This window comes from Rana temporaria, chromosome 12 (assembly GCF_905171775.1).
Source record: "Rana temporaria chromosome 12, aRanTem1.1, whole genome shotgun sequence".
Taxonomy (NCBI): domain Eukaryota; kingdom Metazoa; phylum Chordata; class Amphibia; order Anura; family Ranidae; genus Rana; species Rana temporaria.
In genome coordinates, this window is record NC_053500.1 from 127503947 (window position 1) to 127576035 (window position 72089).

Consider the following 72089-nt stretch of genomic DNA (forward strand, 5'->3'; position numbering starts at 1 on the left):
TGGCCATATTTTTCCATCCAAGGGAATAGGCTAGAGTAGGATAGTTAAAGCGGGAGTTCACCCATTTATTTTTTGATCTTCACCCATTTATTTTTTGATCTTTTCCCCCTTAGATTCCTGCTCGTTTTGTCTAGGGGAATCGGCTAGTCGTTTTAAAATAGGAGTCGTACTTACCGTTTTCGAGATGCATCTTCTCCGTCGCTTCCGGGTATGGGTCTTCGGGAGCGGGCGTTCCTTCTTGATTGACAGTCTTCCGAGAGGCTTCCGACGGTCGCATCCATCGCGTCACTATTAGCCGAAAGAAGCCAAACGTCGGTGCGGCTCTATACTGCGCCTGCGCACCGACGTTCGGCTTCTTTCGGAAAATCGTGACGCGATGGATACGACCGTCGGAAGCCTCTCGGAAGACTGTCAATCAACATAGGAAGGCCCAGTCCCGCAGCCCATACCCGGAAGCGACGGAGAAGATGCATCTCCTAAATGGTAAGTACAGCTCATATTTTAAAACATCTAGCCGATTCCCCTAGACAAAACGAGCATCCATCTAAGGGGAAAAAGTCATATATACGGGTGAACCTCCGCTTTAACTGGTTCAGGATACTGCCCCTCAAGTAAAATGTGAAATATAGAACTTGCCACAAGACAAAAGAGAGCCATCACATGCTGCAAAAGAATTAAGCCCTTTGTAATCTTGACAGGCCTCCAAGGTTCCAATTTAAAATGATTCTAAATGATTTTTTTATTATTAAAACAACAACATGTCATACTTGCCTGCTCTGTGAAATTGTTTTGTAAAGTGAAGCCATGATTATTTTTTCGGGGTTTGCCACCACGTTCCTGGCTCCTCCCCCTAGCCAAGTGCCCTCATAGTATGCCATTTGCTGGGGGCACACATGCATGCTCGCTCCCAACATGGCTGTGTGTCCATAAGGCAGAGCATGCCCCGCCCCCTCCTGACTGGCTTTGATGGACTGCAGCAGGAGCCAATGATTTTCGCTCTTACAGCTGCCATGGTCTTCGTAGTGTTACAGCAGCTGTTCTCCTCCAGCTAGGCAGTGAATGAGACCTCCAGCTGTAGGGAAGTTCATTCACACTTGATCAAGACTTAAATCCTGGCAAGAATGGAGATTACGGGGGATCGAATGTTCTTAAAAAAGGAGCAGAGCTACATGAAAGGGTATCCTTGTCAAATGCCTTTTCGCCCTTCTGAAAAATAAGGCAATCTTTTCTGTGTGGCAAGATAGTGGATTGTTCATGAAGATATCACAGATTGAGGTGTATGCATTTATAAACATATGGACTTTACTGTTCTTGACACTTTTGCTTTGGGTATTTTATGCACATTTATATTTAGATTAGACTATGCATCTTCTTTCTCCCTTATGAACAAGAAACAGAAAGCGTTCATATCTGAGCACTTCCAGGTTTAGAGTCAGCGAACACGGACTGTTCCGGCATAAAAAGTCAGCTGATGAAGCACAGAGTTGGGGGGCGTGGGGGGTTCTGCTCGAATCCGCAAAGAGGGAGTGGGTACCTGTCAAAACTAGGTACACCCCACAAAAAAGGTGAAGTTCAGCTTTAAGAACCAGAATGCACATCAGGTTGCCCACACATCCATAAAGTACGGTTGTGCTGCATATTAGGTATCCCCACACATGCTGAAACGGGAGAAATTAGTTAACGCAAACCACTGCGCTGTAATGGCATCGTCTATGGACAGTTTTGTGTGACGTCGTTTTGCAGGTTTATGGCACACAATTTTGGAGGTCAGATGTGTGCCCCCCCCCCCAAAATACCACCTGGATGCAATTATAAAGTATATTGTGAGTCATGTATTATTCCCCCCCCCCTTTTTACAATTATGGTTATCTAGGCCCTTTACTTTCTTTTATTCTAGCTTTGTCTGGTTAAAGCGGATGTGCCATTAAAAAAAAATATTAAAAGCCAGCAGCTACAAATACTGCAGCTGCTGACTTTTAATATTATGACACTTACCTGTCCTGGAGTCCAGCGCCGTCTGCAGCAGAGGATGAGCGATCGCTCGTCTCTCTGCTGCTCCCCCCGCCATCCTCAGTGAGGGAACCAGGAAGTGAAGCGCTCCGGCTTCACTACCCGTTCAGTACGGCGCATGCGCGAGTCGCGCTGCGCCCGCCGATTGGCTCACACGCTGTGTGCTGGGAGCCGAGTGTTCCCAGCACACAACGGGGGACAGACGGGAAGTCTGGAAAAACCCGTCTTTTGCCCGAGACGTGTGGCCGGAAGTGGGTGCAAATACCTGTCTTTAGACAGGTATCTGCACCCCCCTCCCCCCTGAAAGGTGTCAAATGTGACACCGGAGGGCGGGTTCCGATCAGCGCGAGTTCCACTTTAGGGTGGAGCTCTGCTTTAAGATATTTCATAAGCACTTTTCCTGCGAGGTCCCCCTCCCCCCAGGGGTCGGCCAGGACCTACTCATTGCAACACGGCACTTTCCCAATCTTTGTGGGTATTTTAGGAGTAGTTTTTTGGAGGCAATATCACATGCATTTTTTGTAATCACTATTTTTGGTACATTCCTATACCATACTGAACCATTGTGGTCATTGATCTAGGATATCGATTGCTTTGCAAATTTTTAGTTTTAACTATACACTTTGTGATATGTGGATACAAGAGCTGTCAAATGGTCCTGAGGAAGCGTGTGTCCCGTGAAACACATGAACCTTATTTCAGCAAACCTGCGACATTCCATGTGAGATGTCTGAGATGCCTTTATTATTCATTGACCTTGTACACATGACAATGCTTTTTAGGATATGTAAAAAATACGATTTTATATACAATATAAAGAAAAGAAAAAAAAAAAAAAAAAAAAAAAAAAAAGAAGACGATGCTTTTTAAGTAAGGTGTATTTACTTTTGGAGGTATAACGTTTTTTAAACCTCATGAATTTGCAGGGACGATACCTCCTTTAGTATATTGAAGTTAAAAGAGGCCACCACCTATATATTTTGACTATACAGTAATGATTTTTCAATAGAGCCATTGAACATTGAGCATTTACCTGTGTTTAGAGAAAAAAAAAAAAACACACACACACACACACACACACACACACACACACACACACACACACACACACCAAATGCAGGAAATAAAAAAAGGGATCTCGGAAGGCGTTTTATTCTAACCTTCTACACTTGAAAAGGCTGAATTCTGGAGAGCTAGCAAAGAAGTCCCTAACCTGCATGCCTAGAGTCAGAGGTGAAGGAACGCAGAAATTTGAAAAGCCATGCTGCAGCCCCTCCAAATATATTACATTGTGTGTAATGAACAGAAATAATCATCTTTCACCCAGGCTTGTCTGCCCTGCCCCCCTGTGAACATAGTAAGAAAAACAAAACAAAGGACTGCTCAGCTTCCATATGGTTTCCAAATACTTGTAGACATCAGGCTCACACTTTAGGGAAGAGACTTCCATTTTTGTTATTTGCATCAAACATGAATCATAAAAAGACACCTTTGCAACCTTAGCCATTAAGAAGCATCCAACCTCCAAATGCTTTTGTATATCAAACTCCTCAAACCCAACAAACTATGTGCATATTAAAGCTGAACTCAAAGTGAGAAACCAAAATGAATGCAGTCGAAAATTAAAAGCAAAATAAAAAAACCAAAACCAAAACAAGCTCACGTTTCTGAGCAAGCTAGAAGACCCCCACCTAGGTGCTCACTTACCTCTCAATGTAAGCAAAAACCTTCTGTATGAACATCTTCAGGCCTAATGTCTTCCCCAGTGCTGGCTGTGCAGACTAACCCGACAGACTTGAAAAGGACTCGAGCACTGGAGACAAGTAAACATTGGAGGCCACCACATTCACAAAGAGATAAGAAAGCACCTGGATGCAAGGGGTTCCAAGTGAGGGGACCAGAAAGACATTTTTTTTGGAAAGCAAACTTGTATTGTGTCAGCTTTCTGTAAGCCACTGTACACAAGACGACTGGAAGAGGGAGAGCCAGCACACACTAAAGATCAGATGTGCTATAGTACATTGTGAAAAGTATTGGGACGCCTGCCTTTACATGAACTTTAGTGGCGTCTCAATATTGAGTTGGTCCACCCTTTGCAGCTTCAACTCTCCTGGGAAGGCCGTCCACAAGGTTTAGGAGTGTGCCTATGGGAATGTTTAACCATTCTTCCAGAAGTGCATTTGTAAGGTCAGGCACTGGTGTTTGATGAGAAGTAGGGGTGCAACGGATCACAGTTGATCCGTGATCCGCACAGGTCACCCCCTTTGGATCGGAACACACTGTGATCCGCGGAATGCCGCGGCTCCGGAGCTAGGCCGAAGCCCCGGCCTTTCCTAATGTTATGGCCATGGCTCCGGAGCTAGGCCGAAGCCGCGGCCTTTCCCAACGTAATGGCCACGGCTTCGGCCTACCTCCGAAGCCGCGGCCATAACGCTAGGAAAGGCCGTGGCTTCGGCCTAGCTCAGGAGCAGCAGGAATAACATTAGGAAAGGCCACGGCTTCGGCCTAGCTCCGGAGCCGCGGCCATCTTGGTACACCCGGCGGCGGCCCTCCTCTGTTTACACCCACAGAGGAGCCCGCACTCGTGGGACACACGCTGGGAGTGTCTAATGCCCAAGGGGGGGGTCTCTTGCCCCGAAAGGAGGGGGGGGTCCTCTTGCCCCGAAAGGAGGGGGGGGGTCCTCTTGCCCCGAAAGGAGGGGGGGGTCCTCTTGCCCCGAAAGGAGGGGGGGGGTCCTCTTGCCCCGAAAGGAGGGGGGGGGTCCTCTTGCCCCGAAAGGAGGGGGGGGGGGCCTCTTGCCCCGAAAGGAGGGGGGGGGTCCTCTTGCCCCGAAAGGAGGGGGGGGTCCTCTTGCCCCGAAAGGAGGGGGGGGGTCCTCTTGCCCCGAAAGGAGGGGGGGGTCTCTTGCCCTGAAAGGAGGGGGGGGTCTCTTGCCCTGAAAGGAGGGGGGTCTAATGAGGGGGGGAGATGTGTATATTACAGTGGGGGGGGGGGAGAGATGTGTATATTACAGTGGGGGGGGGGGGGGGGGTGTGTATATTACAGGGGGGGGGGGGGGGAGATGTGTATATTACAGGGGGGGAGAATTTATTTTTATTTTGCCGATCCGAAAAATTAACCGAGACTCCTGATCTGAACCGTGAGTTTGATCCGTTGCACCCCTAATGGAGGAGCCTTGCTTGCAGTATCCGCTCTAATTCATCCCAAAGCAGTTCTGTGAGCCAGGCCTTCTCATCCAACATCAGTGCCTAACCTCACAAATGCACTTCTGGAAGAATGGTCAAACATTCCCATAGACACACTCCTAAACCTTGTGGATGACCTTCTCAGAAGAGTTGAAGGTGTTATAGCTGCAAAGGGTGTGCCAACTCAATATTGAACCCTACGGACTAAGACTGGGATGCCATTAAAGTTCATGTGAGTAGTAAAGGCAGGCGCCCCAATACTTGACAATATAGTGTGCTGTCAGGAAGAGAGTATATTCTGCTGATGCTCAATTGTCCAATCACTGCCTGGGGGCAGGGAGGTGACCAAAGTAATTGCCGTAGGGAAAAAAAAAAAAAAAAAAAATAATAATCTTAGTCAGGCTAACCACCTGACTTCACACATCTTTGCACTCAGAGGAAAAACCATACAAATTTATTGGCAGGTAAACCGCTCCAAAATATATACAAGTATAAATCTGTTTGCCTTGAGCTCAGTTTTAAAGGGCAATGCCATTTTCATGGGGAGAAAACCACCCCAAAATATAGCATATACAATTGTGACCTTACAATTTTTTTTAAAATGCAATTTGACAACCTGGGAGGCGTTTTCTATATACAGAATGCCCCCTCAGAAATGTTTCCAGATGTCTGTACCAAGAAACAAGTCAAATTCTTGGCATTCCCTGCAACAAAATGAAATTTTCTTGATACTCCCAAAAGGGAAGTGATGTCTAAAAGGGATGTAGACCCCGCCACATTCCCCATTAGAACCCTGTAAGTGCGGCAGCCAATTACAAAAATTACTCCCATACAGATTCACTCTGCACATGGAGACAAACAGCCATTTCTTCAGAAAAATATGGGAAGCTTCAACAAAGGTGGTTATAATCCGTGCAATGTACATTGATCAACCAAAAGGTGAATTTTTTTTTCAACTCAACAAAAGTGGAGTTATTCTTTAAAGGCAGGTGGGCTGTAGCACACAAGTGCATGGCCAAACATTGTACTATTGACATTCAAGAAACATTCACTGTATCTGGACCATGCATGAGACTACCAAGTATGCTGGAGAAATCAATTGTACCTTATGCATTTTTCCTACTTCCAAATGAAATTCTCTGTTCAAGAAAAAAACAAAACAAAAAAAAAAACCTAGTGTCTTGTAGCCAAAACAATGTGCCAATGCATAGTCTCTGGCAAAGCAGCAGCTGTTCCACTTCTCAAGCAGTTCAGAAGCAGATCTGTGCAGCAAACCGCTTCCCAGAACAGCCATGTGCTTAGCTGCAAATCCATGAATCCCGAGTAGACATCATCCTTTTCCAATGTTCACCAGCTTCCTAAAACCTTCTAGAAGTTCCAGTGAGAAATCTCCATATATATTTTTAAACTCCACAGCCATACCATGCCCCAGGGAGATCTGTGCATGTATACTTACATTCCAGTTAAGTCCAGCAATCAGAAAATGGTGAAGATTATTCATACAGTGGATATAAAAAAAAAAGTGTACAGTTAAAATGTCAGGTTTCTGTGATGGAAAAAAATGAGACAAAATAAATTTCAGAGTTTTTCCCACCTTTAATGTGGCATATAAACTGTACAACTCAGTTGAACAAAACTAAAATCTTAGGTGGAGGGAAGAAAAAAATATTGCATAAGGCCCCTTTCACACAGGGAGGATCAGTAATGATCCGCCCCGTGAACCTCCGCTTGCTCAGCGGGAATCGCTCCGTTGATCCCCACTGAGCCGGCAGATGACAGGGCGGTCCCCACACACTGTGCAGGGACCGCCCTGTCTTTTCTCCGCTCTCCCCTATGGGGGGGGGGGGGGGGGGGGAAATCGGATGAACACGGACAGTCTGTCCGTGTTCACCTGATCCGATAGACGTATGGAAACGTAGGGTTTTCCTCCGTCACACTTTGGCGGATCAGATGTCACCGCTGACATCCGCGGCTCCATAGAGGAGCACGGAGCGCCCGCTCAGGTCCGCAAAAAACACTGGCAGGCGGACCTGAACGGGTGCTCCGTGTGAAAGAGCCCTAAGTGTGCACACCCTTACACTAATACTTGATGGAAGCACCTTTTGATTTTATTACAGCACTCAGCCTTTTTGGGTAGGAGTCTATCAGCATGGCACATCTTGACCCCCTACAGATTCAGGTCTGGGCCATTCCAAAACTTTAAATATTCTTCTGCTGAAACCATTCCTTTGACGATTTGGACGTATGTTTTGGGTCGTTGTCATGCTGAAAGATAAAGTTTCTCTTCATGTTCAGCTTTCTAGCAGAAGCCTGAAGGTTTTGTGCCAATATTGACTGGTATTTGGAACTGTACATAATTCTCTCTACCATGACTAAGGCCCCTGTACCAGCTGAAGTAAAACATCCCCAAAGCATGATGCTGTCACCACCATGCTTCACAGTGGGTATGGTGTTCTTTAGGCGATATGCAGTGTTTTTGCATCAAACTTATATGTTTTGGAATTATGGCCAAAAAGTTCAAACTTTGTTTCATTAGACCAAAACACATTTTCTCACATGCTTTTGTGGAGACTTCAAATGTGTTTAGCTAAATTTTGCCAGGCTTGGATGTTTTTCTTTGTAAGAAAAGGCTTCTGTCTTGCCACTCTACCCCATAGCCCAGACGTATGAAGAATACGGGAGATTGTTGTCACATGTACCACACAGCCAGTACTTGCCAGATATTCCTGCAGCTCCTTTAATGTTGCTGTAGGCCTCTTGGCAGCCTCCATGACCAGTTTTCTTTTCATGAATTTTGGAGGGTTGTTCAGTTCTTGGTAAGGTCACTGTTGTGCCATAATATCTGTTCCATGGCATATCTTATGCCTTGGAAATTCTTTCATACCCTTCTCCTGACACCGTTTAACAATGAGATCCCTCTGATGCTTTGGAAACTCTACGGACCATGGCTTTTGATGTAGGATACGACTAAGAAAATGTCAGGAAAGACCTACAGGAAAGACCTACAGAACAGCTGAACTTTATTTGGGGTTAGTCAGAGGCACTTAAAATGATGGCAAGTGTGTACCGACTCCTATTTAACATGAGTTTAAATGAGATTGTTTAAATCTGAACACAGCTACTTATGCAACATTATTTTTGTTTATTTTTACAAGATTTGTTTGTTTTTCAACCGAGTTGTACAGTTTATAGGTCACGTTAAAAAGGTGGAAAAAAGTTCTGAAATTTTTTCTCGTTTTTTTTACATCACATAAACCTGACATTTTAACAGGGGTGTGTAGACGTTTTATATCCACTGTAGATGCTACAAACAACTTCACAGCCTGTGCATACCAATAAGGGTTGATTGCATTTTTAAATAGCATACCATTTCCACAATCTAAATGTGCCACAAGAATTGAAACGGTGCGTTTCTTGGATACCTTCTACTGCTCTCCCCAATCAAAATGGCTCCAGTTGCAGAGCAGTACTACTGGCAATCGTGTTCAGCATTTATATTTCATATTTTTCTGTTAAATGCCTGGTACTGCCTTCAGTAGTTCGATGCTTAGCTCCAGCACTAGATGGCAGTCTTGGCAGTGTCCCTGATTTAACATATTATTAAATCTCTTAAAATCCCCACTAGATCAGAAATGATGCATCACAAGTAGCCGCTTAGTCAACTGATACCAGCTCTCAAAACATGTGTAAATAAGCAGCGCTATAAAATGACAAGTGAACCCAATTAATATAAAGACATAAGTTAAAAAATTTGAACAAGTTCATATAAAATGCAAAATATCAAGTAAACAAATACAATTAACCACATCCAAGGTGCAAAAAGAAAAGTGCAGCCAAAACAGAACAAAATTTTAAATAAATTGATGTAATATAAATAAACCAGCAACCGAAGATCCGGAAAGCGCAATGAAGTTAAAATGGAGAGATCCGCCACCAGGCTTAAACATTCAGCATACGCCTCTTAAGTTAAATGGGATTCACTATGTTGGTGTGTTCTTTTACAGTCTTAAGCCTTGAACACACGGTCAGACTTCAAACAAACTTTTCTGTGGATTTTTGTCCAAAGGGAGTTGGCGGGGCACACCCCTAGCATACACACGGCAGGACTGTTCTGCAAACTTTCCCAACATCACGTGGTTTTTCGGCTCTTTACCGCCACCCTTTGGTCAACTTCTGCTATTGTTGATTTTAACATTGGTTCTGGGCATGCGTATTTGTACTTCGGACAAAGGTCCGATGGGTTTCTGTACACACGATAGGACTTTGCACCGTAGGACTTTTGTTGCCGAAAAGTTTGTCCGTTTGCAGCGCGAACTTTTGTTCGATGAAAACTGAACTTAATATATTAATTTATGCTTAGAATCCGCCATCAAGTGGCAATCGCTTCAAATTGATGCTAGCGCCTTAGGTTTACCACATGCGCATATGACAATTATAACATGGTTCACCACATTTGGCAAGAGGCGTAAGCCGATTGTTTAAACCTGGTGATGGACCTCGCCATTTAACTTCATTGCACATTCCGGATCATTGGTTGCTGGTTTTTTTTTTAAAAAGGGACCATTTTGCATCAATTAATTTTTAAATTTTGTTTTGGCTGCACTTAACACCATGGATGTGGTTAATTGTATTGATTTTTTTACTTGATATTTTGCATTTATATGAAGTTGTTTGCAATTTTGCACTTATTAAATTGGGTTAATTTTATAGTGCTCCCAAAATAAAGTAACCGTGTCACTATGGGGTCCTAAATAAAAGTAAAGGCAGACTATAAAAAAAATAAATAAAAAAAAGACAAAAAGAAGGATGTATACTTAACTTCAGTCTTAAAATTCTGCTGCCCCGAAGAACTCTGGACACTGCGGGTATCAGACGTTCTGCTTGTGTCAAATACATGCTGCTCTGCTGTGTGCTGTAGTTCTTCCTATCAGCCCCAATGTTCAATAGGGACGCAGGAGGAACTACAGCGTGCAGCAGGGGAGCAGTTACTCAAAAACATCCAGAGAAATCTGATATTTTGGACCTCAAAATGACAAAGTTGCAATAAGCCAATGCGGCACATTTCCCTCCTTTAGGTTTGCTAAATCAAATGAAGCAAACAGCTGGTTTGCAAAACAGTCGCATTTCAATATAAAGCTGTAAGAATTTCTGAACACACCACCAAAAAAGGCAGAAATGACAATGTGCTGTAATAAGGTCAATGCAACCCTGTTGTGCAGTTTAAATGTTTAAAAATTACACCAAACAAGCAGGCTTCAAAAAAGAAAAAAAAAAAAAAAACATTCTCCAATGAACAGAAAACTGGATGTGTCGAAGTCCTCGCACAACCCCACTGATGTTATCCTTAGCTTGACATCAGCTGAGAAAGGGACTCCTCTTGGGCTGCAGGTTATGGCTTTAGTAACAAACCATCCATGTTATATTTATCAGCATGTGAATAACCACACTCAAATTTAGCCTAAATATGACATCGCAACATTTAAAAAAACAAAAGCAAAAAAAAAACACTATTTATTGGCGTATAACACGCACTTTTTTACCCTGAAAACAGAGGGTAAACTGTGCCTTTGGAAAGTTTTTTTCCGGAAACGTCACTCCCAAAGTTAGGGTGCGTGTTATACGCCGATAAATACGGTAATGTTGTATTCTGATGGATATTCAGTGTCTTAAAGCGGGAGTTCACCCGAAAAACAATTAACATTAGATTGAGGCTCATTTTGTCAAGGGGAATCGGGTGTTTTTTTTTTTAAATCGAAGCAGTACTTACCGTTTTAGAGATAGATTTTCTCTTTCTCTTCTGGGTATGGTCTTCGGGACTGGGCGTTCTTTTGATTGACAGTCTTCCGACGGCCGCATACATCGCGTCATGAGTAGCCGAACGTCGGTGCGGCTCTATACGGCGCCTGCGCACCGACGTTCGGCTACTTTCAGAAAATCGTGACGCGATGTATGCGACCGTCGGAAGCATGTCAATCAAATAGGAACGCCCAGTCCCGCAGCCCATACCCAGAAGCTGCAGAGAAGATCTCTCTCTAAAACGCTAAGTCCCCATTCACACCTAGGCGTTTTGTCGCCTGTAGTGTGACGCCGCTGCCGCCAGAGGGCTGGAAACACATTACCCTCTATGGAGATGGTTCACATCTCCACGCCGTACGCCTGCTGCCTGAAAAAAGGTCCCGGACCCTTTTTTCAGGCGGCTTTCGGGAACCATCTCCATAGAGGGGCACATCCTAGGGGCACATCTAGGCGGACAATCGCGGCGTTTTGTCACCGCAAATCGCGGTACAAAACGCCGCTATTTGCCACCGCAATTCGCCGGACAAAATGCCGCGATTTCGTCCGCCTAGATGTGAATGGAGCCCAAGTACTGCTTCGATTTTTAAAAAAACACCCGATTCCCCTTGACAAAATGAGCCTCAATCTAATGTTAACAATTAAGTTTTTGGGTGAACCTACACTTTAATGCCAACATATGTAACAGCCAGATTTTTAGCTAATGCCTTGTAACTCATCCTGTAAGGCAAAACAACCGTGCATTTGTGAAGGAAAACAAAGCCAATAATATATAGCAATAAGAATTCTGGTAATCAAAAATGTAAATGAAGTGACTTAAGCACGATCCACATTTGAACACTGGCTTTACAGTTCAAAACGAAAAGCTCAGCAAGCCTGCTCAAGATTTGAAATACTAAGAATAAAAAAAATGCAAACAAATGTTTTTCCTTTACCTGCTTACCAAGCAGTTGTACACTACATGTAAAATATCAAGGACAAAACACATTTTATTTAATGCATAGAATCAACTTTTTTTTGTTTCTTTTTTTTATTTCTTTAACATTTAAAGACAAACCATTAAGAAAATACATTTTCATAAAAGTGTGAAAATGTTTTAAACCAAAACAAGCTAAGCTATTACAAATTGTAAATATAACAGTAAAGAAAAAAAAAAAAAATTCTAATCTGTTCTAGATACACATGTACTTTGGTAAGGCTTACATTTTACAAGCTTCAGCCATTGCTGCTTTAAAAACAGACAGAACTACAAAGCTAGGCAATGCAAATCAAAACATGCATCACAAAAGGCTTTGTAAAAATGAGGGGAACACTACTGTTATTTACATTTCTCATATGAAAAATTGCCAAGTTCTCATGAACCAAACTTATGGAGCACGGCAGTGCTTTTACAAACTGTACAATCGTAGTGTTTTAATTAGGCAATTTCCACAATATTATACCCAATGTCAGATTATCTGGGACAAAAACAAAACAAAAAAAAAAAACAACCCAAATCACATCAAAGTATAAAAAGTCAAGTTGAACATCGACATTAGCATACATTTTATTAACAGAGATCATTTATGTACAGTCAGCATTCAGATGCCAAAAAACGTGGGGTAGCACATCCATGTGGATTGATGAAAGCAATACAGAAACAGACACAAAAAGCAAGGAAGGAGAAAGGAAAATCTGCAGAGCAACCACCTTTTTCATTCAGCATTTAGTCTTTTCAGGCATTGAACAAAAGCATGTTCAGTTTCTGCACTGCTATCTCTCCAAAAGATAAATCAGATTGTACAAAATGTGAAATATTAAACCAAAACAGGGAATGAAAGCTTTGCCACCGGCTCACAGATTTTCACTAACCAGTGGAACCAGTCTACTTCTTAAAAATAATTTAGACGACAAAGATATACAAATTGTTGATAATTTTGACAAGGACCAGTAAAAAAAAAAAGAAAAAAAAAAAGAACAGGCAATTAAAGATATTACAGCATCTTTAAATCAGTAAAGATGAAGTCTTGCTATAAAAAAAAAATGCACTATTGGACATCCTTAATATCACTTTGATTAAAGTATAAGTTGGTTACGAGCAGCTGATTTAGAAAATAAAAATTTGCCACTTCTGAAAATTTAAATTACTCAATAATTACGTAACCAGTAAGGTTGGGGTTTCTCATTTGTCTACCGATTGCAGGTCAGTGACTTAAGCTGGGTACACACCGAGTTGTTCATTCAAACCAGAGAGTTGAAAAACATAAAACAGATTGCCGTACCAACACAAGCGATGTCGGTGCGGCGATCGTACCTGCTGTGCCATTGTATTCCGAGAGTACCCAGCTTTATAAAGGATTGTAGCCACAGAGCAATATGAAACCCCTTGTCCCCCCCTTGCAATGAAAGGGATAGAATGCATAGGTATTCACAATTTCCTTCAAAAAGGTGGTGGCAATCACATCAACAAAAAAGGAGCTATAAAACATAATAGAAAATCCTCCCCTATAATGCATTTGACCAGGAATATCAGATTCAAATGGAAAAAAACACAATGCAAAACTTTGTACAAATCTGAAAAGACACCAAATTTACTAGCTTCATTTGGGGGGAAAAAAAAATAGAGCACAACATAATTTTATTCATGTATGCCTTGTCAGAATAACACTGTCAAAAAGTGGGGGGGTGGAAAAAAGCGCACCCCTAATTTTACATTTGACCAAAGCAATTTGTTTATGCAGTTGTTCAATACACATTGGGCACCATGAAAAACAATACAATAAGAAGCAATATGCTCAAGTAAACTAAAAGTATATGTCAGTCACAGTTTATAACATCTTGTTGATCCCCCACTTCAATAATCTAACCCAAAGCAAGCTTAACCTTCCTTGCTCCTATTGGCCGATCATTTAATTCCACCACAGCTGCCATTGCTTCATCACGGGATTCAAATGCCACCAGGGCTTCACCGGTAGGCATACCCTTATCGCTATATTTTAAACACACAGAGCCAGGTATCAATTGATAACCATAAAAGAAATCCAAAATTTCATCTACAGAAACTGTAAAAGGCATATTCTGAATTCTTATTACTGTAGGACCTGGCTTTCCAGACCCAGAGCTAAAGCCTGGAGGACCACCAATTTGCAGATTTCCTGGCCCAAACCCTGGAGGAGCATTCAAAACCCCAGGACCACTTAGGTTTGGAGGTGCTGCGTTAAAGTTAGGAGGTGGATTTGTACCGGATGGACCACTTCCAAAAGGTGGGGGTCCGTTTCCAAAATTAGATGGAGGAACATTGAAATTACCTTGGCCACTACCAAATCCTGGGGGATCAAGTGGTGAATTTGGTACGTTAGAAGACCCTGGTGGTGGCCTTGTATCTCCAAAACTACTTCCCATTCCGGGTGGTGGGCCAGGCGGACCAAAATTACTACTTTGTCCACTGAATTTACTAGAGAAGGGAAAATTTTGACCATTGTTGTCTTTCAGGTTATTACTCAAGAAAGAAAATTCATCTCCACTTCCTCTCATTGTGTCAGGTGGGGAATTGCCATAATTCTGCATTTTAAAACCCTTTCTCCCTTGAATAGGAGGATTGTTCTCAATGTCTTTCCTCTCTTCGTTATGTATTATACGCACAAAAGCATCTCTCCCATTAAGCTTCTTGCGATTCAAGCGCTCGGATTTACGAGCATCATCTTCACTCCTGAACTGAACAATAGCCTGTCCTAAGCCTTGACCACTGTTATCCATCAGAACTTGTACACCGTTTTCCTCAACTCCAATGCCTTCTAAATGAAAGAACTGAAATACATCCTTTCTACCGATGTTATAAGGTAGATTTGAAAGATGTGCCCACAACCTAGGTACATGCTTCTCTAACCCCATATCAAGAAGGGCGTCTTTATGGTCCATGTAATTGAAACTCTGTATTTTTTTCCTAAGCGAGTCTATCTTTTCAACCATTTGGCTCTTATTGACTGGGTGAACTTGAATAAAACGATTGCCCAAATATTGCTTATGCTTGTTTAGTGCAATTTTATAATCGGACTCGTTTCTAAATTCCAGAAAACCTTCACCAGATGCTTTTCCATTGGGTCCATAAGCTATGTAGATACTGTCTTCAATAATGTCTAGATTTTTAAAGAAATCAATGATATGCTTGTTTTCTGCCTCATAGGGAAGCCCTTTCAAAAAAACACAAAAACCATGCTCATGGGGGGATCTTGACCTTGAACGCTGCCGAATGCTGGGAGATTTAGATCTGGTATGTGACTGCTGCATAATATGTGAGGGTCCATGGAGACCTGGACCAAGTTTGACAAGGTTCCCACCAGACATCACCCACTGTCTCTCAGATGCTGGGGTGACTTCAACAAAACGCTGCCCTATCATCATTCTATTCCGTTTCAAAGCTTCGAACGTGTCATGCGGTGTTAGAAGTTTCACCAATGCGCTACCAGTGAAGCGACCCAAGGCATCTTTAATAATAAGGACCATATCTACACGTAAACCATGAAGAAACTCCCTGATATCCCCTTCCGACACTGGAATAGGCAAGTCATGAATCGCTACATATGGATCATCATGATTCAAAGGGGGAGGATGTTGCTTGACTGCATTCTGAGAACCCAAAGGCATTGGATTTACAGGACCAAGAAACAGTGGATTCATATTACTCATTTGTGAACCAGAACCATTCATTCCTGTAGGCAAAGGTCCAACTCCTACTGGAGGTGGGTTCAAAGGTGGCATTCCAGACATTGGAGGGAGAGCAGTGATGGGTGGGACTGGTGGAACAGGTGGAATTGGAGGGACAGGTGGCACTGGAGGTAATGAAGATACAGGAGGGGGTACAGGCATAGGAGGTATGGAAGGCATTGGTGGCAGTGTGGGCATTGTTGGCATTGGAGGAATTGGAGGTGGGGGTACAGCAGGCAGCTGAGGGGCAACACTGGGCATAGGAGAAGCAAATGTTGGATTGCAAAACGCCCCACCTAAATTCGGTGGAGCATTTCCAATATTGGCAGTAGAAAAAGTTGCGACATTCTTAGTGCCATCATGTACAGTGGTAACTGTAGAAACTGTGCTTGTGGAAGGGCTACTAAAATTAGGTACAGTTGTTGGCAAACTGACCCGATTCATTACAGAGCTACCGCTGCCCATTGCTGGATTAGGTGGAGGTCCAGGGCGGTTAGAACTTGCAGGTGGAAGATCAACATTAGCAGTTTCAAAACGCCTACGGCTAAGTTCAATCATGTTCTGCATTTCAGTCTTACTGCTCAACAACAATGAAACTTTTGACCCTTTGATTGTGCCACCTGTGCGCATCATGCCAAGTCGTGCATCTTCATCAGTGGCAAAGACGATGAACGCCTCACCCTGTTCACCCCCTACAATATGAACGCCACCATCAGGAATGGTTAATCCAGAGAAGAAGTGACGAATGTCCATGGTCCCAGCCACTATAGGCAGACCTTGCAAACGGATGACCACAGCCATGTTGAACTGTAATAACAAACACCTGCAGATGAAAAAAGGCAATGTCCACATCAGACTTAATTGTACAAATATACCTTCAGTCTAAATTGTGCACACTGCATGTGCAGAGAAGTTTTAAAATACAAATATCATTTCAACAAACAATGAACATGATGGATGTCCAGGGAAACCAAAAAACGGATATTAAAATGATGAAACAATTACAGGGAAATATCATTAAAGATTAGAATAAAAATTGTTAAAGCCACATATACAAAAACAAAGCAGCAGTACAAGGGACAGTACTTGACAATGTGTTAGAGGTTAATAGAGCCAAGCAACCTATGATAGGCATATGTCAAGGGTGACAAAAATGCTTTTTTTTATCCTCTCTTCATTTATAGAAGCTGTATTCTAGCTTCTATGAATGGAGGAGGCAGACCTATGAATCACCCACCTGTCCTCTATTCATAGATCGCTCTTCATTGACAGGAGCCATAGTACAGTCTGTTAACCACTTAAGGACCGTTCACTGTATATATGTCATTTTTTAAAGATAGATATCTCTGTAACGGCAGCAGCTGCTGCCACAACCGAGATATCCATATCTTCAGTGAGCGGTCCCGTCAGCGATAACTGTGGTCTCCGCAGCGGATTTGCCGCGAGATCACCGTTATTGGCGGCGGGAGAGGGCCCCCCTCCCGCCGCTCTCCCGCGCCCTCCACCGCTTACTGGAGCCGTCAGGTAGCGGCAGAGGCGATTGAGTCCTCTCCCCTGCTCGGCTGGGATACAAGTGAGGGCAAGATGGCCCCCACCCGTCCCCATAGCATAGCAGGGCGGAAGTAATGTCAAAACGTCACTTCCGCCCATGCTTCCTAAAGCAATATTTTTTTTTTCAAGTGACAAATCATTTTTTTTTGCGCATTTTAGTCTATTACAAGGGAAGTTTACATTCCTTGTAATAAAAATAAAAAAAAAGTGATCCATTTTTTATTTGTGTAAAAATTTATAAAATAAAAATAACAAAACAAAAAAAAACAATTTTTTTTAAAAGCACCCTGTCCCGACGAGCTCGTGCAAAAGCGAACGCATACGTGAGTAGCGCCCCCATATAAAACGGTGTTTAAACCACACATGAGGTATCACCGCAATCGTAAGAGCGAGAGCAATAATTCTAGCCTTAGACCTCCTCTGTAGCTCAAAAGATGCAACCTATAGAATTTCTTAAACGTCGCCTATGGAGAATTTTAAGGGTAAAAGTTTGACGCCATTCCACGAGCGGGCGCAATTTTGAAGAGCGACATGTTGGGTATCATTTTACTCGGCGTAACATTATCTTTCACAATATATTTTAAAAAATGTCTAACTTTACTGTTGTCTTATTTTTTTAATACAAAAAAGTTAATTTTTTTCCAAATAAAATGCGCTTGCAAGACCGCTGCGCAAATACGGTGTGACAAAAAGTATTGCAATGACCGCCATTTTATTCCCTAGGGTGTTAGAAAAAATATATAATGTTTGGGGGTTTTAAGTAATTTTCTAGCAAAAAACATTTTTTTAATCTTGTAAACGCCAAATCTGAAAAACAGGCTTGGTCCTTAAGTGGTTAATAAGATTTCAACCAAATCAGCACAATGGACACTTCACATTAATAAGTACTGTCCCTTGTGGGGTTTTTTTTTGTTAAAAAGAAGGAAGAAGAGAAGGAAGGAGTTGGGAAATTTTCTAACTAGGTATTGGAAGTAAAAGGGAAATTGATTCAATGGGGAAGGGAGAAGTATTTGGGTGGAACATGTCACCCCATTTCTAGGACCTTTGCCTTGGATAGAAATTTAAATCCATATAATATATCAGATGGTAGCAGAGCAGGCAACATGCTGGTTTCTTCTGCCAACATTTTGACTTTTTTCAGGGCGGAAATTCCTGGCAATGTATTACTTTAAAAAGGAAAACTCACTCATTCTTGAATGTGGATAGCATAATGACACCTTCACGATTTATGGGGCCCATTCAAACCACTGTGCAACAGTAAGGCACGTACGTTCACATTGGTCCCATTTGGCATGCGAATTTCCAACAATAGCACCAATTCCCAAAAGTAGTTCCTGTACTATTTGGCGACTTTGGGTGTGATTTCAATAGACATTTGTGCAGGAACCCGCACATCTGTCTGTCAAATTGCCACCGAATTCGAACTGCATTGCCAGGTTGAAATTGTGCGAGTTCAGCTAAACTTGCACAATTTCTAACCCGCAGCAATGAACCTAGGCTCAAGCGGTAGTAAACCGCGAAAATATATTATAATATATATATATATATATATATATATATATATATATATATATATATATATATATATATCTCCAAGGCACCGAGCAATTTAGGTCATAATGTGCTAGTGTGCATCACATACTAGCACATGATGACAGACTTTTCAGAAAACTAAGCCCTCCAGCAGCACATTGTCAATGCCTGGTCTTTCTTCCGGGTACGCCAATATGAATGATATCACCATTTACGGCACGGTTCTAAAAGGGAACAGCACAGGTATGAAGTTCCTTCAGAGCGCATGCGCCGGTGACTGCGGTATTGTCGGATGTTTTTTCACCTTAATGCATAAGATGCATTAAGGTGAAAAAACATTTACCTTTACAACCCCTTTAAGTGCATTGTGGTGCCGTTCACTGAACAGAGCCCCCACACATCTGCATTGAAGCTTACAAGGAATGCCTTGCTAGGATGTAGTGGGCCACAACATTGAAGTATGTGTCTGGGTCTCTGCACTTACCTTTTAGCCTGGGTTCACACTAGGGTTGCCAACTCATCCCTTTAAAACAGAACACATATTAATTACACAGGTTCTGTGGCTAATTAAGGTGGTAATTAGACTCATTTGGTGCCTTACCTGCATTAAATTAGCCTCAGAACCTGTGTAATTCATATGTGTTCTGTTTTAAAGGGATGAGGTGGCAACCCTAGTTCACACTATAGCGATGAGGGAACCAGCGCAATTCCAGTGCAGGTTCCCACATCTCTCCAGCAGGCAGTTCACACTACCCTCTGCCGATGTGGGCGCCAATACAATGTTAATGACACCCCCAGATCAGTTCACAGATCGCAGTGTGAACTGTGGATTTAGACAGGAATCAGATTGCATGGGTGTAAACACCCGCATCCAATTCGCACAGCAGGAGATCGTGACCGACTCTCTATGAAGCCGGTTCACACATCTCCACAGTGGCTACAGTGGAAATTGTACAGGAGCCCTGTGCGTCTTTTGGTTCTTTTCAGGTCCGGATTCAGTCCAAAATTCGGGCTGAAATCAGACCTGAAACAGTGAATGGACGTGCACTGGACTCCTGCTGTGATGCTCCGTGCTCATATGTAAACCCAGCCTAAAGTAATACATTCATATAGCAAGGGTAGGGAAGGAAATCTAGCAGTTTATGCACATAAAGGAAATTGTACCCAATGTTAGATTTAGGAAAGAAAACAAAAAACAAAAAAGGAAGGAAGGAAGGGGGTAGTGAAAAGAATGCTGCACACATCAGATAAAAAAAAAAACTACCATATAACCTGCCATACAGATAATTTTGTGGGCATGGTACTGAAAAACAATCCAGTCATTAAAAGTCCTTCCTCATCTAAAAAGGACCGCTCTCTATTTAGCGCATCTTTTACATGCAGTCTGTAGGTGGATAACTTTGAATTTATTTCTGCACTTAGAATACATTTATGCTTCTGCAGGGAATGAGGGCAAAATGGCATGCTTTGCCACAGCGCACAAAATAGTGCAGCCCTTTCTTTAATCGCACATCACGGGACACAGAGCAGCCATAATAATTACTGTGCGTTATAGGCCACCTATTCAAATTTTCCAATGCAATTTTTGATGCAGTGCAATTAATATGGCACCCCCATCTTGCTAAAGCTTGCACCAAAACATATAAGTACCGTGCATGTTGGCACGTAGCGATTTTCAAAAAGGGGCAGGTAGTTTTGTACACTTCTCATGCCCAGTTGTATGTGCACGAGAAAGCATAATTGATGGGCTACTCGACAAGAATGTGAATGATGCCCAACAAAGGATAAACATTCAAGTGGAGGTTTGATTTTCAAATTACATTTGGTGACCTAATGTCATCTGTTGCAATGCTTTCTGGTACTCCTACAACTGTCAAAACTGCTTGCAAACAAAATCTTATAATATTTGGGCCAAATTGTACTTTACACTTTTAATGAACCTGTAAGTTACCCATGCAAGATTTAATGAAGATTGCAAACATGTATGAATTCCAACATGTAGATAAGTAGCACCATGTGTGCCGCAAAGCAGAGATCTCAGCCAATCTGACCAGGATGGTATAAAAGCCCAAACCAAGGTGCTACGTTGCAGCACATTAATGTGTGTTGTAAATGCAGCCAGTTTGTTTATAAGGGCTGCTAAAGCACCACAGCAGATTTGCACCATTGAGCGATATTGTGCATTGGCAGCGCCATTCATTTTCAATGGTAGCTTAAAAGGGTGAAGGCATGCCCTGTGCTAACTTGTACTTTAAAACCAGCATTGCCACAAAGCAGAGGTGTGAATGGGCCCCGGGTCTGTAGAAACAAGTGTAGCATATTGAACATGAATGTACATTTTATGCTCGTTTACTATGGGGAAAACAAAAAAAAAAAAAGTCCAGCCTATGCTTTTTAGGCTGGGCTTCTCCTCTGGGTCACAGGAGTGCAATTAGTTTTGCACTTCTGTGACCCGTTTTCAGCGGAGAGCGGTCTGAAGTCCGCTGACGTCACTGCCATCATTTGGGGCAGCGCGTTATCACAACTTCCAAGTCGGGATCTGCCAGCTGCCTTGATTGATGGCAGTCCTGCCCCTCCACAGCTCAGCGCTCCAATAAGCGCTGAGAAGTAGAGCAGAAGCGATGCCGACTGACAGTCAGCATCACTCTGCTCGGGGAGGAGTGAGAACCGATCCATCGGCAGTGTTCAGTGGCTCTGTTCCCAGTGCAGACACGCCGGGGGACAGATGCAGCATCAGTCTGATGCTGCATCTACCGAGGCAAGTATGAATAGCAAAAAAATAAAACCCATACTTCTCTTTTAATGTCTAATGCTAAACAGGTCACAAATAAGCCAAGAGCGCAAACCCTCCGGGCAAGCAATGTGTGTTTTGCTTGTCAGGAGGCTGACTTGTCACCCAAATTCTTCCATACACCCCAGTTTCCACTTGCCTATCAGCAGGCCGAGAACCGTCATATCGGGTGCTGCCGGGGAGAGGATCTTGTGCCTGACCCGGAAGTGACGTGTATGATGTCACGTTCGGGTCCCAACTATCCACTATATTTATGCACAAACACCCCCCCCCCCCCAAAAAAAACTTTCTGCGCACCTCCCTTCATATGCCATTGGGGCACTATGCATGAAAAGAAAAAACCCCACACACAAAAACTGCTCTGAAAGGAAAAGGATATGTTGCCTTTCAGGAACAGGTTACATGTTCCACTTTTTTTTTTTAGGGTTGAACATGCAACATGTTCCAGATTCCCGCAGCCTCTCCGTGTTACGAGCACTCTGTGTGACAGCAGTGTGGGGAGAAATTCCTCATATGTCACTTTCTGAAAAGAGTGTGGCCGCGTGGGACTCTTCTGGAGCTTGCTGTCGTTACTAAATGTCTTCGTGAAAGCAGGCACAGGGAGCTTGTATCAATCTACCTGCCTATGACTAGGGAGTCTATAACACATATTATATTATTTATAGTCCTGTCTGAAAATCTTGGAATAAAAAAAAGAAGGTCTGAAAATGTATTTTTGTGTGCGTTTATTAATCCCTTATAAAAAGGTCTGCACTGAAATAAGAAGAAAGGCCCACAAAATAGTTTTTCAAACTATACAAAGAGAATAAATAAATCAAGTACTAAAGGTGAATTCTATGCCAATGCATTTATACAGCCTACGGTTCTGAAAGTCTCGCTTTGCAAATCGAGCATCAGAAGTTGAGTAACTATTAGTGCATTCAATTTAATATAGTTGATCTAGAAGCTTACCTGCGATTAATTGGATATTATTTTCTTAACCAGCCTGGAAGTCAATCCTGTGGGCAACTAAAAAATCTTTATGGACTGCAAAAAAATGAATTAAGGCAAGCATGAAAATCAACATATTACATTCTCAGATAATGCATTCTGCATCCAAAGAAACATTTTATTAAAGGGGTGGTTCCCCCTAAAACACATTGCTAACAATAGATTCGTAAGACCCGTTACACTGCGGGTAGGCTGGCTTTTTTTTTTAGTACATACCGAGATCTCCCCGTCTCGTTCCTTGTCGGTGGGCGTTCCTAGTTGATTGACGTTCCTCGGACGGGCGCGTACGTGACGACTTTCCGAAAGAAGCCGAACGTCGCTGCGCATGCGCCGTATATAGTCGGCTCTATACGGCGCATGCGCAACGACGTTCGGCTTCTTTCGGAAAGTCGTGACGTCACGTACGCGCCCGTCCGAGGAACGTCAATCAACTAGTTCCGCCCACCGCCTAGGGACGAGACGGGGAGATCTCGGTATGTACGAAAAAAAAAAAAAAAAAAAAGCCAGCCTACCCGCAGTGTAACGGGTCTTACGAATCTATTGTTAGAAATTAGTTTTAGGGGGAACCACCGCTTTAAATATACGCCCATGACAAAATACAGTGGGGAAAAAAAAAAAAAAAAAATCATAATTTTATTCAGAACAAAGGCATTCCATTATAATCAAAACGCATTGTGTGTCCGATTACTGATACACCCAAAACAACCAAAAGTTTGAATATATTCTGGCAATGCAGTAAAAAATAATTCTATGTCATTTACATTTTGAATCTTGGTCTGTAGCCAAAAAGAAATATGCTTATACACCTATAGATAGGGATGTATAGCGATCAATGTGACCAGATTGAGAAAACAACTTTCAGTTAGAGGACATAACACTAACAGACTATAACAAAGGTTTGAACCAAGTCAGCATTGCTGAGTTTGAGGGGGGGGGGGGGGATCTAAATAAAATAGAAAGTATAAAATAGGTCTTGAAAAGTCTGAACAGGTCGAATACAACTGTGAATGTGCCACTCTTTAAAACAAATTGATAAGCTACTTGCAGGACTTCACTTCTTATCTAGATTTCCATCCCCAGTGGAACAGATTAGTATGAAGCAAATACAAAAGTAGTGTCAAGTAAAACTATAAAGAATGCATCTCAATCTGCAACAGCATATATTATGGTCAAGATGTTCCAGCATATGGCAGTAAAACAAACTGGTGTGATTTCCTATTCATCACATGCACAGTGCATTCATAAAATATTAAGACCCCCTTCACTTTTTTCAATTTTGTTATGTTGCAGCCCGAAAATTCAGTTGTTTATACCACTTGCCATCCAGCGACATACCCATACATCGCTAGACTTACAAGTGGTTATACTGGGATGATGCCTGCAGGTGCCGTTAAGACCCCTTTCACACATATGGACTCTATTCATCCATCCGTTCACGGATGAAAAAACGGACATCAATGCATTCCTATGGAAAAAAAAAACACACCTGGACAACCGATGATCATTATTTTCATCCGCTTCTGTCAACATCCATTTTTTTAACGGATGAAAAACTGATGTAAACTGTTGAACGGTCCATTGTTACATTGATTTTTAGGAGCAGCCAGTCACTTTAGGGGGGTGGAGTTTATGGCGGAGAAAGGCAGGAGAGCAGTATACAAAGTATCTAAAGACAGGCTCCCTCACTTGCTGGCTCTGACTGTCATTTTAGGCATGTCACTACATCAGGGCTCGACAAAATCCGGGCGCACGGTCGCAATTGCGACAAGAAATTGTGACCTGGCGCCCATGCCCACCGGTAATTGAGGCCGTCGCGAGCGCACGGAGGCACAAGAACCTGTGTCTACGTGCGGCCCCACCTCCCCCGCCACGCGATCGCGGCGGGACCACGATGGCCGGTAATTGAGGCCGCGGCTTTGTGGCCTTGTGAAGGCCCAAGCTTCCTTCTGTGACCTGGCGGCATCTGGTGGTGGCCGTTGGCATTACAAGTAAAACAGCAGTTCTAATGTGTTTTTTCACTGCCATCTCCTTCCCTCCAATTAGAACCCCCCCAAACATGATATATATTTTTTTTATTCTAAAACCCTAGAGAATAAAATGGCGATCATTGCAATACTTTGTCACACAGTATTTGCGCAGCGGTCTTACAAGTGCACTTTTTTGAACTAAAAAATAAGACAACAGTAAAGTTATCCCAATATTTTTTTTATATTGTGAAAGATAATGTTACGCTGAGTAAATTGATACCCAACATGTCTCGCTTCAAAATTGCATCAGCTTGTGGAATGGCGACAAACTTTTACCCTTTAAAAAAAGAAAAAACACCCTGCAAGACAAAGGCATAATGAGCTAGTAGTATGCATCACATACTAGCTCATTATAATATACTTACCTTAGATCAAAGCTGTTGCAGCGGTCCCCGCACACTGCTGTGACCGCCGTCGGTCACGGTACAGGCCCTTTAGAAACGGCACGATCAAGGTTGTTATTCCAATCTGAGCAGGCTCTGTATTCATTAATAGAATACATCACTCGCTGTGATTGGCTCAGCCGTGTATATACTGTACGCAGCTGAAGCTACATACATTACCGCACATCCGGTGGGTTGACATACAGCAGGCTGCATTTTATACCCATCGTATAAAAACGATGCCCACTTTTTACCCATTTAAGTGTAAAAGGTCATGTCATACGCCTGAAAATACGGTAAGCCTTATTATAGGCTTACCCGTAGGTACAAATGGTATAACAGGGTTTACAGCCACTTTAAGTGGATGTAAAAACTGATGTTCGCATGTGTGAAAGAGGCCCAATTTAGCCGACGGTCGGCTCCCTTGACAAAGTAATCCTAGCAGCGTCCCCTCCCACGGCTTTACTGGGATCTCCAGTCCCACCAAGAGTACCTTCCACTGGCTGATCATAGAGGCGATGAAAGAACAGAATACAGAAATGAGGAGTGATACAGGAAACCAGGAACAATGAGCTTACATTACTTCTGGTTTGGATAACCTGGAAGCAAACTGCCCCATTTTCAAAAGTGAAAGACATTTGATCACATCAATGTTGGTGTGAGCAAAATGTATTTAAGAGCAGAGGAGGGACTAGGGGTCTTAGAAAACAGATCTTTCCATAAGGAGTACCTGTCACAAGGATGTTTACATTCCTCATGACAGCAATAAAAGCGACAGGCTAAACCCCGACACATTCAACCTGTGCAGCAATACTGGCAGCCCTCATACTTCCATTTCCCAAAGACTCTGTGCAACGTCTTATATTTCAGCCGCCTCCCTACTGCACAAAAGGGGGAGGAGGTCTTTTTGAAGTGTGGACGGATCCCCATTTTTCCCCCTACCCCAACGAAAAGTGCCAAATGTGGCAGCAGAGGGGGTATGTTGGGAGGAGGCACATAACTGGGGGCTAAGAATATGCATGCATCATACATACTAGGGGGAGTACAACTGGGGGGGTCTGTAGTGGAGAAAGATCTGGGGGTTTTAGTTGATCATAAGCTCAATAATGGCATGCAATGCCAAGCTGCGGTTTCCAAAGCGAGCAAAGTCCTTTCTTGTATTAAGAGAGGTATGGACTCCAGAGACAGAGATATAATTTTGCCCCTGTACAAATCATTAGTAAGACCTCATCTGGAATATGCAGTTCAGTTTTGGGCACCAGTTCTCAAAAAGGATATAGGAGAACTGGAGAAAGTGCAGAGAAGAGCAACCAAACTGATAAGAGGCATGGAGGAGCTCAGCTATGAGGAAAGATTAGAAGAACTAAATCTATTCACTCTTGAGAAGAGGAGAATTAGGGGGGATATGATCAACATGTACAAATATATAAGAGGTCCATACAGTGAACTTGGTGTTGAGTTATTCACTTTACGGTCATCACTGAGGACAAGGGGGCACTCTTTACGTCTAGAGGAAAAGAGATTTCACCTCCAAATACGGAAAGGTTTTTTCACAGTAAGAGCTGTGAAAATGTGGAACAGACTCCCTCCAGAGGTGGTTCTGGCCAGATCAGTAGATTGCTTTAAGAAAGGTCTGGATTCTTTCCTAAATGTACAGAATATAACTGAGTACTAAGATTTGTAGGTAAAGTTGATCCAGGGTAAATCCGATTGCCTCTCGGGGGATCAGGAAGGAATTTTTTCCCCTGCTGTAGCAAATTGGATCATGCTCCGCTGGGGTTTTTTGCCTTCCTCTGGATCAACTGTGGGTATGAAGTTGGGTGTATAGGATTTTACTGTGTTTTTTTATTTTGTTTTTTGTGGTTGAACTGGATGGACTTGTGTCTTTTTTCAACCTGACTAACTATGTAACTATGTAACTATGTAACTATGTAACTGGAGCTTCCACTTTTGGGTGGAACTTTGCTTTAAGTACATCGGATATTCAATTTTTTCTTTTTAATAAAAGTTCAGACATTTCCAAAATTCTGCTTTCACTTTGTCATTATGGGGTTCCAAGTTAAAGTGGAGTTTCCATCCCCAATTTTTTTTTTTCAATATTGTGCTCATTAGACCTAAAAAAGTGAAAAAAAAAATAAATAACATTTTTTTACTCATCTGGAAAAGCCTGTTGCTATGCGGTCCCACGAAATCTGCCTTTGAAACCACCTAGGATTCTGACATCTCCCTCTAATGCTCCTGGGAAATGTGTGTCATCATTTCCCAGGATGCAGTGCGCTGTCCAATTATCACTCCCCATCCAAGACTTCCAGGAAGCAAGTGCTTGTAGGCTTCACAATGCCCACAAGCAAAATGACAACAGTGTGGACATAGTTTTATAAACTCTTTTTGAATATCTATGCGGATCGGCGGCGGATTTGTAAAATAGTAAGTGACCGGATTTATATTATAAAAATGCAGGATGAAGGGATATACATTTAAAAAATGCCAATTGTGGTTGGAACTCCGCTTTAAGAAAAGAAAAAAAAAAAAAGAAAAAAAAACACACACACACACACACACACACACACACACACACACACACACACACACACACATAAACAACTGTAGTATCAGGCTGCAAAATAAGTCAAGGGGGTCTGAATACTTTATGAATGCACAGTATAAGAAAGGTTTGTTGAGTGCAGAACCAAGATGCTAAACTTGGCTATTCCTCAAGATTTTGAGCACAGATGCCAAACCAAAAGAAAAAAAACGATAAAAGCAGTGTAAAGACATTTGCAAACATTTTTTGTATCTTAAAATACTTGACTCGTACAGTAGATTTTAAAGCAGAAATTAAGGCAAAATGTGTGTATCTTTTTGAATAAAGCAAGGGAGGTGTTCTAAACCCCCCACCAGGATTTTTTATGACATCTTTTTTCCATGGCCACAACAGAAAAGAAAATTCCTTCAAAATTAATGAAATCTCTGGTAGTCACCAGAACCAGTAGGCCCACTGGAAACGTCCCGTCTATTCCTGTTCTGGTAACCACTCACAGTTCGGGATTTTCTTTCACTTGTGGTGATAACGATCACCTGGACAATTAGAGAGGGTGAATCTCCCTAAATGGCCACAGCAACAAATAAGAATAATTGTACTTTAAAATGCAGTATAAACTCTGGCATAGTGCGCCTTAAAAGACAATGCCGTTTATCAAATCTTCCTAAACCTGACCCAATAGCCCCTAGGTCTAGGATAATGACAATTCTAGCAATTAAATACAGTCACTGTGCCTTTATCACCAACCACAATAACTTCCATTCAGAAAACACCAAAAGGCTCAATATTAAATCAGCACTACATCAATCTACAATCAATAAAATATGAATTAAATATGAATTAAACTACAAAGGATTCCTTCAGAAAGCAGTTAAAACCAGACAACGCACTTCAAGAAAACAGCGTTGGATCAAAATGACAACGTAATACTGAAGATTTTCTGTGGTACATTTTTTGCTCTACGAGTAGAAAATCTGCACTTGGTATGCCAGTTTCACAAATTAAAAGTTATCACAATGCGAATTGTTCGGTTTAGGACTTGAGCCTAAACAATTTATATAAAGCATGTTGGTAGAAGTTTTGAAGTGAAACCAAGTAACACCATGAGAGGAAAAATAAATAAAAATACATATTTTAATTATGCAAAATTAACTTAGTCTATAAAATGTTATAAATACAACCATAAAGCAACCACACCAATTTAGAAAACCATTACAAAAATAATCAGTATACAAGACAACTTTCAAAGTCATATCAACTGTATACAAAAAAGCAATAGTTGAAGTCAATGTAATACATTTTGCCATTATACCAATTTCAACGCCTTGCCAAGCAGCAAATTATTACGGTTGCAATAAAATTTGAGCCAATATAAAACTTAGGGCAGAAGTTAAAACCAGTCAACAATTATAAATACCATTATTAAAAATAAAACAACCAGCTACTGGTTTAGTACAAGAGAGACTTACAGGACAACATGAAGAAAAAACTTCCACTCAAGCCAGAATGTTTAGCAAGCATCATAAAACAAGATACGCAAGGCACTACCTAAAAAAAGGTTTCGGACAAAAACTAGCAGATTTATACTAGACTGGGCAAGAATTCCCACCATGAATATTTTAATGCAGTTTATCATTGATGACCCCCAATCCCTGATAAGGCCATCGTCAAGATATCTGCATACTGCCCTATGCCTAGACAGGTTTCTGAGATCCAATGCCAGCTATGTCTATAGACAAAGGTCATTACCATAGGTTCTGACAAATAAGCCATTTGACCTTAAAAAAAAAAAAAAAAAAAAAAAAAAAAAAAAAATTCCTCTTAACTGGCTTATTTAATTTTTCTGTGATTAGGATTTACCGGCCATGAGGTTCATTACACTCTTGTTACCTCCAAATTGCCATCAGCAAGTTAAACAAACTTTCAATTAGTCATATACTTTCACACACACACTGAAAAACCATAGCAGCAAGACTCGGTTCACACTGGGGCGACACGTCAGGCGGCTCAGCCGCGTGACGAGTCACGTCCCATTCAATGCAATAGAACCGTTCTAATAGGAGCGACGCAAGTCGCTCCGACTTAGAGAAAGGTTCCTGCACGACTTCGGGGGCGGCTCGGGGCGACCTGCATTGACTTCTATACAGAAGTAGTTTTGCAAATCGCCTCTGAAGTCGTCCTCAGGACGACTTGCAGAGTCGCCCCCCCCGAAGTCGTGCCGCTGGAGTGTGAACCGACTCTTAAAGAATAACGCTTCATACAATGAGTCTTACCCATACTCATCGGATAGAATATATATATATTTTAACATGGAGTGTCTTCAGTGAGAGCGCTCTGTCCAACAGAAATCTGTACCAGGCAACACAATCCGTTCAAGAGCTGCAGATCTAATTCGCACTTTGTAAGTGTGCGATTCCACTTAGACACCCAACACTATGTATCCGTTTCTGTTATTGATTAGCACTTACTCCCCTTTTTTTGCATGAAAAAAAAAGAGCAAAATACACAATAAGGTCCCACGTCTGAACATGGGCTGGTTTGAGAAGAAAGGCAAAACTTTTCAACCCAGGTATAGCACAAGTCAACATTCTTAATGGACAACGTTAATAGAATTGATCTACTAACCTTTGAATAACCACAATTGTGTACCCTACTAGTTAATGCAGTAAATGGTTGTATGCCTAGGGAGCAGAGAGGCCACCCCAGTTCAATCACCAAAGGCTGCCTAGCTTTTCCATGTAATTACAGCAGTCACAAGAGAATAGTTGATTCAGCATAGTTGTGTACATACAGAAATGTAGGCATGAATAGGCTAGGATAAGCTCACATTGGCAACCCACTTGTGTCTAGACATGATTCTGCTTTAAAAGGCACATTCACATGGATGTTAACTCTGCATACAGCGACATACAAATCTACAGGCCCTCTCAGACGGCTGCACCAGGCAGTGTAATGTTGCAATGCATTCAGCAGTGCTTTAAAAAAAAATAAAAAAGCGGCACAGCTGTATCCAGGGTCATATGTTTCCTGCATTATTTACTTTTAGCATGTAAACATTTTATGCCAGCGTGGACATCTATAATGCACCCTACTGGTCACCACCACTCAGTACCCACATAACATCAAGGCGTCACCCATTATTAGAGGTCGACCGATATATCGGTCGGCCGATATATCGGCCGATATTTTGCGTTTTTAAAGATATCGGCATCGGCCGATTATTTGGTAAATTAGGCCGATTGTCTAGGATCTGTGCTGGGTGGAATTCTTCCGCCTGCCTGCCCGCCCGCTCGTCGCTATCTGCTGACTTTATATTTGTTTCCGTTTAGGAAGTCTGCAGCCAACCAGCGGACCGGTAACAGCCAATCGGCGGCCGCCGCTGCAGACTTCCTCCACTGTAAAAAAAATGTCCCCTGACGTGCTGCGCGCCCTGCCTCTGCCTACAAATTCCAGAATGCAGCACGGGCCGGTAACAACCAATCGGCGGCCGCCGCTGCCGTCATTCTCCACTCTGGAAAAAAATGTCCCCTGACGTGCTGCGCGCCCTGCCTACAAATTCCAGAATGCAGCACGGGCCGGTAACTGTCGGCCCGCGCTGCATTCTGGGGCTTGTAGGCAGAGCGCGCAGCACGTCAGGGGACGTTTTTTTCCAGAGTGGAGAATGACGGCAGCGGCGGCCTCGGATTGGTTGTTACCGGCCCGCTCTGCATTCTGGTGATTGTAGGCAGCACAACAGGGACGAATGGAGCTTTGTGGATAGAGTGCTAATATCGCCCTTCCTTCTGTTTTAGCACTGCTCAGCGCTCAGGACTCCTGAGCGCTGAGCAGTGCTTAAACAGAAGGAAGGGCGATATTAGTAGGCAATACAGAAATTTGGCCACAAGAAATGAGACAATGCTGCAAAAAAAATGTAAACATCAAAACAAAGTAGCAACTATTGAAAGTCCCAAAGTCCAATATAATACTGCAGCAGCAACATTTCCAAACAAACGTTTGAAAAACGAAACAAACTTCTATATAATCAATATAGAAGTTTGTTTCGTTTTTCAAACGTTTGTTTGGAAATGGCGCTGCTGCAGTATTATATTGGACTTTGGGACTTTCAATAGTTGCTACTTTGTTTTACTGTCTGTTTTGACGAATGGAGCTTTCTTGTGCTAGGCTAGAAGATGCAACGGAGCAAGGAGCGCTCCGCTGGTGGGCATTGATGAGGTGGCAGTGAATGACATTGGGCTGTACTGGTGGGCACTGATGTGAGGCACTGATGTGGTGATGCACTGGTGGGCACTGATGTGGTGATGTACTGGTGGGCACTGATGTGAGGCACTGATGTGGTGATGCACTGGTGGGCACTGATGTGGTGATGTACTGGTGGGCACTGATGTGGTGATGCACTGATGTGGTGATGCACTGGTGGGCACTGATGTGGTGATGTACTGGTGGGCACTGATGTGGTAATGCACTGATGTGGTGATGCACTGGTGGGCACTGATGTGGTGATGCACTGGTGGGCACTGATGTGGTGATGTACTGGTGGGCACTGATGTGGTGATGTACTGGTGGGCACTGATGTGGTAATGCACTGGTGGGCACTGATGTGGTAATGCACTGGTGGTATGCGCTGGTGGGCAATGATGGGATGCACTGGTGCATTGGTGGGCATTGATGAGGTGGCACTGATGGGCTGTACTGGTGGGCACTAACGTGGAACTTCTGGACACTGATAGGCTCCACTGGTGGGTACTGATGAGGTTGCACTGGTGGGCACTAATGGATACTGATAGGCTGCACTGATGGACTGCACCAGTGGTCACTGACAGGCTGCACCCCACCTCTCCACCCTAAACAATTATCTCCTCCCCACCTCTCCACCCTAGGTTTTTTGAGATGAAGGAAAAAAAAAAGAAAATCGGCCTAAAATATCGGCCTAAAATATCGGCCACACATATCGGCCATCGGCCACCCCGATTTCCAAATATCGGCATCGGCCAGAGAAAAACACATATCGGTCGACCTCTACCCATTATATTTATATATTAGCCCTGAACGAGTCAATGTGGCAGTGCATGTGCAGACCTTTACCGATTCTCAATGACTAAAGGCCCAGTTCATGGGGCCCAGCCCTAGTCTAATAGTGTTTAATTTTGCCAAATTTCCATTCACAATAAAAGCAAGCGTTTCTAAAGGCCGCCCAATCAGTACAGACTGGTTAAAAATAGGTCACAAAACGCTATTTTCTTCTTTTAGGAAATATAGACAAGTATTTTTAAAGCTCATTTGGACATTTAATCATATTTGATTTCATGAAAATAATTTCATCAAAACTTTTTCTATAGGTAGGATTTAAAGGAGGGATTTGGAGACGGCACCAAGTTCTGAAATTTGATGCTTGCACTTTTTTTCGAGATGCCGATGCGCGTGCCTGGCGACTGCCATGTCCGCCAGGTACCTGCGATCGGCAGTGACAGAGCAGGAACGTGGATCTCTGTGTGTAAACACAGTGATCCACGTCCTGCCAGGGAGAGAGGAGACCGATGGTGTGTCCCTTGTACATAGGGACACAGATCGGTCACCTCCCCCACACAGTAAGAATAACTCCCAGGGAACACATTTAACCCCTTCCCTGCCCCCTAGTGTTAACCCCTTCCCTGCCAGTCACATTTATACAGTAATCAGTTCATATTTATAGCACTGATCGCTGTATAAATGTGACTGGTGCCCAAAATGTGTCCGCCATAATATCGCAGTCCTGACAAAAATTCTATCCCCCATTTTGTAGCCGCTATAACTTTTGCGCAAACCAATCATTATTGCGATTTTTTTTTTTAAAACCAAAAATATGTAGAAAAATATGTTTTGGCCTAAACTGAGGGGAAAAAAAGGGATATTCGTTATAGCAAAAAGTAAAATATTCAAATTTATTTCAAAATTGTCGCTCTTTTTTTGTTTATGGCGCAAAAAATAAAAACCACAGAGGTGATAAATACCACCAAAAGAAAACTCTATTTGTAAAAAAAAACAAAACAAAAAAAACATCAATTTTGTTTGGGAGCTACGTCGTACGACCGGGCAATTTTCATTTAAAGCGACAGTGTCGAAAGCTGAAATTTCGTCTGGGCAGGAAGGGGGTTTATGTGCCCAGTAAGCAAGTGGTTAAACACATTGGGGAAAAATAAATAGATATACATTTTGTTTGGGTACAACATTATGTAACCACACAATTATCAGTTAGGCCATGTTCAGTTGCGGGGAATCCGCACAAGTGGATCCGCCTGCTCAGCGGGGGATATCTGTGCTGATCCCCACTGAAGAAGAGGCAAATGGCAGGTCCGTGTCTGCTCTCTATGGAGCGGCCAGATGGAAAACGGACTGCATGACTGTTTTCATCCGATCGGCCAGACAGGTGAACGTATCCACATCAGTTTGTTTTTGCGGCTCGGATGCCGCGCCGCTTGGATGTGGCGCGACCCCGATCTGTGTAAAGAGCCGGGGCTCTTTAACCATGTGATCGGCTGTGATGAATCACCTTTTTGTAGGGCTGAAAATACACCCCTCGGCTTATACTTGTTTAAAAGTTGCGGCTTCCCTCTGGCCCCTTCCGTGATAGGCTTTCCCAGCAGACACTGTGTTCGTCCGTGATTGGTGGAACACTGAACACAGTGTCTGCTGGGAAACCGAGTCTGAGGATGAGAAGACGTCCGTGATAGGCTGCTGGGAAACACCTATTACGGAACAGGACCAGGAGGAGACCGCGACTTTTAAACAATGAATAGACACCCGCCGCCTGTCAAGAATTTTGAGGTACACTGACTCGGGCACAGTGAGGCGTGCAAATGGGCATTGTTGACGCTCTTCTGCTTACAGTAGCTGCTGCATTCTCACCCTAGGCTTATACTCGAGACAATAGGGTTTCCCAGTTTTTTGGGGTAAAGTTAGGTGCCTCGGCTTATACTCAAGTATATACGGTATTCCCCTTGCAATGAGCCGCTGACTGCAGTGGCGCATGCGCACAGGGGATTCTTGGCTGAAAGCCCCGGTAGACGCCGGACCTTGCCGGTGACTTGTCGTTAAGGTTCCTCTATCGAGATGGTTCTTGTAAAGACTGCCCAGGCGCAATCCTTGCCGACGTAAATCTCCGAACCTCGGCCGGCATCCAGGCTCATTGCTTAAAGTGGAGGTTCACCCGGAAATGTTAATTTTTAACATCAGTATAATGCTCATTTTGTCTAGGGGAAATCGGGTAGTTTTTTTAAAAAACAAAGCTGTATTTACCGTTTTAGAGAGCGATCTTCTCCGCCGCTTCCAGGTATGGTCTGCGGGACTGGGCGTTCCTATTTGATTGACAGGCTTCCGACGGTCGCATCTATCGCGTCACGATTTTCCGAAAGTAGCCGAGCTTTGGTGCGCAGGCGCCGTATAGAGCCGCACCGACGTTCGGCTTCTTTCGGCTACTCGTGACGCGATGTATGCGACCGTCGGAAGCCTGTCAATCAAATAGGAACGCCCAGTCCCGCAGACCATACCCGGAAGCGACGGAGAAGATCGCTCTCTACAACGGTAAGTACTGCTTCGTTTTTAAAAAAATACCCGATTCCCCTTCACAAAATGAGCCTCAATCTAATGTTAAAAAAAAAAATTCGGGGTCAACTCCCGCTTTAACATCCCCGTGGATTGGAGGAGGTTAAAAAAGAGCCAGGAGGCCGAGCGGGCCGAGTGAGCGAAGCGAGGCCGGCTGGCCACTTTCCTCAAACTCCACGTCGCCCTGGATGCCGGCCGAGATTCTGAGATTTCCGTCGGCAAGGATTGCGCCTGCGCAGTCCTTACAGGAACCATCTCGATAGCCAGAACCATATTGTCAGATCACCGGCTTGCGCGGGAGTGACGACATTGCGGCTCCAGCCACTCACAGCGCTGGAGCAGCCACACCCGGAAGACATGCTAAAGCAACATGTCATCTCCCTCGGCGTGGACCAGATAAGTTACTGACGCCTCGTTCTAAGGCAAGTATTTCATAATGAGCTAGTATGCAGTGCAAACTAGCTGGTTATGCCTTTTGCCTTATAGGGTTATTAAAAAAAAGAAAAACGCTTTAAATACTACCAAAAGAAAGCTCTATTAGCATGAGGAAGATGATAAAAAATGTAAGTGTAGCATGACCGCACAATTGTCAAAGTGTGACAGTGCTTAAAGCCGAAAATTGCCCTGGGCAGGAAGCGGGTAAAAGTGCCCTGTATTAAGGTGGTTAAAGTGGAGGTCCACCCTCAAAAAAAATTCTGACATCACATGGAGTCGAGCCATCCGACAGAATGCCGGTGTCTTTTTTTTTCTCAGCACATACCTCGTTATCACGATTTTCACCCCCCGCCAATCCCGCGGGAATGGGCGTTCCCAAGCACTGCCTGTGATCGACAGGCTTCCGAACGGCGCACACTGCGCGTCACAGGTTGCCGTCAGAACCCGAACGTCGGTGCGCAGGCGCCGTATAGAGCCGCACCGACGTTCCGGTTTTTTCGGCAACCTGTGACGCGCACCATGCGCCGTTCGGAAGCCTGTCAATCACAGGCAGTGCTTGGGAACGCCCAGTACCGCGGGATTGCCGGGGGGTGAAAATCGGGATAACCGAGGTATGTGCTGAGAAAAAAAAAAAAAAAACACCGGCATTCTGTCGGTAGGATGGCTCGACTCCATGCGATGTCAGAAATTTTTTTGAGGGTGAACCTCCACTTTAAAGTAACACAAAAGTGGAAAAAACGGCCTGGTCGTAAAGGGGGGGGGGGTAAAACCCTTTGAAAAAGGAAGCCTCAACAACGCTTGGTGAAAGCTCTGTGGCAGCTGGCCGATCACACGGCTCCTATACATATTGAAAACGCATCGCAAAACGCATCGCATGCACCCCGACGGCGTTTACGGCACGATTGAGATCGCATTTAGCAAGTTACAAGCCAAAATAATACAAAAATGACATACAATTAAAACTTTAACACAACAAACACATTCGGCGTATAACGGGCACTCAAATTACTTTGCCGGTTTAGATTTGCCCCCCCAAAGGGCGTAAACAATGGAGGCGCCTGCAGACCATCGCAACCACAACGCTCTGCAGTATTGGAGGAAAACTTCTCATATGGTTACGCATGTAGTTGCATTTAATTTAAATATATATATATTTGCATGGTCAGTTCTGATGAATAGAGGTGGCCATGATGTTGGGGGGTCCCTGTAGGAAGGACTGGCACCTGCATACACCTTGTGGTGACTGGAAGCCGCCATGACACACAAATGATGAGAACATGACAGGCCCTGTACACAGGCTGAGGCCTCCTCTCTCCAATACACGCACCATGACCCGCCACCTCTCTGAGGAGAAGGTCAGTCAGGACTGAAGAGCCCACAATGGCGGCCTTCCTCTCCTCACACACGTTCATACACATCCCATCCCCCCTCCTCCATCATCATCATCATCCCCTCATCGTCTCCTCACAACTCTTACCGCTGCAATGAGTGAAAGGACACGAGGAGACGCCGAACAAGGGAAGGCGCGACCCCCGTGTTCTCTCCCCTCTCTCGGTCTCCTCTGCTCGCTCGGCGGGTGACGTTTGGCACGATCACCCGCTTATTATTTTTTTGTTTGTTTTGTTTTTTCTTTATCCGCCAGGAGAAGCAGCCGCTCAAAATGGCGGCTGCACAGGAGAGCAAGTGACGTCACGCGGCCCGCCTTTTCCTTCGGAGGAGGAGGAGGAGGGAAGAGGGGGGTGTGTGTGGCCAAGAACAAGCGTAGTGTTCCGTCAGATATGGCGACCCGTCCAAATTGGTAACGGAAGTGACGTTCCGTCGCCGCCATCTTGCTACACCCCGCACCCATCTATAGTAACAATACACCGAGAAGGGGGGGAAGCGGACATCTTGTTACACTCACCGTAGTTTTGCACTTCACAGTTATTTTTAACAGTAAACGTAGCATATATGGTGAAATACAGGATTTGGAAATCCACCAGACTGTTTACATATTATAAAAGCAGCGGTGTTCTGTCACATTAGCAAACCTGTGCGATCTTAGGGTGACCACATTTCCAAATTGCCATTCAGGGACACCCCCCCTTTCTTATTTTTGACCTCATAGATTTCACTGGTTCATCCTGGGACCTGTAGTTCTTCACTGGTCGAGGGTCCACATCTTCAGCTCTGAGGGGTTGATGGTGAGACCTGTAGTCCTTCACTTTTGGGGGTCACACCCCCCAAAAGGGAAGGACTAGAAGTCCCAGCATGAACTCCTAATATCTAAAGATGTGACCCCCCCCCCCCCAATTTGAAGGACTACAACACCCAGCATGAACCCCTGAGATCTAAGAGTGTGACCCCATAGATTTCACAGGTTCATGCTGGGACCTGTAGTTCTTCACTATTTGGGATGGTGTCACATCTTAAGCTCTGATGGGTTCATGCTGGGACCTGTGTCAGTTTCATTCCGGGACACTGTATTGTCCCAGAGTGAAGGTGCCCGGGACAGACCTGCAGAATGCGGGACTGTCCCGGGCAATCCAGGACATGTGGTCACCCTAGCGATCATCAGGTTTGCTGCTGCTGGTCAAGTGGTTGTACACCTTGTACAACCACTTTTCCCTACAGGTAAGTCTATAATATAGGGTGACCAGACATCCCCGGTTTCAGGGGACAGTCCCTGGATTGAGGACACTGTCCCCGTACCAAGTCTGTCCCCGGTTTTGTCCCCGGATTGGATTTGAACAGGGGCTGGGGCAATTTCAAAGACCGTCAGTGCAGAATAAAAAAAAAAAAAAATTCTAAATTACGCACCCCTGCTACTAGCTTAGGGGGGTGAAAAATGGCCAAATTTTAGAACATGCTCTAATTGTTCACGTCGTGAAAAACTGTCGTGTGTAGGCTTTAACGAAGAGAAAAAAAACGTGCATTCTCAGAAGCAAGTTATGAGACGGGAGCGCTTGTTCTGGTAAAACTAGCATTTGTAATGGAGATAGCACATTCGTCACGCTGTAACAGACTGAAAAGCGCGAAGACTGAAAAGCGCAAATCGTCTCTCACCAAACTTTTACTAACACGCGGTAACACGAAATCAGCAAAAGCAACCCAAAGGGTGGTTCCAACCAAATGGAACTTCCCCTTTATAGTGCCGACGTTGCTCGAGCATTTTTTTTTCACGAGCGGTTGTGTGCAAGGCAGGCTTGACAAGCATCGCGTTGAGAAAAACATTGTTTTTTTTCCCCATGACATGAAAAATGGTCGTGTGTACGCGGCTTTACTCTTCGGGCCCCCGGCTACTACTGTCTTCATTACTAGTAAAAAAAAAAATGTCCCCGGATTTAATTTAAAAAATCTGGTCACCTTACTATAATAAGGCTTAGGTCCCTTTCACACTTGTGGACCGTATGTCCGCTTTTCCATCCATCCGTGTGCGGATGAAAAAGGGACATACATTGGTCCCTATGAGATTGCAGGTGTCAGCGGATGAACATCCACCGACACCCAACCTCGCCCTGGGGCCGCAATCCTCCGATTCTGCAGACGAAGAAAAACCCAATTTTTCCTAACGTCTGCGGATCGGGTGAACACGGACAGACGGTCCGTGTTCATCCGATCCCCCCGTAAAGGGAGCGGAGAAAAGACAGGGCGGTCCCTGCACAGTGTGCGGAGACCGCCCTGTCATCCGCCAGCTCAGCGGGGACCAACGGACCGATCCCCGCTGAACAAATGGAGGTTCACAGGGCGGATCATTACTGATCCACCCCATGTGAAAGAGCCCTTACTTGTAGGTACTAGAGTTATAGAGTTATTTAGGAGTTATTTGCCATAGAAGCCGGTATAATCGGCACATGCGCACTAAAGACGGGATCCGTGCCGTTTCTATAGTGCCCGTGCCGTGACCGTCGGCTCCCGCGCGCATGCGTGAGAGTGACGTCATGCAACTCCGGCCAATAGCAGAGCCGGAATCCATGGCCCCGGAAGAAAGAGGGGGTTGAAGATGGACGCGTTGAGAGACAGGGAACATCGCAGGCTTCTTCTGCAGGTAAGTGGCACATAATGGGCTACTATGCAATGCATAGTAGCCCATTATGCTTTTACTTTGCAGGGAACAAAAAGGAAGTAAAACCCATCAGGGTGTACTTCCTCTTTAAAACTCAACATCTAAACAGTCCGGCGGATTACCAAATCCTGTATTTCACCTTATAAGCTCCGTTTTCTGTTAAAAATAAGTGTGAAATGCAAAACTCCAGTGGGTGTAACAAGATGTCCACTTGGCCCCTTTTCGGTGCATTGTTATTGTGGAGGAATGCAGGGTGTAGAAAGGTGGCAACGGAACGTCACTTCCGTTACCAATTCTGACGGGTTGCCATAGCTGATGGAACAGCGGGTCTCTTGGCGAGGCGTGCATTCTAGCAGAGCGGGAGCACACGCCGTGCAGAGAAGCACGTGTAACCGGAAAAAGTTATAAAAGATCCAGAATAAGAACTTTTTTCACCAGGGCTGAGGCCGGGGTCAGTAAAATAGGTGGTGGGGAGTCTTTTACTTAGGCCTCTTGCACACTGCAGCTTGACAAAGCTCCGTTAAGCTTTTTTTTTTTATCGAGCTAAAATACAGCGCATTAACTGTAATGTGCCTATGTACTCAGGCGCGTAAACAAGCGTTTACGCGCCTGTGTGCATAGGCACATTACAATCAATGGGCTAAATATTAGCTTGTAAAAAAAAATAAGCTGTACTGAGCTTTGTCAAGCTGCAGTGTGCAAGAGGCCTAAAAGCAGTAGTAAACCACCACAAAAACGTAAAAACCGGACCCCCTGTAGGTTACCATTTGCCGACCACCATATAGCAGTTTAAGGCCGGGTTCACACATATGCGGGTTCGTGTCTGGGGTCCAGTGCGTCCCTGGTAACCGGTTCAATCGAGTCAATATTCCAATCGCACACGTTCTTGGACTTTGAAAATGGCTTGTGGAAAGAAGGTGGGTGCTGAAATGATCACCAGCTGGGCACTGGAACCATCAAACAAATAAAAAATATTCACCAGCACACCATGAATCGCAGACAAAGTGCAACGTTTCTTTTGATTACCGGTACTTGCCTGACAAAGAGGTCCTGCGTGGCCTCGAAACGTTGCACTTTTTGTAATGCCTTTTTTGTATTAACATTTTTTGAAGGTTATCTGCGATTCATGGTGTGCTGGCGAATATTTTTTTTATTGTTACTGGTTCAGGTGCAAATTTTTTGCCCGAATTTGCACCTGAATCGGACCAGAAGACACACTGGACCCTTTTTGAATGTGGGCCGCGGCTGCCCCGGAACTGTGTGAATTGGGTCCATTGAGACCGGAGTTCTGCCGAAAACACCAACTCTAGAAAATCTCCAACCTCGTCACTTCCAGTTTCTCTCCAGTAGCAATAATTGTAATTCCAACGAGTTGGCTGTTTTAATAGAACACCGCCCGCTAGTAACCAACAAAATGGCAGCAACAACTTTTTTCCTCCTAACGCAGTGTTCTGTAAAAAACAGCCAACTTGTCGTGTACTGTACTGTATACACTGCCAGTGTTTTGTGAAAACAGCCAACTCATCAAAATTTGCAGGAACACAGGATCAATGACTTCCATACTGACAGAACGGCAATCTGCCTCATTTACATTCGCCGTTTTGGCTCTCTGCCTAATGATCGTCAGGTACCAGCGGACATTGAGTCTGCGGCACCTGCTGAACAGCTCCCGTTGTGTCTAATCACAAAGGGAGCGGGTCACTGGCGGTGCGCATGTGCACCGCAGACCCAGAAGTGTCGGATCATGTACTAGATATGTAAATGAGTGAAAAACTTATATAGCGCAACACATGCAAACTGAATCGCCTCTGGGTGCTCGGTATCCATTCCCTGGGCCCTCAGAAGAGGTGGGTCTTGATCTTTCTCCTGAAGGCCAGGTGGTTTACCTCCAATCGGATGCTGGTTGATAGAGCGTTCCATAGTCTGGGTCCTTGGACCGCAAATCTTCGTTCTCCTTTGGACTTGTATCTGGCTTTGGGTATGTGATCCGGCGCAGAGCAGACACCCTTCAGCAATAAATGTGTGGTGGGCGGTCGTAAAGGGGTTAGGGATGCAGCCTTTGTGTACCTCCAACGAAATAGCGTTCTTCACATTTCCACTTGTGGCATGATGTACTGGCTCCTCCCTACGTGTTACGTCATCAGGTGACTGAGCACAGACAGCAATAGATCATTTGTTATATTGCGTGACACTATTGTTTTAGATACATATTCTTACCTATAAGTGAACACTTGGTTGGTGTCAGCAGCAGTATATATTTTTATACTGTATATATTTGAACACATATTTGTTCTTTAGTACATATTCTTTGGCTTCATCCCAGGGTTCCTCGGGTCCTTCATAATCCTCTATTTTAAGCTCTCTGTCTATATACAAAACCAGAAGTATTGGAAGTGTTTTTCTAAATGATTGTGTTGAGGTTTATATGCAAGGCTGCTGATAAAGCAGTACAGCCAGTCCTCTTACCAATGTCAGGAGGCTATTATTGTGTACACTGACATTAATGTCAAGGGCAATTATTGATTCTACCGATACCAACTTTGGCGGTTATTATTGCATCCACTGACACCAATGTAGAGGACCATGACTGAGTCTACTGATTTATAGGTAGAGTGTGTTTGAGCTTTGGGGTGCAAAGGCTATGCACCAGTGTAAGAGCAAGCGCGCTCCCTATTATTACTGACACTAATGCTGGGGTTATTTTACTCCAACTTTTTATAGTGTATCACAAAGCACACTAGAACATAAAGCAGGCCTGACATTGAGGTTCTTTATTCCATATTAATTTTAAATGGGCTGCCTAACTTGACGCAAATGGACCATGAATTATCATAGCTGCCTAGAAGTGTGGCGTGTGCTGTAATGTTTATTATTTGAGTTAACAAAAAAAAAAAAAAACAGGCAAAAAACGTTATTATTTTGGATGAAGAGTCCCCATTGATGAGATCCTGCCTTTATTAGTCCTAAAGACTCCCACTGACAGTACAGAAATTAAGGGGAGTCCAAAATGTAAGAATTGTTCCCAAAAGAACATGAAAAATCTTCCAATGGGTAAGAGGAAAGCCTTTTACTTTGGAGAGATTTCACTTACTTCCTGTTGCATCTCTGGGACAGGAAGAAGAAATTTCTCCAATAAGACACAAAAAACTGCCAGGGTCCCCCCCTTTCATACTACTCTATCCAAATCTTGAATAAACGTTTTAGCTATACATACGTCACTTATCACTTTTGTTATAGCTAGTCCACGATTTCTGTAGAAAACAGGACTTCAGGCTTTTTATGAGAGTGCAACAAAAAAAAACACAGGTCTTTTGTTTTAGCAGTCTCTCTTTGATAGCGTAGCTTCTTGTAGTTCCTTGGCAAAGTCCCGTTTGCTACACGCCAGCTATCACAGCTGACTTTTAGTGTACCCCTATTGCATACAGACTACTGCATTTGCTAGAAATAGGATAGGTAGTGTATGTATTCTTATTTGTAGCACTTTGTATGACTTAAATTGTGTTCTTTTAACCATCAACAGTCTACACAGCATTCTTGTTTAGAAAATGAAGGATAAAAAGTATGGCGTGTATGTGTATATATAAATAATTAGATAGATATTATCTATCTTATACACCCCTAGGTGGCTGCAGCATTGATCCTATGTTGCATCTGTCACCCGTCGCCTCTGAACTGAGAATTGAGTGATCAAACACCACTGATCGCTCAGTTCTCCCTTCCACTCTGAGCAGAGAGCTGCAACTGTTGGCTCTCTGCTTCTCCAGGGCTCACTGGAGCACTGGGCTGGAGAGGGGAGAATAGGGAGCGGCTGTCTCTTACACCGGTGCATAGGTTTCTGAGGGTAAAAGTACAGTAGGGAAAGGATACTAAGCGCCCAGAGGCGATTCAGTTTGCATGTGTTGCGCTATATAAGATTCTCACTCACTCATAGGTGTGCACAGCCTTTGGCATTAGGGTTTGCACCCCAAAGCTCAAACACACTCTACCAATCACTCACGATGTTCATTTAGAAAGAGAAGGGGCCGGTAAATGGCATATTTACTGGTCAGTGTTTTTGGCTTTTATGCATGAATTAGACTTGTTACCAACCAACCTGTTACCGAGAACCTGCACAGAGGAGTACACGTTCTTGCCTGGCTGTAGTTACATTCAGAAGCACGTAGAGGTGGGACCGGGTAGATCTCTCGCAAGGCATTGGAGGCACCCCATAGAAGTGTACTTTGCCAAATTTTTAAGTTCATCTCCTGCAGAACAGACAGTCCTGAGAAGGAAATGATGCAGCAGCAGGTACAGCATGTAAGTGTAGCCAACACTTTATAATTAAAAAGTAAGTTCACCTTCGGGAACATGTTACATGTTCCACCAGTTTTGGGGTGGAACACTTAACCTGTTCCCCAATGCTGCAAGAGCTGCCTGATCCCCGCACTCCCTGCGATAGCAGTAAGGACAGAAGTTTCCGGTAATAGCCGTCACTTTTTGAAAATCAGCATGGATGTGCGGGGCTCCGCCCACACTGCAGCATCTTTCACGCACACAGAGGTGTGTGTGTGTGTGTGTGTGTGTGTGCACGTGAACTACAAGCCCCGTCATACTTATGACTGTCGGCTTGTAGTTCTCAATGAACTACCACTGCGCTGTGGAGCGCCATGGAAGTTCATTCATTCTTCCCATCAGTGTATCGGCTTGCTAGTATGGGATGTACAGGCACGGATAGATCTGCAGGAGACCTGCATGGCACCAGTGATCTGCTGATGCAATGCATTACAGGCTCCAAAAAAATTAAAAGCACATTTTTTTACCTGAAAATAAAAGGTGCATTCATTTTTATTTTATTTTTTAAAGTGAACTTAATTACTAGGGTTGTCCCGATACCGATACTAGTACCGATACTGAGCATTTGCGCGAGTACTTGTACTCGCGCAAATGCTCCTGATGCTTCACCCGATACTTATTTTTTTTCCAGAGAGGGGGCGGAGAGCGGAGCAGAGCAGTCCTCAAAGAGAAAGCCAAGCCCCCCCCCCCCCCCCTGCCGTCACCGTCTAGTTGATCAGCGCGGGGAACTTTACAGCTTTCATTTGAATAGCTGTGTGTTCCCTGCCGCGCCTCGTCATATATAGCCCCTCCCCCTTGTCCGGGCACTTTGATAGACAGATCACCCATCCAATCCTGGGATGGGTGATCTGTCTATCAAAGTGCCCGGACAAGGGGGAGGGGCTATATATGACGAGGCGCGGCGGGGGAACACACAGCTATTCAAATGAAAGCTGTAATTATCCCCGCGCTGATCAACTAGGAGACGGCGGGGGGGTTGGGAGGGCATGGCTGCATTTGTGGGGACACATGGCTGCATTTGTGGGGACACATGGCTGCATTTGTGGGGACACATGGCTGCATTTGTGGGGACACATGGCTGCATTTGTGGGGACACATGGCTGCATTTGTGGGGACACATGGCTGCATTTGTGGGGACACATGGCTGCATTTGTGGGGAAACATTTAAAAAAAAAGTATCGATAATCGGTATCGGCGAGTACATGAAAAAAAAGTATCGGTACTTGTACTCAGTCTTAAAAAAGTGGTATCGGGACAACCCTAGTAAATACCCTTTAATGTTTTATGGGTTTAGTAACACCTACATTTTCTTAAAAAATGTTCTTTTTCTCTTTTTTTTCCTGCAGTCAAATTATTATGGAGCCACCACAGGGGGACCAATATAATCTCAGAAACCTTTATTGATTTACAATCTGCCAAACGCAAAATATAAATGTACATTAGCCTCACATTTTACAAACCTGAGCAAAAATAAGGCAAAAACCAGAAAGGACATGTCATGTGAATACAGATTGTAGCGTCCCACAAATGTGTGCCCAAACACTACAAGACAGTTACTTTTAAAAAGAAGATCTTCACTCTGTCAGCAAACAGTTGACTTTAAAAGCCATGGGCACAAAATAGCAGAAAAGAGATGAGCTGGAAATACATATGCACACACTAGAACACATTACATACAAAGATTGGAGCACACAAACGTGCATCCTTGTGCGTATAAGTGAATGTAATATGCAGTGTGCGGGGGCCCCAGGTATATGTCCCATCTGCTGCAGAAAGTATTTTAATAAACAAAACAGAGGCAAAGTTGCGACACGTCGCAAAGGATATCTGTGTATTAAGGAAGATTACTGCTAAAAATGCTTGTAAAATAGGCAGAGAAATACTAAAGCCTGCTGAAACATCTTTATTCTAAAGAAAATGCCTTTTTATAAATCAAAATTAGAACCTTAAGCAGCTTAGCCTAGATAAACTGCCAAAATGTCTTGGTTGTACTTCTAACAAACCTGAGTTTTAGGCTACGTTCACACTTGCATGAACACCACATGTTACCGCAACGTGTGGTGAAACCAGTTATTGGTGCATTTTAGTTTGAACGGCAACCCGACACACTAAGGCAGGTCATGCTACATTGCATTCCCACATATAGGGTCACGTCCATTTTGGCTGCGGTGTGCTGGCAAAGCACATCTAGGCAAAATTAAAGGGCTGCCATAACGCAATGCACGTTAACATTCGTTATCGCACCGCTAAACTGTAAACCCCGCTTTGGTGGTCAATGATGTAGAAGCTGGCATGAGGAAGCGAAGAACCAGGCATCTGACAACAGAAATGTTTGACATCAATGGCGCCAAGGAAGCCAATATTGGACTCCAAGGTCCCTTTCACACTGGGGCGGGAGGTGCGCCGACGGTATAGTGGCACTATTTTTAGAGGCGCTATACCGTCGGAATTGCCGCAAAAATGCGGCGGTATTCAGTCACTAGCGGTGCGGTTTTAACCCCCCCCCCGCTAGTGTCCGAAAAAGGGTTAATACCGCCAGCAATGCGCCTTTTGCGTTGCCGGCGGTATTACCGCGGTTTCCCATTGCTTTCAATGGGAAGGAGAAGGGGAGGAGCATTAAACACACCACTCCTTCACCGCTCCAAAGATGCTGCTAGCAGGACTTTTGGAGCAGTCCTGCTAGCGCACCGCTCCAGTATGAAAGCCCTCAGGCTTTCACACCGAGACTGCAGGGCAGGAGTTTCAGGCTGTATTTAGATGCTATTTTTAGCGCTAAAACGCCTGAAAAACTCAGAGTGAAAGGGGGCTAAGGCTCGGTTCACACTGGATGCCGAAGCGGCTCCCTGTGTGTCCTGGTTCAACATTTCAGGTCCGATTTCAGCCCGAAATCGGGGTGGGCCAAACTTCAAGCTCCCTTCACTGCCACAAACTGAATAGGAAATGGGAGCGGGTACCTGTCAAAAACCCCAAAAAAAGTACAAAATGTGGCAGTGGAGGGGAGGAGAAGACAGATTAGTGGAGCTCCGCTCTAAAGACTATTGAAACTTTTTAAAGTCAATCTTAATCTAACATTTTTCCTGTTTTATATATAGAATAGCGTTAGATCCCATAAAAATTGTGGTCTCTATGTCACGTTATTTTGCATTATTCTTTCCCAAAGGCACAACAGCAAGTGAGTGTAAACCTCCCTAAAGTGGAAGATTTCTTCTTTACTCTTTCTATAACCCCCATTATCATGAAGAAGTTATTAGCTTAGCTCTTTGGCCCAATCAACACTTTATCATATTATCTTTAGAGTCACAATGTGACTAATTGACAATAAATGGAAGACTTTTCTTTGCCTTTCAGTTTTGGGCTTTCAAACAATATTTCCCATGAAGGACTGGATATACTTTTATGTGAATGTCTGCAACGTCTAAAGCAAGGGTCTCAACCTGGCGGCCCTCCAGTTGTTGTGAAACTACAAGTCCCATGAGGCATTGAAAGGCTGACAGTTACAAGCGTGACTCCCACAGGCAGAGGCATGATGGGACTTGTAGTTTGGAAACAGCTGGAGGGCCGCCAGTTTGAGACCCTTGGTCTAAAGTGATTTTGCTTGTGCGTAAATTCTGCAGCAGAAGAAACCAGCCCAAGGAGCTCCTTTTAACGCGCATTTAAATAAATGAGGGTAGAGGGACAAGACTACACAAGTGTTTGACAGACCCCTCAGCTAGCAGGGGCGTTGGCAGCTATAGAAGTATCTAACTGTGTAACAGAAGCCAATAGACTAACAAATAGAACGTGTTCTGATGTTCAATCTTGAGTACCCGGCATCCTCAGTGCTGGGTCCATTGGATGCTTTTCAGATCGATCCCATCTTGCACCATCTCCCACAGTGGGCTGCAAAGAACACATATTGATTAAAGATGATGATAGGACCCACATATTAGACATTTATTAGGCTCAAAGCCTAACTCTTGAGAGTGGCGATGAGCCAAACAGCTCTGGGTTCAGGTCAGTAGGGGATCGCCAAACTTCAAAAGAAGTTCAGATGGCAAATCCCATCAAAATCATTAGGAGCCGAATCTGTCAAATTAAATATGACAATTTTCTGGGCTGTAAAAATATAGCATGAGAGTGTGTGCACTACCCTGGGGAACACCCATCAATGAACAAGTTGTCTTGCATACAAAACGGCAAAGAATGGTCAGCCAACAAACACAAAACTACGTGGTTTTTCAGCTCTTTAGCACCACCTTTTGGGCAACTTTTGCTAATGTTGTGTTATGGTGAGCAGTGCTTCTGAGCATGCACGTTTGTACTTTGGATTTTTTTCCCGAAGCACTTGTGTACACACGATCGGATAATTCGACATCAAACATTTGTTGTCGGAAAATTTGTCCGATGGATCATACAAATGGTCGGATTTTCCAACAACAGCCTGTCACCACACAATTCCGGTCGGATAATCCGATCGTGTGTACCGGCCTTTACTCTATTCATACAAAATGTAGAAAAAGGCCTGGTTCCTCTCAATGTTCGATGTACCTCATTTCTCTGAGCCGTTTCACCTCCTGGATGCATTTCCCAACAGTAAAGTCAACTTCTTCCTCTGTTGTGAATCTTCCAATACCAAACCTAAATGATAATAGATAAAAAAAACACATAAAAAAAAAAAAAAACTACCTTCCAATCAAACTGAATTTTTTTTTTGTAATTTAAAAGAATGAAAATGTTAGCAGACAACTCTATACCCTGCCAGTATGGCGTAATAGTGGTCAGTTCTAATGGGCTTAAACCACTTCCCGCCCAGCCTACAGCAAAATGATGGCCGGGCGGTGGTTCAGTTATCCTCATATGACGTCCAGCAGGATAACAGCCGCCTTGTGCCCGTGGGGGCGCGCTTTGCAACGATCGGTGGTGCGGTGTGTCAGTCTGACACGGCTACAGCAATCTCGATCTGACGGAGACTTTTTACCACTTGATCAGCTGTGTCCAATCATGGCTGATCACGATGTAAACAGGAAAAGCCGTTGATCGGCTTTTCCTCACTCGCGTCTGACAGACGCGAGTAGAGGAGAGCCGATCGGCTGCTCTCCTGACAGGGGAGGGGGGGGTCTGTGCTGATTGTCAAGCCCGCCAAGGACCATCAGGATGGCGATCCACACTGGACCACAAGGTATGCCCCCCCCCCCCCCCAGGATATGCAAATCTGTGCCCAAGCAGCTGCCAATCATTGCCCACTCAGAATGCCTACCACTGACAGTGCCACCAGGGATGCCTATCACTGCCGCATATCATTGCCACGTATCAATGCCCATCAGCGCCACAAATAAGTACCCATCTTTGCATCCTTTCAGTGCCCACCAGTGCCACCATGAGTGCCCATCAGTGCCACCTATCAATGTCCATCAGTGCTGCATATCAGTGCCACCTATCAGTGCTGCATATCAGTGCCCGTTCATTGGTGCCACTTTATCAGTGAAGGAGAAGCCTTACTTAATTTACAAAATTTGATAAGCAAAAATAAAACTTTTTTCTTCAAAATTTTCTGTCTTTTTTACTTGTTTAGCAAAAAATACAAACCGCAGAGGTGATCAAATACCACCAAAAGAAAGCTCTATTTGTGGAAACAAAATGATTAAAATCTGTTTGGGTACAGTGTAGCATGACTGCGCAATTGTCATTTAAACAGCGACAGCGCTGAAAGCTGAATATTGGCTTGGGCAGGAAGGGGGGAAAGTGCCAGGTACTGAAGTGGTTAAACACTTCCTAGAAGTGTCAAAGCTTGCCACTTCTATATATACACTCCTATTGGTTCATTAAAATGGGCTGCCCCCAACAGGCCTATATGAACATGCAGGAAGTGCTGGAGCTTTGCCAACCAGAATGGCTCGCTACAGATGTGTGGGCACCTTGATATCTTCAATTTGTTCCCGTTGTTGAAAGTCCCCCCCCCCCCCTTCTTAGGCACTACTACAATGTTGGATTTAACACTCTCCTGGTCTAAAATATACATCTCCATAAACAGCAGCTCTCACAACCAACCTGATAGAGGAGTGAGCCAGGTCCTCATCTGCTCCTATAGCCCTCAAGACATAAGATGGCTCAAGTGATGCCGAAGTGCAAGCGCTAGAGGTGAGCAGAAACAAAAAGGTTAAAGTGCAAGTTCCACAATTTCAGTAAAGTCTACCTAGACCACAAACATCTGGTATGAGGACGTCAGTTACTATTCCTCTTACTGTAAATTATCTTATATAGAGCATAAAAGCTTTTGACTTTGTTGCAAGAATATTGCTGCCCTTGGGTGCTGCACAAAGCCATAATAATGCCCATACACACACACACACACACACACACACACACGTATTTGCTACTTATTCAGTGATGGCATCCATACACCTTTATGAAATATGGAAGAGGATTGCAAATACCTGATAATGTATGTGTGATACAGTGAAACCTCGGATTGCGAGTAACGCAATACGTTTGCGTTTCGCAAAACGAGCCCTGCATTTTAAAAAATCGTGACTCGGTTTGCGAGTGTTTCGCAAAACGAGCAGGATTCAAGCCACAGTGGTGTGCAGTAACACGTTTGGCCTAAGGGGGGGGGGGGGGGGGGGGGGCGCCAGAGCCGAGCAGAAATGCCAAGAAAAACTCTGTTCCCAAGCCTTTCCGAGTTCAGCCAAACCGGTCCTCGGGCCTTTCGAATGTTTCCGAGGCTCTCTGGAGCACCCCCCCACCCACCTCAGGCCACATGCGGTATTGCATGCCATTGAAGTCAATGCGGAACAAATTATTTTAGTTTCCATTGACTTCTATGGAGAAACTCGCTTTGATATGTGAGTGCTTTGGATTACGAGCATTCTTCTGGAACGGATTATGCTTGTAATGCAAGGTGCCACTGTATTAGATTAATAAGGTAATTGACTTTCTTAAAAAAGAACAGCAGAGAGTGCCAGACTAAGTACGGTAGTATGAGCATGGTATTTATTAGAATGCAATTGTCAACTCACTTTTAGATGTGAAAAAACAATGTCACCATGATATAGATCACTGTGTAGGGCAACAAGGTGGATGGCCAGGATGCTGCGGTGGTGGCCACCAGCAGGATCAGATGCCGCTGTTGGATGAACCAGGTAATGCAGAGAGCCAGGCTGGAACTCAAAGGGGCACTGCACCGGAAGGGACGTCTGATCTTGCAGGTGACCACAGCAGCATCCTGACCATCTAAAAAAGTGAGTTGCCAATTGCCTTTTAATGAATACTGTGCCCATATTACTGCACTTGGACTGACACTCTCTGCTGTTGTTTTTTTTTTTCCCAGACGTAGTTCACTCTAAGGCCCCTTTCACACTGGGGCAGTTTGCAGGCGCTATTGCGCTAAAAATAGTGCCAGCAAACTGACCCTAAACAGCAGATGCCGTTTCTCCAGTGTGAAAGCACTAGCAGGACCGTTCCAAAAGTCCTGCTAGCAGCATCTTTGGAGCGGTGCGTTTACTGCTTCTCCACAGCTCATTCCACTGAAAGCAATGGGAAACTGTGGCTATACTGCCGGCAATGCGGCTCTGCAGACTAACCCTTTTTTGCCTGCTAGCGGGGGTTAAAACTGCACCGCTAGCACCCGAATACCGCCGCAATTCCGACGGTATAGCGGCACTATACCGCCACCGCACCCCCCCCACCCCAGTGTGAAAGGGGCCTTATGAAAAGCCGCTGTTGGTGTGGCGCAGGATACAGACTTTATGGACTCATTTACAGGAACCTTATTGGGGTTAACAAGATATTTTTTTTATTTCACTACAGCTTTTTCATAGTTTCTGCTTTTCCCTTGTTCACCAGTTTATAAGTGGGAAGCTCCCATCTTATACTAATTCAAAAAACTTGCGCTAAGGTGCTAATGTGTCAATGGAAGACTGCAGCTGCAGCACAAAAGGTGCTAAAACCTTAACTATAACAAAGAAATATGAAGCAGAGCTAGCAGCCAATACTAAACAATGAATATCCTAGTGCACAATATAAAGACATTTGTGACAAAAAAACAATGTAACAATATGTGAAGTGCTACAGTGCCTTGTTATTCAGTGAATGTTACATTGTTTATTTTTTGTCACAAATGTATTTATGCATCATGTACCCAGCACTAGGATATTCATTGTTTAGTATTGGCTGCTAGCGCTGCTTCATTTTTGTTTATTAGCTCCTATCTTATGCCATTTGCTTGTCTTATTTAATTTACTTTCTTTAGCTCTGAAAGAAGGGGAGTAGATTGCGATCACCGCCCCCCCCAAATGCATTGGTTGTTTTATATGATCTTATCAATCACTAAAGCGGTTTGGACTTTTTTTTTTTACCAGTGGAAGCCCGTCCATACCAGACGCCGCCCCCCAAATCCATACGCCTGGCCCCTAATCTACATGCTGGGCACCGGATGCATGGATTTCAATTTTTATCAAATTTTTTAAGCACACGATTAGAGCCCGAGGCTTCAATTGGATAAAAAAAAAAAAAAAGGTGGGCTCGGGCCGCAGAGCACTGCGTCCTGAGCCCACCCCATCAGTTGCGTTACAATAGCAAATATTCCCTATTGTCTTCCTGATTCTCCTCCCGGCCAATCAGGAAATGGGTCCTCAGTCCTGATTGACCAGGGAGTCTTCAGGCACCGCCCCAAAATATTGAGCGCCAGCTGCCATAGAAAAAGCATGCTTTGTACTATCATACCTTCCAGAAGAGAGTGCAACGTCTTTTAATGCCATCAACAAACTCTCCCCCTCCACATAGGCAAAAGAAAGGTTTACACAGCCTGAAAAAAAAAAGTAAGAAGATTAGACTTTTATAAGCTATGCAGAGATTTGTAAAATAGTAATGCATTCAAAAGAACCTTTGCTTTGTCAACGTGGGAAAAAAAAAAAAAGGCAGGTTCAGATTAATGGCAGCCTTTGTGGTGCTTCTACTTACCTTCTCTCTCTCACCTGTGGCTTTGTCCACACTTGAAGAAAAGACGACCTGTGTAAGCGCAGGATTGAGGTGGCGCTGGGTCTAAAAGGTAACTTACCAATCACCAGCGCTGTCATGCGGGGGGGGAGGAAAAAAAAAACACAATCCCCATACTTGAAATATTAAAGTGGAGTTCCACCCAGATCGACGGAGCGATCCCTGCTAAGCAAAGCGGAGACCGTACAGAAGAAGAGGGCCAAGGCACAGAGCAGGCAAGTATAAAATGTTTGTTATTTAACCTCTTCGCGCTGAGCGCGTGCAAGTATGCGGTCTCTAGTCGGCTGGGCCTCAGCGCCGAGCAGCCACATATTTGCGCACAATAGTGCCGATAGAGCTGTCCAAAAGTGGCGCCCCCGCCACAGTTACTGGTAGCAATCGGGAGGCTTTCCAAACATGTGACCGCCTTGACAGCCAATCACGGCAGTCACATAAGCCTCCCGACATTCTAAAGCACTTAAAGCGGAGGTTCACCCTAAAAGAACTATGTACCATCCCATCCAGCATACTTGCGTCAGCTACAGTATGCTTTTTTTTTTTTTGCGCTGTATTTACCGTTTAATCGTTCGGTTTCTTTTCAGAAGAGGGGAAGATGATTGACGTGCGGCTAAGGCACGTCACGCGTTCCGAAAAAAGACGAAATAAGACTCGGCTGTATACGGCGCCTGCGCAGTCAGCTCCTAGTCTGTGCGCAGGCGCCGTGAAGAGCCGAGTCCTAGTCCAGCTATTTTCGGAACGCGTGACGCGCCATAGCCGGACGTCAATCATGTTCTCCTCTTCATAGGAACGCCTACTCCCCGTGGGAGTCTGAAAAGAAACCGAACGATTAAACGGTAAATATAGCGCAAAAAAAAAAAAAGCATACTGTAGCTGACGCAAGTATTCTGGATGTTTTTTAGGGTGAACCTCCGCTTTAAAGGGACGTAAGTAACCAGCTGTAGTGGCTTTAAGAAAAAAATATATATAAATGAATCTTTAATATTGTATCACTTCAATACCTGGGTAACGCTGCTCAGGGTCTCCATTCAACACAACATCAGGAATATTCCGCATTACATTATTGATCAAACGATCTGCTAGGTAGCTGATTCTTTCGTGGTCGTACTGAAAGTGAAAATAAATACAAAAATAAATTATATAATATATATATATATATATATATATATATATATATATATATATATATATATATATATATATATATATATATATATATATATATATATATATATATATATATATATATATATATATATATATTTATATATATATATTTATTTATTATATTATATAAATATAAAAACACTCTTAATAAATTCCCTAATTTATTGCATGTTTGTAAGAGCTACTGAACTTTTTATAATACAATACACTGAATCGGGAAGATATTTTAGAATAGATGCCCATCAGCGGAAAAAAAAGTAAAGCCAAAATGGGATTAGTTAGCGTTAACTTTTTGTCACCAGAGGTCAATAAAGACTAGATAGGTTAACAGGAAAAAAAAATGGACAGACTTGATGTACCAATGTCTTTTTCTCCCGTCATTTTTCTAGGTCTCTATGCCTAAATTTAGCGAAGCCAGCTTGCGCCAGTTTACTTGACAATAAAATGTGCGTTATAACATTATGCTTAATTTTTAACCACTTGCTTACTGGGCACTTAAACCCCCCTCCTGCCCAGACCAATTTTCAGAGCTGTCGCACTTTGAATGACAATTGCGCGGTTATACAACACTGTACCCAAAAGACATTTTTTTTATCATTTTTTCCCCCACAAATAGAGCTTTCTTTTTGGTGGCATTTGATCACCTCTGCGTTTTTTATTAAAAACAAAAAAACGTAAAAGACCGATTTAAAAAAAATATATATATTTTTTCATATTTTCTTATAAAATTTTGCAAACAGGTAATTTTTCTGCTTCATTGATGTACGCTGATGAGGCTGCACTGGTGGGCACTGAGAGGCGGCACCAATAGGTGGCATTACTAGGTGCCACTGATTGGCACCACTGGTGGGCATTGATAGGTGGCACAACTGCCTCTTACTCTTCGGGACCGATGTCCCTTGTACACAAGCCGGTGATTAGCTTTTTTTTCTCCTCACGCTGACAGCGAGGAGAAAACAAGAACGATTACCAATCCTTTGTTTACATCATGTGATCAGCTGTCATTGGCTGACAGCTGATCACATGGTAAGGGGCCGGGACGGATCTGTGATCACCCAAGTCTCAGTGATCACATCGCGCGTGTGTTGCGCGTGCAAAGGGGAGGACGTCCATTGACGTCCTCCCGGATTTTTAAGTCCACGCTGTAGCTGTCATTCGATTCGAGCGCGGGCCTCTAGTGGTTAAAATACGTTACTTTTTTTATTTTATTTTTTCGGAACATCAGGCTTTAATTAAAATGTAATTTTATTTAGAGCCTTTATTTAAAAACTCTGTTCTGTTTTTTGATACTTTGATATACATGCATTGTCTTCTAATGAAGTTATTATTTTTGTAATACTGGACACTTATGCCCCGTACACACAAATCGGAATTTCCGATGGCCTAAAATCCGATGGAATTTTCTGTAGGAATTCCGTTCAAGCTGTCTTGCAGACCAAATTCCCACCGTCCAAAACGTGGTGACGTAAAACACTACGACGAGCCAAGAAAAATTAAGTTAAATGCTTCCGAGAATGCGTCGATTCTGAGCATGCGTGGGTTTTTTTCTCCGTTGGAGTTGCACACAGATGATAGGAATTTCCTATCGTCTTTTTTTTCCCGTCGGAAAAAAATAAAACATGTTCTATTTCTAAACACAGATGTGAAAAAGTCAGATGGAGCCCACACACAATCGGAAATTCCGATCGTGTGTACACGGCATTACAGTATATAAAAAAAAATGGGTGGCATTGTTCCTCTGTAGGTTTTTTTTTTAATCAAAGCCTTCAGTCTGCATTTGATAAAAATCACACGATTGGGATCTGCTCCACGCAAAGCGTCAGCTACCAGTCTCAATAAGAAGGTCTTCCCAGCAGGGGACATCAGCATCGTGCTCGGGGACATTCATTTATAGATTGCAGGTAGGAAGAGGATAAATCCTGCAGATAAGAATCTATAGACCCAGCACCCAGTTTTCAAGTGTTCTATCACATCCTTGGACTCTTTCATAATTCTAAAGTTTCCACTATAAAAGACCTGCTTGAATATGCACAAGGAATCCTCATCTACATTGTTTAGAGAAGTCACCAGGGCAGAGGGAGTTGCATACACATACCGTGGGGGAAAAAAGTATTTGATCCCCTGCAGATTATGCAAGTTTGACCACTTAAAGAAATTAAGGGTCTAGAATTGTTATCATAGGTGTATTTTAAATGACAGAGACAGAATATCAACCAAAAGCAAGAAAAACACATAATACAATTGTTATACATTGAGTGGCAGTTCAGTGAGTAAAATAAGTATTTGATCCCCAAGCAAAACATGACTTGGTGCAGAAACCCTTGTTGGCAAGCACAGAGGTAAGATGTTTCTTGTAGTTGGTTACCAGGTTTGCACACATCTCGGGAGGGATTTTGGTCCACTCTTCTTTACAGATCTTTAAATGCTTAAAGGTTTCTTGGCAACTCAAAGTTTTAGCTCCCTATATACATTTTCTATAGGATTAAAGGAACACTAAAGGTTCGTTTTTTATTAGATCAATTGATTGCTGTAAGCTAGAGCATTTAAATATCACTTACCTCGTTTTTCCTTTTGACCTCCAAAATATAGTAATCCAGGTTTGAAAATGCCATTTCCTGTCTCTCCTCTTCTTGCTTTCCACCAGCATCTGAGCCGTTTTGCATGGTGGAAAGCAGAATGCGCTCACCCCCTCCCTATGACTACAGCCCTGCGTGAAGATGCTCTCTTATCCCTCACAGGCATGGAGGCTAAGCCTAATGGGAACTGTAGTTCCCATTAGGCCGTGATGTAGCAAGAATGAATGTGCACCGCAAACCAGGAAGTCAGTGAGAATAATGATTCAGGAGTGACGGAGGTGAAACAGCTCAATTTCAACAGGTATCAAACTAGTTATAATGCAAAGCATTACTTTTTACTATATCAGCTACTGTCAGACTTTAATTTAAGAGGAAAATATTTTTGTCTTTACAACCCCTTTAAGGTCTGCAGACTGGCTAGGTCTATGACCTTAATGTGCTTCCTTTAAGCCACGCCTTTGCGGTATTGTTTCGGGTCATTGCCATGCTGGAAGCCCCTTCCACAACCCATCTTCAGTGTTCTGGCTGAGGGAAGAAGGTTCTCGCTCATCCAAGATTTTACAATACATGGACCATTGGCCCCTCAATGCGGCAAAGTTGGCCTGTACCTTTAGCAAAGAAACAGCGCCAAAGCATAATCTTTTCCCCTCCGTGTTTGACTGTAGGGATGATGTTCTTAGGGTCATAGTGAGCATTTTTCTTCTTCCAAACACGGCGAGTTGAGTTAAAGCCAAAGGGCTACATTTTGGTCTCATCTGACCACAGCACTTTCTCCCAATCCTTCTCTGAATCATTTAGATGTTCATTGCAAACTTCATATGGGCTGTACATGTGCCTTCTTGAGAAAGGGGACCTTGTGGGTGCTGCAGGATTTCAATCCATGGTGGCTTATTTGGTTTCCAATGGTTTGTTTGGTGACTGTGGTTCCGACTGCCTTGAGATCATTCACAAGCTTCTCCCGTGTAGTTCTGGGCTGATCCCTCACTTTTCTCATGATCATCCTCACCCCATGAGGCCAAATCTTGCATGGAGTTCCAGACAGAGGGCCACTGATGGTTATTTTGTATTTCTTTAATTTGCGAATGATCACTCCAACAATTGTCACCTTCTTACCAAGCTTCTTCCTGATGGTCTTGTAACCCATTCCAGCCTTGCTCAGGTCTACAATCTTGTCCCTCATGTCTATTGACAGCTCTTTGGTGTTGCCCATGATGGCGAGGTTTGAATGGAAGAAAGATTCTGTGGACAGGTGTCTTTTATACACATAATGAGTTGTCGTTAGGAGAACCTTCTTACATTGACAGGACTAATCTGTGTACCACATGAGCACCTACTGTAGCCAGTCTGTGGGGGCCACAATTATTGTTGGTTAGTGGGGGGATCAAATTCTTATTTTACTCACTGAACTGCAACTAATTTTATAACATTTGCATCTATTTCTTTTTCCGGTCTCTATAATTTAAAATACACCTGATAAATATAAATAATTATAGACTCTTCACTTCTTTGTAAGTGGGCAACATTACACAATCTGCAAGGGATCAAATACTTATTTTCCCCAACTGTATAAGCAGCCCTTCTGATCTCAGTGCACAGTTCAGGCACGCCTGCTATAACATCCCAAAATAAAAATGCATTCATAAAAAAATCTGATGGGTTTGTCCTAAGCCAATATGAGTCAGACTCCAATTACCACCATGCACAAGAGATCTGCAATCCTATTTCATCATATAAAGCAGACCATTTACCTCCAACTCCTGCTGAGATATCTCACAGGCTGCCCCAAATCCCACAGTCAGTGGAGTTGGAACTGTACCAGATCTCAGGCCCCTCTCCTGACCTCCACCGCTCATCAAGGCCTCCACTCGTACTCTAGGTCGCCGGCGAACATAAATTGCTCCTACACCTAAAAAAAAAAAAAAAAAAAAAATGGGAAGAAGGATAAACAGCTGATGGTAACCACCCAAGACCAGAAGACCATTGGTAACCACCCAAGACAGTTTGACACCCACTAAAGGTGGCAAATGTGGCAGCGGAGGGGAAGTGAGGAGGCAGACAAGCGGAGCTTGGGTCGATCTTCGATTTAAGTAACACTTACAGGTCTTTTCCCTCCCCCAGCCTGTAACTGGACAGTAGTAAAAAAAATGTAACAGACTGGCAAGCTCAAATCTCTGCTTCCTCCGTAAACACATATACATACATACATACGAGAGTAAAGGCCGAGTTTTTCAGCCCTTTTTTTAGGGCTGAAAATACCCCCCCTCGGCTTATACTCGAGTCACTGTACCTACATTCTTGACAGGCATCCATTTTATTTATTTTTTAAAAAGTCGCGGCTTTTTCCTGGCGTTCCGTGGTAGGCATTTGACACTGTGTTACGCCTATCATGGAGGTCCTCTCATCCTTGGACAGTTTCCCAGCAGACACTTTGTTCAGTGTTCCGCCAATCACGGACGTCCTCTTGTCCGAGGTTGAAAGAATGTCCATGATTGGCGGAACACTGAACACAGTGTCCGCTGGGAAACCGAATCCGAGGATGAGAGGACCTCCGTGATAGGCGGAACACAGTGTCAAATACCTACTATGGAAAGGAACGCCAGGAGGAAGAAGGCACGACTTTTTAAAAAATGGACGCCTGTCAAGAATTCAGGTACTTGGGCAGAGTGAGACTGAAATGGGCACAGTGAGCACCATATGGCACAGTGAGACTGCAATGGGCATTGTTGACCCTCTTTTCCTCTTACAGTAGCTGCTGCATTCTCACCCTAGGCTTATACTGGAGTCAATACGTTTTCCCATTTTTTTGGTGGGAAAATTAGGTACCTCGGCTTATACTCGAGTATACAGACACACACTGTGTGTGTGTATATATTATATATATATATATATATATATATATATATATATATATATATATATATATATATATATATATATATATACACACACACACACACACACACACACACACACACACACACACACACAATTATTCAAATAGCTTATTTTAGAAAACTGAATTAAACATAAAAAAAACTAAAAATAAAAAATAAAAAAAGTGTACAAAAAAAAAGTAAGGAAGAAAGAAAAGATTACCTTTTGGGCCATAGATTTTATGACCACTTATGCTCATCAGATCAATCTTCATTTGGTTCACATTCATTGGAATCTTCCCGACAGCCTGTGCTGCATCAGTGTGAAAGAAGACCTTTCTAGAATTGCAAATGTGTGCTGGAGACAGAACAGAGAAGGGAAACATTGAATACATTTGATAATATAGCAAAGCTTGGGTACAATGACTTACGCCCGTTAAAAAGGAACACTAAACAATTACAAAGAGTTCAGTAAAAAATATATTTAAAAGCAGGAAGAGAACAAAGCTGGTAAGGGACACAGTCAGGAGAGGACTGGGGAGGCACGCCTGAGAGGACTGGGAGAGTGCAGTCTGGGATTGGTGCAGAGCCAGTGGAGTGGACTGTTGTGGCATGGGTAGTGGAGAGAGGCAGCTGCAGCCAGGAGGGCTGGCATGGCCTGAAGATGTGGTGCTGGGAGCAGTAGCCACGTGGACAGCTAGCACTAGGACTACCTACATATTTTTCTACACAAAAGGGGCCTGCAAAGGACATTCACCATAGGTCTGGCTGAGCCAGTGTCAGGCCTTAAATATAGTGTTTGCTGGTCCGGGGAGTGCCAGCAAGTGATGTACTGGAGGTGTTGAGGCGAGATAGTCTGCAAGCAAGTGATGGGCTTGAAAGAAGAAAAGGAAGTGTATATACTGGAGTTGTATAAAGTCTCAAGTCCCTGAATTGTTCCCAATCATCTGCAGTCCAAGGACCCCGCCTGTGGAATGCACTACCAACCACCATCCGACTGGAGTCGGACCTCTTGGCCTTCAGGAGAAAGATTAAAACCCATCTCTTCTGAGGTCAAGGGGTTCCTTACCCATGAAATGGATACAGCGCCCAGAGGCGATTCAGTTTGCATGTGTTGCGCTTTACAAGTCTCTCTCTCTCTCTCTCTGGGCATCTCAAATACCCATCCAAGTTCATTCCCCTCAATAAAAATACAAAGTCCAAAGACTGGTTTTCTGCCTGAGGGTGAATGAGAACTGTGTGCCTGGCTGGGCAGGGTGACAGACGTCCCACAACACTCAGCAGCCATCAAGAGCATGGGTCTGCAAACTACGGCCCTCCAGTTGTTCAGGAACTACAATTCCCATCATGCCTAGTGATGTCTCTGAATGTCAGAGTTTTACAATGCCTCATGGGATGTGTAGTTCCACAACAGCTGGAGGGCCGTAGTTTGAGGATCCCTGCTCAAGAGGGTACCGCTACGAAAAAGATGAGACTAGCCACAGTATTAAGTCTGTATCTCCCGGATGGGTCGAAGCGAAAGAGCACAACTGCTGCTCCAAAAATGATAAATGTGCAATTGTTTAAAAAAAAAAAAAAAAATATCAAAAAGGGGAAAAATTTATAAAGAACCACGCAGGGACGTGGGGACCTTTGAGGACGATCAGTGGGAGGGAGCTTTACAGGCAGTACAGGGGTGTTCACTTAACACTGCACAACGTCTATCACAATTGTTTATTCTGATGAGGGTACATTACACGCCTGCAAGATTGTTTAGAATGGGCTTGGGGGAAGATGATATCTGTCCCAGGTGTGCACGAGACCATGGGGACCTCATTCATTTGATGTGGAGGTGCCCCAAGTTACACCTGTACTGGAGTGGGGTTCTTAACACTCTGTCCACGGTGTTCTAGGCCACGGTCCCTCGGGACCCAAAGGTCTGCGTCCTGGGCGTCGTGGACGATATACCACTTGAGGACAATCCTAAACAGGCCATAGGGCCCTCTTTCAGGCCCGTAAACTCATTCTTCATCATTGGAAGGCGTCTGAGCCTCCCAAGATCAACGAATGGATAACACAGATGGGAGCTACGCTGCGCATGGAGAAATATATTTACCAGCACAGGGGCCGGCGGGGGAAGTTTGATCTCCTGTGGGCTCCATGGTTGGATACCCATGGGTTGGCTCCTCTTGAACTGGTTCTGGAGAGACTATTAGTTTAGACACAGACGTGGGCGGCGGAAGCACAGTACCGGAGTGGTGGATAGAGCTCAGCTGGGGCCTGGTGGGTGATGTGTATACTGATGCCAACTGTATTGAATGCGGGAGGGACCTTTTTGGTTTGTTATATACTATACTAATATTTTCTGGAATGACAGATCTAGTTTTGTATAAATACCCTGTACCTGTGATTGTTGCCATATGTGTCAATAAACATTATTTTTGATAAAAAATAAAGAACCACGCATGATGCGAAGCCACAAGAGAGACGCTATGGGCGGTTGAACCGTGAGCAAGTCTCGCTGCCTAGTGTTGGCGGAGTCTGAAGTGGAAAAAAAAAAAATAAAAAAAATAAAAAAAAAAAAGAAGAAGAGGGTACCGCTACATATGTAATAAATAAAATGTTAAAAAAAGGATTAGGAGGGAGAAGCAGCACAAGGAGCCAATCAGCTTTACTGCAATGCAAGGAGAATGATGATGTGAAGAGAAAGCAAGCCGACAATGAGAACAGCATATTAGTGGGCCGTTTTTCCCTTTACTGTCCAGTCAAAAGTTGGGGTGCAGAGAGGACCTGTTAGCAAAAGTGAAACTGCATTAGAGAACGATCAGGTCCCCTCCTGACTGCAGGCAGAACTGTGCTGTGCGAAACAAGTACAACAGCCCCATTTATGTATTCCAGCCACGTATTTAACGGTTTACCTGGAGTTAAAACATTTTAAAGATTTTGGTTGTCACTGAACCGCATCGTTTATGCTTTGTTTCTTGAAAGACAATAAAAATTGCCAAAAAAAAAATTAAAAAGATAAAAAAAAAAAAAAAATGGATACTAACCTATGTCTGCTATAGGCTGTTTCACTCCTATCTCATTGTTCACAGCCATAACTGATACCAGACTAGTGTCCGGTCGGATGGCCTCTTCTAGAACCTAAAATGTAAAAATAACCATACCTTTAACAGAAAGCAAAACCAACAAAAATATCTGCTACACGACCACAAAATATAATGAGAAACAGATGCGACTCTCACCTTTAGGTCCACTAGGCCATTCGTTTTAACAGGAAGGTAAGTGACCTGAAATCCTTCAGCTTCCAATGAGCGGCATGAATCCAGGACACACTTATGTTCAGTCTGAGTGGTGATGAGATGTTTCTTGCGTGACTTGTAGAATCTGGCTACTCCCTTGATACAAATAAAACAAGGAGGACCAATATCAGAAACTAAAGAAGCTTTACTTTTAATTAACACCCCCCATTGTTAAAGCGGGGTTCCGAGCATTCATTTTACCTTGCAAAAAAAAAAAAATGTATCACATTAAACATAATAGCTCCCCAATCGTTCCAGAAATCATTGCAAACACTTGCCTTATATCCTCCAGCTCATGTTGTGGCCGTATCCATCATATGTGTGGGCATGTGAAGCCCAGTTCCTTTTACTTCCTGGTTTTCAGGGAGAGGTGCATGCTGGGCGCTTTTTAGGCACAGTAATGCCCAGAGACTCCTGGGAAATGAGTGTCATCATTTCCCAGGAGGCAATGGGGTCTTAGGACAGGAAGTTGAACCACCTCGGACCAGGAACTAGGCAAATTACGAAAAAAATATATATTTTTTTCATTTATTTATTTTTACATTAAAGGCAAGCTGTTAATAGAAAGTTCATTTTTAGGGTGGAACTCCACTTTAAGGAAACCTGTCATCAGGAAATACATGGACTGCCATTGCAGGCTTCCTTCTAAAGATTCAGGTTCTCTGGTAGTCATGTTGGCCGCTCTATTGAAGAGGATGCCTTTGCCGACCTCTCCCTTTCTGAAACCACTAGTCACCTGACGGTCATTCTATTGCAAAGACTTCACTACAATATAAATCATAAAGCCGGAACAAATACACAGATCAGCAGTTCTTACTTCATCTCTACTGACATGCATGTCTGTTCTAGATCATTACTCATATTCTGAAGCCAGAAACAGCAAAAACGATGTGTTTTGCCCGTCGAGTTTCTCAGACGTGTGTACGGGGCCTCAAAAGGTAAAGATGCAGCAAGAAGCACAAGTCAGCATTGGTTCATAACCACTTAATTACTGCGCCATAGAACGACAGCTACAGTGCGACTCTGTTGTTCTGAGAGGGCATCCATGGACATCCTCCTGGAACTACGCCCCACCGCTGTGTACCCCCTGGGGCATGCACTAGGGGATGACATTGATCTATGTTCTTGCTGTGCAGAAACACAGGATCAATGCCTTCTCTACTGACAGAACGGTGATCTGCCTTGTTTACATAGGCATATCACCGCACTGCCTGTGTACCGAATGATCAGTGGGTGCCCGGCAGACATCAGGATCGCTGTACCCGCTGTGTAAAATCACAGTGGAAGCAAGCCACCGGTGCATACTCACTCCCAATACCTGGAAGTGCAGGATCACACACATACCGTATTTATCGGCGTATACCGCACACTTTTTTGCCCTGAAAATCAGGGAAAAATTGTGGGTGCGCGATATACGCCGATACCCGCTTCCCGCGCTTAGTTTGAATGCCTGCGACGACACCGATACCTAGCGCAGTACACTCGGGTACATTCGGCCAGGCTCGGCTTTGCTCGTAGTCACGCTCTGTGACGTTTATGCGTGAGAAGCCGAGCGTGGCCGAATATACCTGAGTGTACTGCGCTCGGTATATGTCGGCGGAGGCTTCAAACTGAGCGCGGGAAGCGGGGATTCGACACGGAGACAGCGCGGAAGAAGCCGGACCGACCAGGTTGTCCCCCCTCTACAGTGTAAAGCGCTGCGTAAACTGTTGGCGCTATATATATATATATATATATATATATATATATATATATATATATATATATATATATATATATATATATATATATATAAAACTCAACGTGTGTGTGTGTGTGTGTGTGTGTGTGTGTGTGTGTGTATGTATGGATGGATGTATGTATGTTCCAGCATCAAGTCCAAACGGCTAAAGATATTAACATGAAACTTGGCACACATGTTACTTATATGTCAGCAACAAACATAGGATAGGTGGTTTAACCCTTACCCACCCCCATTTGCCATGGTGGGGGTTTTTCTTTAAAGTCCCATTCAACTCTATGGGAAATACATGTTACTTCATAACTTCCAAACGGCTGTAGATATTTCGATAACACTTGGTCACATGTTACTTATATGTCCACTTAAACTATAGGATAGTTCATTTATCCCTTAACTACCCCCATTTGTGAGGGTCGGGGTTTTTGTTTAAAGTCCCATGCAAATCAATGGGAAATGTATGTTCCCACATAACTTCTGTACGCCTGGAGATATTTCAATAATACCTGGTACACATATTACTTATATGCCAAATAAAAATATATGACAGTTAAATTAACCCTTACCTACACCCTTATATAAAAGATGGGATATTTATATTACTATGATTTTCCTCCCCAAAAGGTTAAGATAGGAAGACCGGGCAACGCCGGGTATTCAGCTAATATATATATAAAAAAAAAAAAAAACACACGTGGTCCTGCACATTGCGGGTTCCCTGTAGCAGTAAAACTGCTATAGGGTGGTCGGCAAGTGGATATCGTTATCTTATAATAATCATTACATCTAAAGCATAATAAAGAGAATGGATTCCTTCTGGTAATGTATGAAAAGGTCCTATGGGGAATTTCCTTATCCCGCTGCATCACACTAACACCATAAGTATTTTACAACCACGTTGACCATCTTTATTTAGGAATTTCCCAGTGCAGTTCAGACTCCGATATGTTATTTTATATAAGGGTCAGGTTATTTATTTTTTTAGAGAAAGGTAGGGTAGAGATCATCAGGAATGGCCAACCACCCTGGCAGATTGTTTCACCATCTCCATTTGTTTCACCGTCTCCATTTGTTTTGGTAACAACTGTTCAAGAGGGGAAATCCTCGAATTGTAGAGAGATTATCTCACACTGTGTTCCCATAAGAATAATAACCCCAAGGCACAAAAATTGTCTTTCATAAACAGACTAATACTGAAACTTAAAATGTACCTTTATAGCAATATTGTTTGATTCGGTGGCCCCGCTTGTGAAAATGATCTCCCTTGGATCTGCTCCAATCAGGTTTGCCACTTGCTGCATAAAAAATAAACGTTTTTCACATAAATACATCAGATCTAAATTTCTGGCATTACAGTAAAGTGTTTAAACTTCAAACGATTCAACCGAAGGGAAAAAAAAGAAAGGCAAGGTCGCAGCCCTTTTTAATTTGTCCTTGGAGAAGTCATCTCATCTCTGTGTCCCAGGAACCCAAAATAGATTTTCAACTCTACAGGCAGTGCTGGCAGTCCAGTTGTGACAAGTAAATCAATATGCCAAAATAAATTTATAGAATGCTTATTATTTGCCTTATTAATTCTCATTTTCAAATGCTCTTTTCAGGCTCGATATCCTATACCACTCAGGGCCGTCTTTAATGTTGATTGGACCCCAGGCAAAACAATTCTTAGGGCCCCCCCCCCCATTCAATTTTGCTCCCCCCCTGCTCTGAGACGCCTCCCGTTCGTCCGTGACTCCTGTGTGGGTGCCCGACGGGCGCGATTGCCGCCGGGCACCCGCGATTGCTCGTTACAGAGCGGGGACCGGGAGCTGTGTGTGTAAACACACAGCTCCCGTCCTGTCAGGGGGGGAAATGCTGATCCTCTGTTCATACAATGTATGAACTAGTGTTTCCCCTAGTGAGGCCACCCCCCCCCCCACAGTTAGAACACACCCAGGGAACATACTTAACCCCTTCCCCGCCCCCTAGTGTTAACCCCTTCACTGCCAGTGGCATTTTTATAGTAATCCAATGCATTTTTATAGCACTGATCACTATAGAAATGCCAATGGTCCCAAAAATGTGTCAAAAGTGTCCGAAGTGTCCGCCATAATGTCGCAGTACCGAAAAAAAAAAAAAAAAAAAAAAAAAAAAAAAAAAAATCGCTGATCGCCGCCATTACTAGTAAAAAAAATATATTAATAAAAATGCCATAAAAATACCCCCTATTTTGTAAACGCTATAACTTTTGCGCAAACCAATCACTAAACGCTTATTGCGATTTTTTTAATGAGATATATGTAGAAGAATACGTATCGGCCTAAACTGAGGAAAAAATCTTTTTTTTTATATATATATTTTTGGGGGATATTTATTACAGCAAAAAGTAAAAAATATTCATTTTTTTCAAAATTGTCGCTCTATTTTTGTTTATAGCGCAAAAAAATAAAAACTGCAGAGGTGATCAAATACCACCAAATGAAAGCTCTATTTGTCGGGAAAAAAAGGACGCCAATTTTGTCGCACGACCACGCAATTGTCAGTTAAAGAGACGCAGTCCCGAATCGCAAAAAGTGCTCTGGTCTTTGGGCAGCAATATGGTCCGGGGATTAAGTGGTTAAAGGCACGGCCACCCTTTTAGAAAACCTCATTGGAGTTACCTCTCGTGCCTTCTCCATCGCCTTCTCACTCTCCCAGCCGTACGCATGGGTTCTTGAATGAGGGTTTCCATAGTAATTCACCAAGTAAGGCAACATACGGTCTAGTACCCTGGGATCCTAAAAATAAAGATGGTACATTAAAATATTTTTTAATACAGATGTGTTTAACTTCACCTAATATATATATATATATATATATATATATATATATATATATATATATATATATATATATATATATATATATTTTTTTTTTTTTTTTTTTTTATTATTTATTACACACATACATACATACACACACAAAACAACAAAGTAGAACTCCAGTCAAAATGGTTTTGCCATTCTGGATAATGTAGGAAAAAGGGTTAGAACCTCTGCCAAGTATTTGCTGTTGTCTGTATCACCATTGGGGAGAACTACTCTTACTATTTGTTCTGGAAACCACTGTCACTGGAGGAGAAAGGGAGAAGGAATCCAAAATGTTACAGCCGTCACTGAAACAGCTGGTATTTGCAATTAAGGCACTTTCTCCGGTGACAACGGTCAAAGGTATTTCCACTTCCTTTGCTGCCTCTGGTTACAGAAAGTGCTGGAAAATCTCACTGATGGGGACAAAGACAGCAATAAAAACCTCTATAGCACTCTATATCAGGGATCCTCAAACTAAGGTCCTCCAGCTGTTGCGGAACTACACATCCCATAAGACATTGTAAAACTTTGACATTCACAGACATGACTAGGCATGATGGGAATTGTAGTCCCTGAACTGGAGGGCCGTAGTTTGAAGACCCCTGGTCTATATATACTAAACAAAAAAAAAAAAGTTTAATTAAAACACTGATATTAAACATTTATAATCACTGCATAAGCCATTTTGTAATGTAATGCAAAAAGTATATCAGAACATGAAATGTTCACTTGCAAAACGCATTCCATACTGTGCATGGTACAACTCCAGAGATATCATTCCCCATCTAAGCGATTGGCTGATTTCTGTATTTCAGCAGTTCTTTCATAATGGAGCTAAACACGTCATCATAGCAGGTACACCCTCCTTACAGCTCCCACCTTCTCCACCTTGAAGTTCGTGGCAAGGCATGTCTGAGTATCTCCAGAACAGAAGCATGTAAAGGCTTGCACTAAAACATTTTTTTTACATATTAGCAGAGGAAAAAAAAGAATCAGTTCAATACTGGACACTTTCTCCCCCCTTCCCGCCCAGGACATTTTTCAGCGCTGTCACAATGAACAACAATTGCACGGTCATGCAAAACTTTACCCAAATTACATTTTGATCATTTTGTTCACACAACTAAAGCTATAGAGAGATTATAGATATATCACGGCGTAGCGTGAATAGGCCAGCGTAAGCGCGCCTAATTCAAATGAGGATGTGGGGGGCGTGTTTTATGTATATTAACTGTGACCCGATGTGATTGATGTTTTTTACGAATGGCGCATGCGCCGTCCGTGTACATATCCCAGTGTGCATTGCTCCAAAGTACGCCGCAAGGACGTATTGGTTTCGACGTGAACGTAAATTACGTCCAGCCCCATTCACGGACGACTTACGGAAACGAGGTAAAATTTTCAAATTTGGACGTGGGAACGACGGCCATATTTAACATTGGCTAGTCCAGCTATTTGATGGAATAACTTTACGCCTGAAAATGCCTTACGTAAACGGCGTATCTTTACTGCGACGGGCGCACATACGTTCGTGAATAGGCGCATCTAGTCATTTACATATTCTACGCCGAACTTAACGGAAGCGCCACCTAGCGGCCAGCCTAAAAATTACACTTTAAGGCGGAGGTTCACCCAAAAATCAACTTTCTGCCATTAGATCCAGCATACTGCTGACATCTGCAGTATGGTCCCAAATGCAGTATGGTGCACTGGTCCCAAAAATGTGTCTGATGTGTCCGCCATAAGGTCGAAGTACTGATAAAAATCGCTGATCGCCGCCATTACTAGTAAAAAAAAAAAAATATATAAAAATGCCATAAAACTATCCCCTATTTTGCAGACGCTATAACTTTTGTGCAAACCAATCAATAAACGCTTATTGCGATTTTTTTTACGAAAAATATGTAGAAGAATACGTATCGGCCTAAACTGAGGAAAAAAATAGTTTTTTTTATATATTTTTGGGGGATATTTATTACAGCAAAAAGATATTCATTTTTTTTCCAAAATCGTCGCTCGATTTTTGTTTATGAGATGAAAGAAAAATCCTGGATTGCCGCACTCCTCAAAAAACGATGTCTTTATTCAAAACATGAAAAAACAACAAAAATTCAAATGGAAAAAAACAGCCAAAATTCATGCTGCAGTGGATTAGGAAAAAAGAGCTGACATGTTTTGCATCCTGTGATGCTTGCTCGTAGCTATTTTTTGTTGTTTTTTCATGTTTTGAATAAAGACATCGTTTTTTGAGGAGTGCGGCAATCCAGGATTTTTCTTTCATCTCATGGTAATTGAGCACAGCCAGCACCCTCTTGGTTTGTTGGGACGGAAACAATGGGGATTGATTGTTTTTAGAGCGGTATACTTTTCTTCTCTATTTTTGTTTATAGCGTAAAAAATAAAAACCGCAGAGGTGATCAAATACTACCAAAAGAAAGCTCTATTTGTGGGGAAAAAAGGACGCCAATTTTGTTTGGGAGCCACGTCGCACGACCTCGCAATTGTCAGTTAAAGCGGCGCAGTGCCGAATTGCAAAAAGTGGCCCGGTCATTGGCCAGCAAAATGGTCCGGGGCTGAAGTGGTTAGGGTAAAAAAACTGGAAAATCTCACACCAGCCAACACCTGTCTCCTGTGGCAGCTGTGATGGAGGGGAAATGCTCCGATGCAAAGTATAACGGAGTCACAGGGTGGGCTTTAAAGAGACCCTGTCACTTTGCCACTTGTAGGACAAATAACGGAACCTCCACAATCTGGGGGTTATGATCACATGTCTCGGGTGTACTCAGCAGAGAGAGGGATCACACACGAGATCCACAATCTGGGGGTTATGATCACATGTCTCGGGTGTACTCAGCAGAGAGAGGGATCACACACGAGATCCACAATCTGGGGGTTATGATCACATGTCTCGGGTGTACTCAGCAGAGAGAGGGATCACACACGAGATCCACAATCTGGGGGTTATGATCACATGTCTCGGGTGTACTCAGCAGAGAGAGGGATCACACACGAGATCCACAATCTGGGGGTTATGATCACATGTCTCGGGTGTACTCAGCAGAGAGAGAGGGATCACACACGAGATCCACAATCTGGGGGTTATGATCACATGTCTCGGGTGTACTCAGCAGAGAGAGGGATCACACACGAGATCCACAATCTGGGGGTTATGATCACATGTCTCGGGTGTACTCAGCAGAGAGAGGGATCACACACGAGATCCACAATCTGGGGGTTATGATCACATGTCTCGGGTGTACTCAGCAGAGAGAGAGGGATCACACACGAGATCCACAATCTGGGGGTTATGATCACATGTCTCGGGTGTACTCAGCAGAGAGAGGGATCACACACGAGATCCACAATCTGGGGGTTATGATCACATGTCTCGGGTGTACTCAGCAGAGAGAGAGGGATCACACACGAGATCCACAATCTGGGGGTTATGATCACATGTCTCGGGTGTACTCAGCAGAGAGAGGGATCACACACGAGATCCACAATCTGGGGGTTATGATCACATGTCTCGGGTGTACTCAGCAGAGAGAGAGGGATCACACACGAGATCCACAATCTGGGGGTTATGATCACATGTCTCGGGTGTACTCAGCAGAGAGAGAGGGATCACACACGAGATCCACAATCTGGGGGTTATGATCACATGTCTCGGGTGTACTCAGCAGAGAGAGAGGGATCACACACGAGATCCACAATCTGGGGGTTATGATCACATGTCTCGGGTGTACTCAGCAGAGAGAGAGGGATCACACACGAGATCCACAATCTGGGGGTTATGATCACATGTCTCGGGTGTACTCAGCAGAGAGAGAGGGATCACACACGAGATCCACAATCTGGGGGTTATGATCACATGTCTCGGGTGTACTCAGCAGAGAGAGAGGGATCACACACGAGATCCACAATCTGGGGGTTATGATCACATGTCTCGGGTGTACGTATCTCACACACCATTGGAGTTGTTGATTGGACATCCATGTAGAGCGGTCTGTGCTCTGACTCCTCCTCTGTGGACTTTCTATCCCGCCAGTCGGCTGAAAAACAAAAACGCCTCAATTAGTTATACTCAGCGCACCGCATCGGGTTATGCAATGGTCACGCCCACTTCCGTCTGCTTTGGATTCATCAACATGTTTACATCAATATATTAAAAGGAAAGGAGTTCTCAGAAAAGTACGAAACACACATAGCCGGCCATATACTGCTGAGGAATGGGATATGGGGGGGGGGGGGACGGGGACAGGCACTGAGGAATGGGATATGGGGGGGGGGGGCACTGAGGAATGGGGTGATGGGGGGGGACACACAGACATGGAGGAATAGGGTGATGGGACGGAGGAATAGAATAATGGGGGGGCAGACACGGAGGAATGGGACAGACACGGAGGAATGGGACGGGGGGGGGACACGGAGGAATGGGACGGGGGGGGGACACGGAGGAATGGGACGGGGGGGGGGGGAGACACGGAGGGATGGGACGGGGGGGGGGGGAGACACGGAGGGATGGGACAGGGGGGGGGGGGGGAGACACGGAGGGATGGGACAGGGGGGGGGGACAGACAAGGAGGAATGGGACGGGGGGGGGGACAGACACGGAGGAATGGGACGGGGGGGGGGGGACAGACACGGAGGAATGGGACGGGGGGGGGGGGGACAGACACGGAGGAATGGGACGGGGGGGGGGGGACAGACACGGAGGAATGGGACGGGGGGGGGGGGACAGACACGGAGGAATGGGACGGGGGGGGGGGACAGACAC

The 72089-nt window shown here is 43.8% G+C and overlaps 2 protein-coding genes across 2 annotated transcripts in view; both read right to left on the reverse strand.

Annotated features, from left to right (window-relative positions):
* Positions 1 to 12510: 12510 nt before the first annotated feature.
* RBM12 (RNA binding motif protein 12) lies at positions 12511 to 37209 on the reverse strand. The gene is made up of 3 exons (XM_040330615.1): positions 36980 to 37209; positions 22499 to 22573; positions 12511 to 16495 (listed from the first exon to the last, which is right to left on the reverse strand). Exon 3 carries the CDS (start codon positions 16471 to 16473, stop codon positions 13831 to 13833), a length of 2643 nt encoding a protein of 880 aa, XP_040186549.1. The 5' UTR covers positions 16474 to 16495; positions 22499 to 22573; positions 36980 to 37209; the 3' UTR covers positions 12511 to 13830.
* A 10307-nt stretch (positions 37210 to 47516) lies between these two features.
* Positions 47517 to 72089, reverse strand: part of NFS1 (NFS1 cysteine desulfurase) — a 25883-nt gene continuing 1310 nt past the window's right edge. Inside the window, exons 2-13 of the mRNA XM_040330619.1 lie at positions 71282 to 71364; positions 67124 to 67240; positions 65696 to 65779; positions 62690 to 62842; positions 62495 to 62588; positions 59689 to 59823; positions 58341 to 58498; positions 53851 to 53956; positions 52580 to 52661; positions 49907 to 49990; positions 48407 to 48496; positions 47517 to 47758 (exon numbers count right to left, since the gene is read on the reverse strand). Coding sequence (XP_040186553.1) covers positions 47695 to 47758; positions 48407 to 48496; positions 49907 to 49990; positions 52580 to 52661; positions 53851 to 53956; positions 58341 to 58498; positions 59689 to 59823; positions 62495 to 62588; positions 62690 to 62842; positions 65696 to 65779; positions 67124 to 67240; positions 71282 to 71364 — 1250 coding nt within the window. The 3' untranslated portion in view covers positions 47517 to 47694. The remainder of the gene's footprint in view (positions 47759 to 48406; positions 48497 to 49906; positions 49991 to 52579; positions 52662 to 53850; positions 53957 to 58340; positions 58499 to 59688; positions 59824 to 62494; positions 62589 to 62689; positions 62843 to 65695; positions 65780 to 67123; positions 67241 to 71281; positions 71365 to 72089) is intronic.

Coding starts and splice junctions, on each gene's coding strand:
- RBM12 (XM_040330615.1), bottom strand. CDS start 16,473: ATGGCTGTGGTCATCCGTTTGCAAGGTCTGCCTATAGTGGCTGGGACC.